Source organism: Gymnoscopelus braueri (assembly GCF_963280865.1).
Source record: "Gymnoscopelus braueri genome assembly, chromosome: 12".
Taxonomy (NCBI): Eukaryota; Metazoa; Chordata; class Actinopteri; order Myctophiformes; family Myctophidae; genus Gymnoscopelus; species Gymnoscopelus braueri.
Window position 1 is genome coordinate 12,670,654 of NC_137614.1, and position 70,870 is coordinate 12,741,523.

General features: G+C 44.4%; 2 protein-coding genes across 2 annotated transcripts; one reads left to right on the forward strand and one right to left on the reverse strand.

Moving 5' to 3' along the window:
- The first annotated feature begins 2,610 nt into the window (after window positions 1-2,610).
- Window positions 2,611-19,015, forward strand: calcoco1a (calcium binding and coiled-coil domain 1a). The gene is made up of 14 exons (XM_080443753.1): window positions 2,611-2,758; window positions 3,905-4,070; window positions 4,226-4,328; window positions 5,640-5,842; window positions 6,017-6,229; window positions 7,581-7,729; window positions 8,219-8,288; window positions 9,168-9,323; window positions 9,920-10,174; window positions 13,078-13,203; window positions 13,925-14,026; window positions 15,473-15,754; window positions 15,987-16,081; window positions 16,612-19,015. Exons 2-14 carry the CDS (start codon window positions 3,939-3,941, stop codon window positions 16,637-16,639), a joined length of 1,914 nt encoding a protein of 637 aa, XP_080299879.1. The 5' UTR covers window positions 2,611-2,758; window positions 3,905-3,938; the 3' UTR covers window positions 16,640-19,015.
- A 6,126-nt stretch (window positions 19,016-25,141) lies between these two features.
- Window positions 25,142-60,741, reverse strand: rarga (retinoic acid receptor gamma a). The gene is given in 9 exon segments (XM_080443709.1): window positions 25,142-29,037; window positions 30,882-31,040; window positions 32,619-32,823; window positions 33,498-33,674; window positions 34,713-34,876; window positions 37,332-37,473; window positions 39,097-39,135; window positions 39,137-39,246; window positions 60,102-60,741. Coding segments are annotated over 9 exon segments (1,521 nt in total). The 5' UTR covers window positions 60,247-60,741; the 3' UTR covers window positions 25,142-28,657.
- Between the last annotated feature and the right edge of the window lie 10,129 nt (window positions 60,742-70,870).

Consider the following 70,870-nt stretch of genomic DNA (forward strand, 5'->3'; position numbering starts at 1 on the left):
ATCTGAAAGTATTTCACTATGATTATGATATCTGGTAGGAAGGTAACAGATAATTCCCGTCTGGTGCCAGGAATGGATCAATATCATTAATGATATTGTCTTGATACCCATGACACCATCCCTTAAAAATGGCATGGCATTCACTGCATGCATTATTTTTCTTCTTTTTTGCCCTTTTTCTACTTTGCACATATAGTGTTTTATATTTGTTGACGATATTGTATTGTGGTGTTATGCTATGTTGATGAATTGAATACATAGGACCACAATGGTCCTACACAATGTGTCAATGTCATCCTTTTAGCTCAAATGTCTGTCTGACTGTACCGGCTCGGCTCGTGCTGTTTACATTTCTGTCTAATAAAGTATTCAATCAATCAATCAGTCTTCATTTCTCCAATGGAAATGAACCATGCATGCATGGTCTAAAACATGCTGTCAGTTAAATCGATAGATGTTTTGTTGCACTGCACAAGCCTGGTGGTGGTAGAGCCACACACACACACACACACACACACACACACACACACACACACACACACACACACACACACACACACACACACACACACACACACACACACACACACACACACACACACACACACACACACACACACACACACACACACACACACACACACACACACACACCAAGAAAAGGGTAGTCATGCCTCTGGCGCACGGCCCCAGTGTGCAGGAAACTTATTTTCTCATAAAAGTAAGACAGGGTGCTGTCTAGTTTGGTGCCTTGGCTTGGTTTTCCAGATGGTATACTGCCATCTGGCGTTCAACACCAAGACTTCACTATGTTGGACAGAGCTCTTTCCATGACTGACTGGGCCCGTGTTCAAAAATCCTCCTTATCCAGGGAAATGTTCTGTACACCCAGTGGTGGAAAGTAACTAAGTACATGTACTCAAGTACTGTACTTAAGTTCAATTTTGAGGTATTTTTTACTTAACTGGAGTATTTCCAATTTTCAATACTTTTACTTCTACTTCACTAGGGCCTTCATCATGATCTCAGAGGCAATAGGCATATTGTACTTTTACTTCACTACAATTATTTGAAAACTTTAGTTACTAGTTACTTCGTAGATTTTGATTATTATTACAAAACATGCATTAGCCACTTTAGCCTTATATGTAATGTACTTCAGCTATTTGAAAATAGCAGATCTACAAGCTCACAACGTGTTGCAATGCGACACGACGCATTGTGAGCTTGTAGATCTGCTATATTCAAAAGATTTGTATACATATTGATCTTGTGAAATGGAACATTCTGCATAATGAGTACTTTAACTTTTGGTACTTTAAGTATATTCTGATGCCAATACTTTTGTACTTTTTTTACTCAAGTACATTTTAAATACCAGACTTTTACTTGTAACAGAGTATTTCTAGATAGTGGTATGGATACTTTTACTTAAGTAAAAAAGGTCTGTACTTTTTCCACCACTGCTGTACACTTTATTAAATCCATCTGATATAAGCAAAATTGTAAACAAATATGTACACCAAGTAGGCAAATGGCCTACCTAGCCTCATCAACTGCATGCAAAATAGTAGGCCTACAGGGCATGTCGATCTGCTGATAAATGGAGGAAGTGCAATAATCATTTTTAATGTACTCGTCTGGGGTGACCACCAGAAATAATTAAAGCAAATAACAGACTATGGTAATATATATATATATATATATTGGGTCTGACTCTGAACATTTATTTCGCTATGCCAGCATGATGCATCAGCAGCTAGTTGTTTTTATCATCGCATCGATGAAGTCCTTATTATCATTATTGTCACCACATTACACCACAGCCAACCAATAGGACTCTGTGTCCAAATCGCTTAGAAAAACAACGTGTGGTCGCCGGGAGGAATCATGTTAGCCATGGATACACGACGGTTGTCTGTCACGACCGTCATGGATGAACTTGAACCTGGTGTTTACTTGTTTTCCGTTTACGGCCCGCACATCTACATAAACGTTCAAATTTCAAATATAAAGTGCTTACCCAATGGCCATTGATGTTACAATTATGTACGGTCTCTTAAACATGCTCGTATCTTCCGTATTATTAAATAAAAAGCATTTTAATCCGATTGGTGGCTATTTTCTCATAAAGCTATAATGATTAGAGTGCAATACACCTCCTAACCAATAGGGTCGCATAGTTGAAAGTGCATAGCAAAAATACGGAGAAAATGGCCATTGATATGATTAAAATGCTTTTTATTGAATAATACGGAAAAAATAGTATCTTTAAGAGCCCGTCCATAATTGCAGCATTTGTGGTCATGGCATAATTTCTTTATATTTGAAATGTAAACGTTTATGTAGATGTACGGGCCAAAAAGAGAAAAAATGCAAACACAAAGTTGAAGTTCATCCATGACTGTCATGATATGATAGTCATGTTTCAGGGCCAGTTACGTTTAATACTGCGACCTCCGCTAACTTGCCTTTGTGTGCTTGGGGGTTGTAGTTTAAACGTCCCATTGCTGGGTCATTTCATCACTGTAATAACTACAGCTCCCACAATTCCGTGGGCGGCCAGTGTGAGGCTGTCATGCTTGTGTTTTGGTTTTTGTTATTGTTGTACTAGGGCTAGTGGCAGCTGTAGTCCGAGGAGACGATCATAATTCATCATCATCGCTCATACTGTACCGTTTTCTAATGGACTTTCACGCCTCCATCTGATACTGAGTGACTCGCGTGGAGAACTTAACAGAAAAGTAAACATTAACAGGTATGATGCTTCGCTTTAACTGGACTGCTTGGGAATAGAATATCTACGCAGATGCCTTTTGTAATTAACAAAGCAAAAACAAAAAGATGCCTCGTCCTATGTAGCCTGTTCTCTTTTACACTAGGTTATTATTTGAACATTTGTATCCATTAGCCTGGATGTTTGCCGTTAGTTTTTTGTAACCATGCAGGAGTCGTTACATTGTCGTTACATTGTAACGGGTGGTCGTCGCGCAAAGCAGCACATGGTCTTTTCTCCCAGCAGAACGTGCGCTACTGTTGGGCCTCAAGTCTGTTTGCTGTGTAATTTGAGCCTCTTGAAATGTGTCGAGGGTATTTCTGTCACAATATCTTTACTTTTCGCAACTGATCTACCTCGTGTGTGATGTTTGTTTACCTGATCTATGTAGGCTGGTAACGGTATCATATGATTTGTTTTTCTGTATGTAGATAGATCATAGCTTGTGTGTGTGTGTGTGTGTGTGTGTGTGTGTGTGTGTGTGTGTGTGTGTGTGTGTGTGTGTTGCTGTCTTGTGCATGTAATGCTTAGTGATAGACTATTTTGCACATGTAGTCATATTATTTCATCTCCAAAAACTAAATTGCATGTTCCTCTTAAATTGCATTTGGAATCAGCTGATTTGGGGGCGAAGGGTCTGTTTCATCTACTGTAGCACCTTGAGCACCACCACCACCACCACCACCACCACCACACATACTGTACATAGTCTACATACTGCTGATTCTTTAACAACTGCACAACATGTTTACATGGAAAGGTGCACAATAACTGACTGAGTGTCATGCCAATAGCCAAAATAGTCCCTGTGACACATTGCACAATGTTGAGAGGTGTAATGTGTCATGTTAGTTATAGGCCCCAGTGTCATCATCGAGGCTTAGCACCAGTGGTGTTCTTCCCCCAAGGCCCTTGTGTGCTTGCCGAGGATATCTCCTTACACTGAATAAACATTCTCTGTCCGTTGGCTGTCTCCACAGAACTGTTTACCAGCGGTCACCTCTCACCCATTTTGCACTTTTGCTCAGCCAATCTGGCTCATCTTTGTCTCATCTGTCTAGGGTAAGGCAGAAAAAAACAAAAAAAAACAATAATAATAATCTTTTTCTATATACGTTTTCTCCACAGGTGGAAAATCAGCCTGCCTTTGTTTTGTGTTGCCATGGAAAAGTCTTGCTGGGTGGAGTTTCGAAACGTGGGTTGCAGTTACTTCCCTCAGAGCAGAGTGGATTGTCACTACACTCTGAGCTCACAGCACACCTGGTCCAGCAATGACTGGATCGGTCTCTTCAAGGTACCAATTAGCCGCTGTCACTCGAGGAAAATAACCAATTTATACGTGGAAAAAAGGGTTTTGTTTTACTGTCACAAAATCAAATCAATAAATTGTACTTGTATCCCAGAGAGTCACTAAATAATGTTTGTGTGTGTTTGTTGGGACTTTGTCAGGTGGGATGGTCTTCGGTGAAGGACTACCACACGTTTGTTTGGGCGCTGGCGCCAGCTGACTACCAGGAGGGCACAGATGTCAACTGCTGTGTGCAGTTCCAGGGTATATTCACTCTCTTGCTTTGTAATTGTATTTTATTCCCCATAGTTGGTCGTAATCCATGGTAGTACAGTGCTCAGGTCAGCAAATAAAACCTTCAGTGGAAGATTGATCCTTTTGTAAATTGAATTACTCCATTGAGGAGGAAGGTTTTGTGACTAGTGTATAGAATAGAGAAATGTTTATAGTACGAGTTATTTGTGAGCAATTCCCATCAGAAAAAGAGAGAGCGGGGGGGGGGGGGGGGGGGCATCTCTCTCACACAATGAATTTCAATTAGTCTTTGTCATGTTTGAATCAATTCCTTTAGGAAGCAGGATGCTGAGTTACGAGGATGGGGACAATGGTACAAAGTGTAGTCTGACCGCTGCACACGGTGGAGACGGCAGTGAACACTGTGTGACACTGTGTCGACTCGTGTCCTCTGTCTTGTCTGTGGCAGCCTGAGCGAGAGATGGGGAGGGGGGAGGGAGGCTGATGGGGCATCGAAGGGGGTTGTGTGCACATGGATGCATGCAGCAGGTGTGGCCTTGACCCCGTGCCAGAGAGATTTATCACTTGCTTAAACATATCGCCGCCGTCATTCATCTTTGGAAAGGAAAGTGGACGAAAACAAGTGCAAAGACAGTGCTGATGGTTCCTAATCATCACCAGTGATAAAAAAAAATAATCATGGCATGCACGCGTGCCGTTTAACCTACGTTGGTGTCATCCAATCACTCTCTTTAGTTGGCTTTGTAAACCGAAGGATAAAATGTTACATTGACCGTCTGAAACAGCAGTTCTACAAACTTCTGCGTGATCAAGATTGCATTTTCTTTAATAAAGGGGAATATTATTTAAAATTATTTAATTGAATAAAGGGGAAATTATTCAAAATATGTATCAACTTTTATCAAAATAAATGTATCATATAATTCATGGGGCTAATACTGTTCACTGTTCTTTGCATATGCTATTAGAATGAATGCGAGCACAAACTCCAGTCACAAAAAACATATAAGAAAACTTGCTGCTGGGTGCACGGCTCCAAAAGTATATCATATAAGAAATGATAGCCAGCACTCACGTTCTGTCCATTCAGGCACTTCTTATTTTATTATTGAAACAGGCACGCATCTACGATATCATAAAAGATTTATATCAACTTATAAAAACGTTGACGCTGCTGCTGCGTTCCCTTTGTAAAACAATCAGCGGAATCCAGGCAAAACCACGGCCACTCCGAAACACAACCCAATGAAACGATGGCTCTCTGCAAAAATAATTCTAATGCTTTTCTCCCTTGTTTTTTGTTTTTGTTTTGTTTCCTAGCCTCGTACCTTCCCAGAACCGGCTCCCCGGAGTATCAGTTTGTCTACATCGATGCACAGGGGGAGGTCTGCTCTCGCAGTTCCAATTTCACATTCTGTGCTCCCAAGCCACTCGAGGACCTGGTCACCCTGGAGGAGGGGGCACCGGGAGAGGAGGAAGGCACCGACATGCTCCTGGTGATCCCCAGGGCTGAGCTACTGCAGGTGGGAATAAACAAGATATTAGATGACCAGAGAGATGACGTTCTGTGAATGAATGCACGCTGCCTGGCGATATAAATAATCTCTGTAAATCGATACGCATATGAGCATGATGATAGATCCCGTCAACAACATCCGCGTGTCCGTGTCGTTCTTCTCGTCTCGTCTCTTTCTCAGAACCGACTTCAGGAATGTCTGCGCGAGCGGGCCGAGCTGCTGCAGGCTCGGGAGGCCATGGACAGGCAGAGGGAGAGAGAGAGGGAGGAACACAAGAGGGCGAGGGAGACCCGGGCCGCGGAGCGCAGAGAGCTGGAGAGGAGCATCGCCGCGCTGCGGGAGGAGCTGAGGGAGAGCCGAGAGAACGTGGAGGAGATGCAGAAGAAACAGGAGGTGGTGTAGTAGAGCAGTGGTTCTCAAACCTTTTTCTTGTCAAGGACCCCCAAATTGATTTGTATTTTGGCCGCGGACCCCCATCTGAAAATATGTTGTGCCAGGGACCCCCAGAAGCAAAGATTTGTGTTAAAAAATGTTCGCCTTTTTAAAAAAGATTCAAAGATTTGCACACATTTTCAAGATTTTTCAAAAAATAGCAGATCTACAAGCTCATGGCGCGGCACTCGGTGCCGCGCTATGAGCTTGTATATCTGCTATTTTTGAATAGCCAAAGTATAAATTATGGTTAAAGTGGTTAAAATGATTGTGATGTTATATTAACACATTTTGCTGGGGACCCCCTGGAACCCCCTCAAGGATCCCTGGGGGTCCCCAGACCCCACTTTGAGAACCAGAGTGCGAGTCAAGCTCTGGGTTATTTGATTATGGTCAATTTGCCTGTCTTCCTGTTCCCTGCTCATGTGTTCTGTGTTTTTTGCTCTTGCTCACAGGCAGCAAACAATGATCTGCATTCTGTGTTGTCCTGTGATCATGAATACTTTTAATGCAGAAGCTGTATAAAATGCTTGGTGGATATAGGATTTACAAACCAATTAGATGGTGAAACGGACAGAAAGAGCAGCAGTGTAGACATGGGTTTAAGAAAAGTAACTTTAGTGAAAGCTGCAAAACGTATTTTCGTGACCAAAATGGTATGTTAACCAATTGGAATTGGTTGAGTTTGTTAATACAATTATCACTATCACATCTGCAGTGGTTGGAGGTGGTCTCCCTACTCTTCCATTAGAGACAATTAGACCCTGGTGTCAGGTAGGATACCTTGTACTTGCCTCAAGCTTACATGCTTAACTGTGTGGTAGATCAGGCAGACCAGGGTCCGAATCTCAGGTATTACAGTTCGGAGAGTAATTTTTGGGGATGGATTTTTATTAATTTCAGTTAAGGTTAGGCACTGTTGTTATGGTCATGTTTCGGCATGGGTTTGGTGTGGTTCAGGTTAGGATAAGAATCTGGGCTGGGGAAGGCATTCCGGTGGCCATCTAGTGAGGAGCCTGAGTTTGAGAATTGCAAATATGTTAACATGCAAACTAGTGGGGCATAAGAACTTGACCTCTGTTAGTATTGTGAACTGCACAAAATAAGTAAACATTACTAAATGATATCATGACAGATGGCACAATTATATGTCGAAAAGTTGTTTGGCACTGTCCCCCCCACACACACACACACACACACACACACACACACACACACACACACACACACACACATATATTGCTATTTCCTTTATTACCACTGAGCCAGAACATCAAATAATAAAGTCTTTGTTATGTGGGTCCTCTATTAGGAGGTGCAGGCCGCAGGTGAGTCCCTGGCCGAAGAGAAAAGTGCCTTGTTGGCTACAAAGGAGGCAGGCGAGCAGCAAATCAGAGAGCTGGAGGATGACATCAAATCCCTGACACAGAGGGCTGTGGAGAGAGAGGCCGAGCTGGAGCGGTGAGACATTCTCTTTTATCCCATTAAGACCTGAGGCCGATTCTACAAATGTCTTCTAAATCCCAACAGTTTTCTGAAAAAAAGTTTGTTTCTATATCAGTGGTGCTCAAACTTTTTCATGTCAAGAACCCCCAAAATTATATGTATTTGGCTGCCGACCACCATCTCAAAATATTTTGTTCCAGGGACCCCCAGAAGTAAATATTTGAGTTAAAAATCGCTTTAAAATAATATATATTCAAAGATTTGCACACATTTTCACGTTTTTTCAAAAATAGCAGATCTACAAGCTCGTGCCGCGCTATGAGCTTGTAGATCTGCTATTTTTGAATAGCCAAAGTGTAAAATAATGCTTTTTTAGCTCAAATAGAAAAATGACACAGATGCGTTCCAGGTCGTAATGGGTTATTCTGCCGTTGGTCTTGTTTTCCTACATGAATGTCACTATCACGGTTTATTGATGCTAAACCAGTCCATCTGTCTGTGCAGGATGAAGGAGAAGGCCAAGAGAGCAGCAGCCCAGAGAAAGGAAGAGGACAACGAGAGGAAAAGCCTGCAGGTACCAGAGAGCCTGTAATTTATGGATTAGTGGTCAGTGGTTCCCAAACTTTTTAGCTCAAGACCCTAAACAGTAATTTGACGTCTCCCCGGGACCCAAACTAGTGAAAATAGCCGGCCTACAAGCTCACACTCGTGAGCTTGTAGATCTGCTATTTTAACAACTTAAAAGCATTTTTTCCCCTCCAATTAATGGATTTATTTTTATTTTTATGGAATTATTTTTAACTTTGATTAAAAAAAATGTATTTTAAATGTAGGAGACATAAAAATAAAAAAAGGGGTATTTACTCGCGACCCATAAAATTGGTCCACGACCCACATATGGGTCCTGACCCACTGTTTGGGAAACAGTGGATTAGATGGATAGAACACGGTAAAATCCAGAGTGCTAATTTAACTAAGTGTAAAGTGTAAAAAATTTGCGAAAGGGCCTACTCTGTGTGGAGTTTGCATGTTCTCCCCGTGTCTCCTAGGGTAGTTAATACCCTCACAAAAGCATGTAGTAATCCTGGTCACTATACTGCCTCCCCCTGGTCAGCCGGGGCGCCTGATGGAGGGGAAGGGAACTGGTTGGAATAACGTGTTCCTTCCACGCGCTACGTCCAATCAGGGAAACTCCCCCCTGTCAGGTGACAAGAAGGTCAGTTGGCTCTCATGCATTGAAGGAGGCATGAGCTCGGCCCTGGCCTCCCTGGGCTGGTGGGGGGAGTGTAGTGCCCAGGATCACGGGCCAGCAAATTGGCACCGGGTGAAAAAAGGGTTACAAAATCGAGGGATAAAAATCATTAAAAAAAACTAAGTGTAAAAAAAAAGGACCAGTACTCGCAATGCCTTCTCCCCTTAAGTAATTGTTTTACCTTTTCCCCCCCTTCCTCAGTCCAAGTTGGAACAGACGGAGGGTGAACTACGGAGTCTTTCCAAAGAGTTCCAGGGCCTAAGGAGCTCTCTGGCCCAGAGAGACACCAGTGTCCTGCAGCTACAAAACACCATCACTACCCTCACCCACAAACTCACCATTGCCCACAGGAAAGAGGTCAGTGAAGCTTCCACAGCCGACTGCGATGCAGTTATTATCCTGCTCTCACCCTGTTGTGCCCTGGGCTCTTTGAAGCATGCAGTGTGTAGACAGCATGGTTTTAAGTAACTACGTACATGTACCCAAGTACTGTACTTTAGTAAAATTTTTAGGTATTTTTTACTTTACTGGAGTATTTCCAATTTTCAATACTTTTACTACATCTCAGAGGCAAATATTGTACTTTTACTCCACTACAATTATTTGAAAACTTATGTTACTGTAAATTATTTTATTATAAAACATACATTAACCACTTTAGCCCTATTTTATACATGGGCTATTTGAAAATAGCAGATCTACAAGCTCACAACGCGTCACATCGCGACGCATTTTTTGTACTTTTACTTTTGGTACTTTAAGTATATTTTGATGCCTGTACTTTTACTCAAGTGACATTTTTAACACAGGCCTTTCACTCGTAAAACAGAGCATTTTTATATTGTGGTATTTCTACTTTTAATGAAGTGAAATATCTGAGTACTTCTTCCACCACCACTGCTGCAGTGCAATATATATAAATATAAATAATTACTGTATTACATTTTGTTCAGGCGGAGAGCGAGGCGTCTCTGAAGGAGATGCGCAGACTCCGGGAGCGTCTGAGCGGCAGCGAGGGTGCCGTGGAGGGCCTGAAGGCAGACCTGAATGCCATGATGTCCCAGAGGGACCACGGGCAGGCCGAGCTGCACCAGGCCCGCCTGCAGGCCGCCCAGCTCACACTGACGCTGGCAGACTCCAGCCTGGCGCTGAGGGAGGGCCGGTCCCGCTGGGCCCAGGAGAGGCAGAGTCTGCAGCGTACAGCTGAGGTACTACATACTGTAGATCACTGGTTTTCAACCTTTTTCATGCCCAAGGACCCCTAAATTGATATACATTTGGCCACGGACCCCCCATCTGAAAATGTTGTGCCAGGGACCCCCCCCAGAAGCAAAGATTTGAGTTAAAAATGTTCGCTTTAAAAATATATATTCAAAGATATGCAAAAATGTTCACGATTTTTCAAAAATAGCAGATCTACAAGCTCATAGCGCAGCACTCAGTGCCACGCTGTGAGCTTGTAGATATGCTATTTTTGAATAGCCAAAGCTAAGTGGTTAAAGTGATTGTGACGCTATGTTGACTCATTTAGCTGGGGACCCCCTGGTACCCCCCGAAGGACCACTGGTGGTCCCCGGACCACTGGTTGAGAACCACTGACATAGATGATAATAATAATGATTATACATTTGATTTATAACGCACTTTACATTTTTGGAAAGTGCGAAATCACAAAGTGCTACAGGGTTTAAAAACAAATGGCACAAAAATAACAAAAGCAGGGCAAAAACTCAAACCATTCAGCAACAAGAAGACCCTTTCTTGGGGGAAAAAAGTTGATTAAAAACGAATTAAAGCTTTGATAAAAAGGTATGTTTTGAGTACATTTTAAAAAGCATTGGTAGATTGTGCGGCTCTCAAGTGGTCATACAGTAGTATATGATGGCAGTAGATCTATATTACCACACACTGTATGCTATTGGCCATCCTAGTGCTGTCCCAGATTGGGCTATAAAATATTGATGTATCGATATATTTTTGATGATCAGCTCTTAATCAACGAGCCAAATGACTGAATATATCTCACTAATGTTTTGAGTTACATCATGGCAAGGTAACAACTACACAACCCAAATCTCTACCAAAGTATCGTTTTGATTTAACAGACACAGCTGCCTTCACTGGACAAATCGTTGTGGCAATTTGACGGGTATCGCGCGTTTGTGTATTTTTGCTTTGCTATTGTAGTGAAGCACTTCCGAAGCCATTCAGAGAGGTGCAATATAAATAAACATGGCTTGCTTACTAAAGCACAGAGACTCAATTACTCTCTGCTACTCTAGGTGCAGACAGTTTAAAGAAATATGCCTGGCGATAATGCCAGCTTCCTTTGGAGAATTGCCAACCCATGTTGTCTTACTGCCAAGCCAAGACCGGGTCCAGATTTTCCTCTGTCCTTTGTTTTATTTGTTTTCTCGAGGCGAAACATTGCTCCAGCATATGTCGGTTGACATACAGTAGGCCGTATTGTTTTTGCACAGTGTGTCAGGTAGACAAACATGCATAGTCTGACAAGGTGGATAATCACCATTTTACAACGGTTTGACATTTAATGAACATATATGATGGCATCATGCAGTCTGCAGAAACCAGAATGAATACATCTAGTAACTGTAAACTGTAACTCATCCCTGTCTAATAGCGTAGAACGTATTACATCTAATTAGAATAGCACCCATAACATTAGGAGGGCCTAAAGTATTGATTCTCAAAGTGGGGTCCTTGGGGGGTACCAGGAAATTAGTTAATATAGCGTCACAATCATTTTAACCACTTTAACCATATTTTATACTTTGGCTATTAGAAAATAGCAGATATACAAGCTCATAGCGCGCTATGAGCTTGTAGATTTGCCATTTTTGAAAAATCCCTGAGATGGGGGGGGGGGGGGGGGGGGGGATCCACAGCCAAATACATATCCTTTTGGGGGTCCTTGACATGAAAAAAGTTTGAGAGCCCCTCAGTACCAGTGGCCAGGTACAGTAGTGGAACATTAGGAAGGTTCAATGTACTACTACTGTACTACCAGTGGCCTGGTTGGTACTAAATAAAGATGTGCCCCCTATGTCCCTGGCTGCACTGTTTCAATCTCAGTGAGTTATGTGGCTGCGTGCCCTTGTGGTTTTACTCAGGAGTTTCATGCTTTGAAGATGAAATGTTCCCACACCTCTCACATGTGGCGCTACCCTTTGCCTCATCTACTGTGCGCTGCAGCCACTATGTGGTGCAGAAAACTGATTTCATGCACAGTCCAATGACCCCACTGACTGAGGTGAATGGTTTATGTTAGCCTCGCGTAGCCAGACTATATCACTGCGTGGATATGAGTCTGGTGCCTCTATGAGTACGTTTTTTTTCCCAAGGGGGCGGGATCAAAACAATGGCTCTGGACGCAATTGGTTAGACCTACAACCAACTACCAATCACAGTCTCCCATATTTGAATACTGTGTGTGTGTGTGTGTGTGTGTGTGTGTGTGTGTGTGTGTGTGTGTGTGTGTGTGTGTGTGTGTGTGTGTGTGTGTGTGTGTGTGTGTGTGTGTGTGTGTGTGTGTGTGTGTGTGTGTGTGTGTGTGTGTGTGTGTGTGTGTGTGTGTGTGTGTGTGTGTGTCACTATACTTGTGAGGACCAAACGTTCTCACAAGTATAGTAGAATTTGGGGAATAGATGTTGTTGAGGACCATTTTTCTGGTCCTCGCAAGAAAATGTGTTGTTTTATGGTTGATTTTTACAATGTTTTACAATTAGAAAAAGATTCAGGTTGGGGTTAGGATTAGGATTAGACATTTAGAGGTTAGGTTTAGGGGTCGGGTTGTGGATTTATCCCATTTTATACTTAGTTAGTGCGGCGATGGCACACACCGTAAAATAGCCGATCTACAAGCTCGCAGCGCGACACGTTGTGAGCGTGTAGATCTGCTATTTTTCGGCTTTAGACTTGCGGTTAAAAATGCCCCAAAGAAATCATAAATCAATCATAAAATCAGCTTCCTAAAACGTTGATGTCCTCACAAGTATAGTAATGCAAACGTGTGTGTGTGTGTGTGTGTGTGTGTGTGTGTGTGTGTGTGTGTGTGTGTGTGTGTGTGCTTGTGTCCGTGTCCACCTGGTAGAAGGACCGTGAACGTCTGGAGAAACTCAGTGCCGAGATGCAGAGGACGGAGGAGAGGCTGCAGGAGGAGAGGATGGAGAGGGAAAAGGCGGAGGTGGAGCTGGGGAGAGAAAAGGACTGTAACAGGGTAAAGAAACCATTCTGAGCTATATCTCATGTCATAAAAAAAAATGCAATCAAAAGCATATCTAAATTATCTTGCTCTTTATGTCATCTCAGTTGAGTACGTTTCACTAGCATTTCGTTGCTAGTCAGGGAGAAACCTTTTATCTCCATAGTTCAACGTATGTTTTTCCTTTTTAATTAATGCCCTACTTCGCACAAAAGTAGCGAAAATAGCCGATCTACAAGCCCATAACACGATGCGGTGAGCTTGAAGATCAGCTATAATGAAAATATTTCACTTTTACTCCACTACAATTATATAAAAACTTTATAGCTACAATACTAGTAACTTTGTAGAATTTGATTATTATTACAACACATACATTACCCACTTCAACCCTAAATACATTTTGGCCATTTGAAAATAGCCGATCTACAAGCTCATCACGACGCATTGTGCGCTTTGAGATCGGTTATTTTCAGAAGACTTTTATTATACATTTTATAAAGTTTGAAATGGGACCTTCTGCATAATGAGTAACTCTCTACTTTTGGTACTTTAAGTACATTTTGATACCATTTTGTACTTTTTACTCAAGTACATTTTTAACTCCGGACTTTTACTTTTAACAGGAGTATTTCTACATTGCAGTATTGATACTTTTACTTGGAGCACTTTGTCCACCACTGGTCAGCACAGTTGTGACCTGCCTTGTGTGTCCCCTGGGCTGTGTGGTGTGCAGGTCCAATTGAGTGAGACCCGCAGAGAGCTGCAGGAGCTGAAGGCCAGCCTCACAGTGGCTCAGAAGGAGAAGGAGGAGCTACGCTCATGGAGACAGTCAGAGGTCCGATCCTTTTTTTTTTCTTCTTCTTCTGTCTGCCTTAGTTGTCACACAGGGAAGAACCACACTCTGTTCTGCCAGAAAGTTTGATAGAGAAGTAAAGGGACAATCAGATACTTCTTGACATTAGGTTCAAGTACAGGATATGCTTTCAGCACTACAAAATGAGGCATGGTACATTTAACCCATTAAGACCAGGAACGCATCTCTTTGTCATTTTAAGATTTCTTTGGCTATTTTTTAAAAATCGTGAAAATTCGTGGCAAAATATTGGATTATGTTTTTTAAAGCAAACATTTGTAAAATATTTAATTCCAGGAACCCCCAGAAGCAAAGATTTTAGTTACAAGTGTCCGCCCAAAAAAAAGAAAGAAAATTCAAATATTTTCACAACTTTTCATGATTTTTCAAAAATAGCAGATCTACAAGCTCATAGTGCGGCACTCGGTGCCGCGCTATGAGCTTGTAGATCTGCTGTTTTTGAATGGCCAAAGAAAATTTGACACTGATGCGTTCTCGGTCTTAATGGGTTAAATGAGCTGCACAGGAAATGACTGTGTCAAAGTTTTCTTACAGGAGAAATGCGTTGTAGCAATGTAACATATTTTGACATTTACACACCCCAGTTAACATTGCTTCTTATGAGGAACATTACCAGTAGACCCGTCATTTTTTAGAGGATTAACGAGCCACATGATTTGCCTGTGGAACCAGCGGGCATCATGACTGTCCCATGCCACAGTTTGCTAAAATGTTCAATGTTGCCGAGCGGGAAAACAAAAAAATAAGTGGACTGGGTCACATGTTTGTTTAGTCTGTTTGGAGTTCTCATGGAACATTTAGTTCATCCTAAAATATCTCGCGTTAAATTACTTCTTTTTTCTACACATGACAATTTGGGTTGTAACTTATGTGTGTTAAGACGCTTGGTTTAGAATTGTCCATCATTAATGTTAAACTCTGAAGGGCCTTTTGGGGCCCTGAAGGCTTTATTTGGTATTATTCTCAAATGCTACAATTAAGAAATACATTCCTAGTCATGTTATCTTACTTGAAAAAGACTAAGTGCAATTGTCGTGGATAGTTTTTTGAACAGTTGACAGTTGAGTTGAGTATACATACTATATATTAAATAATGTGTGACAGAACATCCTAATTTATAGATGTTGTGAAACCCCTAGATATTAAGCATTTGTTTACGTTTCTCATCTTGTAGTCCAGAGTAGATGACGGATATTTCATAACAAAGTGGCCAGTTGATGCGAGTTGAATGCTAACAGTCTTTCATAGGACACATGCACTAGTAAGCAAATGTTATGTTTATATACTTGGCTTCTGTAAACAGGTTTTTTAAGGTCATCAGATCTCTTTGCGCTCATCTGAGCCGCTGTGGCTATCATGAAATTCCTGCATCCTGTGATCTAATGGGTTTGTAATTGTATATGATAGGAGTTAATGGAGTACATGCGTAAGCTGGTGCCGCGCGCTGACAGCCCACTGTCGGACTCTGAGGATGAGAATCCAGAGGCGCTGCAGCCTGTCCGTTCTTCCAGACCCCTGGGCCACTACAGCCTGTGTGAGCAGGGCCAGTCTGACTCCCTGCTGCTACTGGCGACGCCTCCTCCTTCCCTCAGAGACCTCGATCGGGGAGGGGTGGTCATCAGTCAGCCAGCGCCTCTCTCCTCGCCGCGCCAAGCAGGCGCCGACACTCTCGCGCACAGCTCTGAATCAGTAAGGGACACTATCAGACCTACTCAATTATATTATTTATAAACGGTACTAGGTGCCGACTCTGATAGCCATGCACGCTACGTTATATATCCCCGGCAGTGGATCATTTGATGTCGGCATTATCTTCCAAAGGCAATTAGGCCTCTTGTGGTTAATAAACTGTAATGGCCTTCGAGAGAGATACAGTACATGTGTGTGAGCGTATGTGTGTCTGTTCAATTCCTGCGTTTAGGAAGAGGAGTCTGATGCAATTCCATATGGAGGACTCAGCTCCGGGGAGGAGATGGCTCTGTTGCTGCCCGATCACGCAGTACACACCGTCCTCAGGTAGCCAATCACCCCCCCCCCCCAACAAACACACACACACACACACACACACACACACACACACACACACACACACACACACACACACACACACACACACACACACACACACACACACACACACACACACACACACACACACACACACAACCAGATACAGAAACAAAGCCACGCATGCACAGTGAATTTCTACGCTTGCTAATGCAGACACATGCAGCCCATTATTTATGGTGACAGGCTGAATATGGCTGGAAGATGGAAGTTTTGAATATGTGGTCGTAAAAGAAGTTGAGTCGGGGTGAGGCGGTGTGAGACAGAGGCGGTGTGAGATGGGAGGACTAGGGGACAGATAAGTTGACAGCAAGCTGTAGCAATGATTTACCTGCGGGTTGTACCGCAGTCACGGGCCAATTTTCAGCGTCATTAAAGCGCTCGCTCTCCCACACTCCCCACTCCCTCATTCTCACCTCTTTCTAACCAGAATATGCCTTTCTTCAGCCACACTCTCTCTGCTCTATGTCTCTCTGCAGTGATCTGGCAGACACTTCTCTCTGGTAGGACAGTGGACGCCTAACCACATCAGCAACTGAAGGCTTTGTCAGAGGGAGACGGCGACTTATCTTAAAGAGTCAGGGGTTCTGCTTTTCAGTCACAAACAAGCACATACACAAGCACACTACAAGTACTGTACCATGCAACTCCAAAGCCAAATGTATACTTTGTCGCATGACAATGCCGCTTGCCGGAAAGAACAGATTGTCGAGCTAACAACTCGATGCGTCGCAACCTGTTGTTTGTGTGAAAATCTGTTATTTGGGGCAAGCGACCCCATAGTGCGACAAAGTATAAACTGCGCTTAACTCTACACTGACAAGTTGTTAATATGCAATTTTACATTTTTATCTAATATGAACTTCTAGCGTTTTTCCCCCTGTAGATTGTTGTGTTACTCCCCCCCAAGTGTTTTGCTATTAGGAGTGACACGATGATTGTGGTGACGGGTCAACACAACGTGTTTACGACTAACATAAGACTGTTGTATTGCTGCAAACTGTGCTTTTACGTGCAGGGGGCGAGCAATCTGAAACTTCACATGCTCTAGTCTAGCAGAGTGATTTCAGTTGAATCATGGGCATGTCGAGTGCTTTACGATGAGTGTTATGTCGTTTTTATGACAACTGTGATTAGGAATCATGACAGCCACTGTAATTATGACGTTTTGTGTGGGGCCCGTCGCCTCTGAAAATCATGGCAGAACTCACTTTAAACATCAATTTTTCTATAGCGGCTTTGAGCCCTATTGAAGATACTGTAAATGAAACCTGCGGCATCATGACAAAATTATTATGCAGTTAGGCCTATATATAGCATCATGTTTCGCCTGTGTTTATTCAAACCTAAGAATTTATACGCACTTTCTGTTATGCATTAGCTATTTGATTATCATCGTGCAGATACAGGAGATATAGAAAGAGAACCACACTAAACATTAACAAAATGCGATGGAATAGATTGTGTTGGAAGATGGGACCTAGATGCTACTTGCGATACGAATATTCTATTATTACAATAAAGCTTTCACCAGCTTAGATTAATAAAGATCACCTGCAATATTTACTTATCGAATTTATTCATTCTGGATTTTACAATACGGACGTTTGGAATGAGATGCTAGTTGATATTTTTATCCTTAGATACTTTGTATTGGCCTTTATTACAGTATGTAACAATGTTTCCTGCTTCACAATGATGCATTTCAAAGCGTGTGCCTAGAGTAACAGGAGATTAATTGACGTTAATCTGCATACATAAGATTACACTAAAGATACTGTAGTGTAAATTCCCCCTCAGCTTCTTGCAAGTACAGTAGCTGCCTAGAAACAATGCCTACCTTTGAATCAATACTAGTATATGCATTTTCCATGTTTTTATAATATAATTAGCTTGAGTTATACAGTATGGCAGTGAAACTATATTCAGGTCTATATTCAATAGGTTTAAGGTTTTCACTTAACTAATGCAGAACAACATGTGATGAATGATCATTCAGAATTTTTTTTTTTTCGTGCTTTGCTCATCGCTAAGAAGAATTTGCTATAGACACTTTAACGCTATCTTGATTTGTATCTGCTGTATTTGCACCCTATTTTTACTATAGAAGAGACTTCGGATGATACAAGGATGTCTATGTCTGTCGTGTCCGCTCGTCATTACAATCATAATTACCATTGTGTGTTTGTGTGTCGTGTTTACCTGTATTTTTATACACACTTTCCTGTCTGCTATTTTTCCTCTTTAAAAACGGTCACTTTGACTCTTAATAATATTTTAAATCAGATTAACATTGTTCTACGCGGTTGGTGCTAATGAAAGGGACTGATACCAATATTTTAGTTTTAAAAGCAGTTGTGGGAATCGATCCCAATATCTACAAAAGAAACTGATATTTTGGCTACTTTAGCGGTAATAGACGTCTGTTGATGATAAAAAAAGGATGTCCTTAAGTGGGTCTTTTGAGTGACTCTTTGTTACAGCCTCTCGGTTAACCTTTGTGGCTAGATATCCTGGTGTAGCAGCACACGATACATAATAATACCTACAGTTTTAGCATCCTGATACTTGCACCCAGAAGTTGGCAGTGGCACTGGCACTACACTTTCCTTCCATAGCGCTCCATCCTTTGTGGGATGTAAACTGACGTAATGTCATATTAGGGAAGTCATGTTTATTTAGCTCCACTGAGAGATCCTGTACCGGGTGCTCCTTGTGAGGACACTTATCTCATTGCAATAAAGCTCCAGTGGTTATGGTTTTATTTTTTTGAAGGTTCTTGTTTGTGAAGGTTATTCTACATGTAAAACATGTATATTCTTAATCGTTAATGTAAAAGCGTTTGGGGTGGGTTTCTGTAATTAAAGCAGTTTGTGTATCCAATGATGGGGTTTAGTGTCTTTTTTTTAAAAGTTGTATACCTTTTATATTCTTATCTTCTGATTTCTTTGCATCTCTTCATATTGACCGTTTACCCTGCCGCCCATGTCAGGACTGATCTAGCATCCTCCTCCCCTTAAGTCAGATTTATGTTTCATCACACGACGGTGCCGCTCAACGTAAATGTTGTTTTTCGTCCAGCGACACGGCTGTCCGACGAAATATAAATTAGCCCCCCACCCCCCCTCACTACTCCACCAGACCTTCACTCTGGTCTTGGCGTCTTCTAGGTTCTTCTCCTGCCCCTCTAGCGCACACACTCCCTCCATCTTAAGTCTGGGGTGACGAGAGCTAATTATAAAATCAATGACGCCGGGCTGCCTAGTTTACAACCCCCTCTAAAACCTTAACTGGGAAATCACTGTGGGATTGATGACTCCCTCACTCTTTATCTCTTTTAATTAGAAATGTAAAAGATATGAAGACCCAGAGGCCAGAACACATCTCCTAGTTTTTATGACCCCGCTGACTGCCCCCCAGCTCTCTCACTCCCCATACCCAAATCACCACCCAACTTCTCTCTTCTTTTTTTCACCCTCTTCTTCCGCCCGTTCTTGTTTATTTCCTCTTTCTCTCTCCCTTCATTTTCCTCCCTGCTGGCACGCCCTCCATCTTCATCCTTCTCTCTGTGATACCTTTACTCGTTCCTTCATCACTTTTCTCCATTACCCTTTCTTTAAGATCACCCGCCTGCCTCTCTCCTCTCTCCTCGCACAAGAGGGAAGGTGTTAAATTTATGATCTTTGGACCTCAAAACGTTTCTCACCTTCCTCTAACCTTCCCCATCCCCTTTTCTCCCCTTGACTGCTTCCTACCCCCCTCGGATTCCCTGCATATGTAACGAAATGATGATGAACGCGTCCCCTTTGTCTGCTCCGGCCCGGCCCGGCCCCGCGTGCGATACGGTGTTTCACATTATGATCTCGTCCCCCCCAGTACTGTACTAGTGTGGCATGTGACATACGTCCCTTGCTGCCTTTTTTTTATATGGCTCCAGGTCCGCCCTTTTTTTTCTCCTCTTTTCTGTTTTTATCACGTTCAGCCCTATGCTGCATGCGCTGCCATTCTCTGATTTTTTTTTATCACACCCTGGGAGAGCCTTCCTCCCCCTAACTACTGCCAGGAGCACCTGCATTCATTGGGCTCCTCTATCCTCACGTGACGCCTCTCTCCTCTCAGGAGCTTTAGCATTCTGCTGCAATACTATATAATCTCTATGATCGGCAGTCCTCCTGACAACTCTGGTGCCTTATAGGTCAGTGGTTCTCAACCTTTTTCAGGCTGCGACCCCCCCCCCCCAAAATAATCATATTCTTTGAGCTGGGGCACCACCACCCTGATAAGCACTTGGAATTGTAGGAGTTGAGGCATTACATTTTGTTTTACTCTGTTCCAGATACATATTGTGAAAATAGCTGATCTACAAGCTCACAACGCTTGTGAGCTTGTAGATCAGCTATTTTCAAAAAAAAATTCTCCTTATAATAGTTTGGCCAATGTTTGACCAGTTTTTATTGTATAGTTTGTTGATTACTTTTGATTCAGTAATGGTCTTTTTTTTATTTAGTTTATTTTTATCTTCTTTTTTATAGGTATTAAAAAAGGTTTTAAAAGTTCTTACATTGTCACTTTACTGTCTTCTGGGGACCCCCCCACCCGACCCACAGGTTGAGAACCACTGTCCTAAAGGTCAGGGGTTTTCAAATGTGTTCCAGGGTCCACCAAGGGCTTCAGACCAGGGGATCCCCATCAGCCAAATGAGGTGTAGTTTAATTGAACTATAATTCAATTCACCTGGAATTATTACAATACACATTGTTTTTTTGAACACAATGTGTTTCAATAATTTCACAATGAATTTATTTATCATTTACAGTTATGACATTTAGACAATTTGATTTGATTTTAAACATCTTTTCATTACCATTTAAAATGGGGTGCCTGTGGTCTTAGTGGGATTACATTTTGGAGTCTATGACTTTTTCTTCTGTAAAGCACTTTGTAAAAATAAGTAGAGGGAATAATAAACCTTTTATAACTTATGGGGAAATCCAGGTGTCATTACATCAACCGCAGTATACTAGTGAAACACAGGAACAGGTAAGAACAAGAGTCAATAAAAAAAAGGATCAAATCAAATAGGCAAGACGTCTGCACTGGGTCTCTGAATGAATAGGTTAACATACAGGGCCAGGCTATAATACATATGAGTCTGAATGTACAGTCTAGTTAATATATGAATGAATAATATATGTAGCCTAAAGACTAACACTGAATATGAGAATGATTGTACATTCTCTACCAACAAGAATATATGAGCGAATATTAAGTAGGCGAAGTCTCATGGCTCGTCGTAAACACCGTTTAAGAAAGGTGCTAAATAATGTTTATTATGCGAACATGGCCTGCTGGATCCATCACGAATTCTCCAAGTCAATATGAAAAATCTCATTCTGCTCATTATGCTAAGCTTAACAAGACATTTAAGTGTCAGGAAGGCACGAATGACTAGTTAGAAATCTCACTTTTATACTTAACCTATTTATCGTTCAGAATGGTAAAAAAAAATCAAATAATGATAGGCTTACTACTGACTTGTTTATCCTCTTATTCTTTTGAGTCTTTATTTATTTTTTCAATATAGCCTAATGAAGCCTGATTTCAAGTTGTTTACCTACTTTGCAAGGGTCAAGTCAGGCTTCAAAGCTCATTCTAAATCATTATACTCACATAATGGGAGGTTATGCATTAAATTGCACCTGTCTTCACACCCACGGTCTTCACCTGGTGGTGGCTGCAGCAAACATGGTGCTGGCGTGTGTGACACAAGCAAAGGAGGGTTGACAGTGACACCGACTCCATGTGGAAAGTAGTGACCATGATTATAACTTCTCCCCTAGGCCTAGATTGCAACTGATTCCCATACCTCATTCCTGAGTCAACAGGAAGCAGGGTTCAAGGATTGACCAGTCACAGTTTGGCGTCAACCTGCAGGCCAACTTGTGTTGACACACCCATTTGTAATTGTGTTGATACGCCCATGTTTGTGTCGACACGCCCACACTACTTTCCCTGTCCCCTCCCCTCTCTGGCATCATGTTGACCAATGACCCGAGGCACCAATGCAAATTTCTCATTTTCAGGGACAAACTTGGTTGAATGTCAAGGAGGCAGAGAGGCTCTCTGTGGTATAATATTCAAATGAGTTTCTATGGTATGCTGCACTCATGACCCAGTTTCATGGATTCCTTTACAATTTATGTGAATAATTGATGCCCTGTGGCGGATGGGATATTAGAATGAAGATCGTAACACCTTTGTTAATTCATCTCGTGCTTCCACTTTTACTTAAAGCCCTCAGTTAGAAAAAAAATAATTCCATCCCCTTTTTTTTAATTTCAAGTGAAGACACTTGAAGTAATTAGTTAATTGAACGTCACTGTTGTGGAAGGATGAGTATATTGAAATCCAGCTCTTCCCCTTTAAATGTACCCCGAGCCCACCCTCTCTATACCCTCTCTCTCCTGTGAGGTTCCCATGGCAACGCCTTACAGAGGTTGAATATATGAGGCTGTTTGATTGTTCCTTGTAAAACAGTGTATAATGTATGGACCTTATTTTAATCCCAGTGTGGCTTTATTGATCTGTCTTTAATGATAGTTAATTATGGCAATAATATAATTGATAGAATCTCATCTCTGTTTATCACTCTCATCTCACCCCCCCCCCCCACACTCTCTGTCTATCTATCTATCTATCTATTAATAAAAACAAAGCGAGACATTAATATATCAACGCTGTGTTTAAAGACATGCTTGTTGCACTGACAGGGTTCACACTCTTTCAGAAAACATTTTTTAATTGGGATTTCCACTATCAAGATGTGTGGATTAACTTGGGAATCTTGTTGCAACACAGATATTATTATTATTAATATTATTATCATTATCTTTATTTTTATTTTTTTTGGGGGGGGGGGATAAATAACAGTGTAAAGAAAACAGATATGCCCCTAAATATTCTTCTTGTGTAGCCAATATTGGTAAAATTCAGAATAACCTAAGTTTTTGGTTGAATTATGTTCAGATGACCTTTATGAGAATCGCCTGTAAGCCTCTGATTAGGAAGACCATCAAAAAAACTTTCAGATAATATTTCATTAATTTCATGTTATTAGCCATAGGCTATATAACATAATCCTGGTTAATGGGTTGGGGTGGAGTGCCCTAACTGTTTCATTTTGGGGCACGTGTCTTCAAAGATAAAATTGACCTCTATATAGCTGCAAATAGGCCATGCATAGCATGTAGGCCTACTTAAAGTTAATATAGAGGGCCTATATTTACGTAAAGTGTCAGGTTTAAATTATAAGCAGCATTCACCATAAATTAAGAAAGATCATTCGTTTCTATTGTTATTTTGTTGTTTGTGTTCCACCACCACCACTGCTCTGCTGATTAAAGTTATGTTTCAAGCTGCCCTCCTCCAGGCCCAGAGAGCACAAATCTCTGGAGCAGACCTTTATCTGATGTCCTTGTTCAGCAGGAGCCCGTGATTTATGAGGCTCTGCAACCATCGCCTGCCACAACAACCTAAAGACCAGTGGTGGAAGAAGTACTCATATAAGTACCTAATACCACAATATAGAAATACTCTGTTCGAAGTAAAAGTTCTGTATTCACATTTTACTTGAGTCAAAGTACAAAGGTATTGGCACGAAATTGCACTTAATGTATACCAAAGGTAAAAGTACTCAGTAATGCAGACAGTCCCATTTCGGGTTTTCAAAATGTTATAAAAAATCTTTTGAAAATATCAGATCTACAAGCTCACAACCATTGTGAGCTTGTAGATCGGCTATTTTCAAATAGCCAAAGTAAATAGGCATGAATTGGTTAATGCATGTTTTGTAATAATAATAATAAAGATCTACAAAGTAACTTTGTAGTATCTAAAGTTTTCAAATAATTGTAGTGGAGTAAAAAGTAGGCCTACAATATTTGCCTCTGAGATGTATCAAGTAAAAGTACAGCAAATTGGAAATAGTAAACAGTAAACATACTTAAGTACAATGATCCCTGAGTACATGTACTTAGTTACTTTACAGCACTGCCTGAAGACCAATTTATACTTCGTCGCACGACGGTGTCGCGCGTCAAAAATTACCGACCTACAAGCTGACAGATAGAGCTTGTAGGTCTGCTATTTTCGACGCGCGACACCGTCGTGCGACGGTGCATAAATGAGTCTTTAACACAACCTGATCTAGCCCTCTCTACACAGTACAGAGTACAGGCTGCTGCATGCCATCAGACCCCATACCCTCGGTCCAACAGCTCCCTCTACCGGTGGTCGATGTTAGAGCACTAGTATTGCAGCATAATGGGACCCTTTTTTGCCTTTATTTGATTTTGTTTGCTTATAGTTTTTTTTATCCTTTTAACAAATTAAGACCTGAGGCCGATTCTACAAATGCCTTGTAAATCAGTAGTTCTCACACTTTCAAGATGTTTCCAAAATGTTCAAAAATAGCAGATGTACAACAAGCTCGCAGGCAGCACGCTGTGAGCTTGTAGATCTGCTATTTTTGAGTAGCCACGCAAAAATCAAAAATGGCACGGATGCTTTGCCAGTTTTAACGGGTTAACTAGTTATTTTATAATAAAGTTATTTGTGACTTTGTGCTTGTTTTGTTTTTTAAAAGCGACTTTGAGTACCCAGAAAAGTGCTATATAAATTGAATGTATTATCCTAATAAAATAGCCTCACTTGAAAAGATATGGGGTCGGGATCAATGGCACGTTACAATCATACTAAAATATACTAAATGTGTAATGTTATACGAGGTCACTTTCAGGGAGATGCCCTTTCATTAGAGAAGATTTTCCATGGCACAGAAAAAATAAATTCATATTAAGTTTGTATACTAAATTTAGAAGTTAGTGTTTAACTAAAAAATACACAGCCTATTTCATTGAAATTCCACATCATTCACTGTATTTTCTAGAGCACACACATACATAATATAAAACGTACCGTGCACGGGACAAAGAAAAAAAGAATATCCAGTAAACTCACAAAAGTAATTTATTGTGCCTCTTACTTACTGTTTATATGGCTTTTCTTTGTATGACAAGAGTTGACATGAACAGAGGGGATGACAACATCTTGGCCAAAAAGAACACCAAAACAACACCATGTCAATGTTCTGCTTGCATCATCATCATCATCATCATCATCATCACCATGACAACCAGGCAGAGAGATGGAGAGAGAGTTCATCACATTGCAACCTGTTCTGTGACAGCACCATAATGAGAACATTCACCCAATGACATGTCAAAGCACACAGAAGCATACACACACACACACACACACACACACACACATACACACACACACACACACACACACTCCCTCTCTCTCTCTCTCTCTCTCACACACACACACACACACACACACACACACACACACACACACACACACACACACACACACACACACACACACACACACACACACACACACACACACACACACACACACACACACACACACACACACACACACACACACACACACACACACTCTCTCTCTCTCTTTCACACACGCACGCACGACAGAACCTCTCATTGCTGCAGGTTGAGTTTACTTACATATTGCTTCAAAGAGAGACAGCAAAAAAAACTATCAGCTGCACTTTCCCCAGCTGATCACCCACTGAGACATTTTGGCAATAAAAAGAGAAATGATACATAAGAACATGTTAACCCCCCCCCTCCCCCGAACCTATCAGCTTCTTTAGAAAGAAGAAAGGATACACACGAGAACACGATAGATGACATAATGGCTTTTTTTTTCTTTTTTTTTACTTTTTACTTTTTTCATTTTGCGATGAGAAGGCAGTTTGCTGCCTGGATGCCAGTACAGTGCGATGATGGGGCTGCAGTGATGCCGCCGTAGGCAGACAGACAGACTGCCATCCAGGCGTTTCTTTTTTTTCCAGAGTTGTTTATCTGTCTATGTACACACACAGAGCGGGAATAAGCTGATCAAACTGAGTCAAGAATAACACATAAATATTGCCTGTTTTTTTTTCCAGCGTGCCAACGAACGGGCAGCTAGGGTTTGGTCCTTACCAAAAAGCCCTGAGTCTGATTCCACGGTGTCTTCCATAATTGTAAAAGATTCCTGCTTTTCAAGTTGCATAATTGTCTGTGACCTTTTTTTTTCTTTGTCGATGCATAATAAAAAAGCCCTAATTTATACTTGGTATATAAATTAGCAGGTACTGTACAGTATGTGGATTATATCTCCAGGTTGATTATATGGTTCTCAACGGTGGGTCCGGGGACCATCAGGGATCCCAGTGGACCCTGTCACGGGTCTGTAACTCAGAGAGTGTACAAAAGGAACCAAAATGGTTCCATTTGCAGATTTTTGCACACTCTCAGAGTTAAATGAACACTGAGGATTTTACAGTGTAGAGCGGGGGTCCCAGAGATAGCAAAAATGTGAGTCCGTGGTCTGGTGTGATCAATATCAATTTGGGGGTCCTTGAAATCCAAACGTTTGAGAACCACCGGATTATTATGTAGACTAGGCATGGGTCTGCATTCTAATCATTTTTTGCTGGCATCAACGGGGGGAGTGCTCTAAGTCTGATTGTATAACAATACGTTTTAGGTTTGTTGTCAGTTAAGACGCGTCTATATGTGGATAAACTGCTGGACAGTGGGCCTACACTCAGTGTACATGTGCCTTGCTAACACAACAGGATCTCAAAAGTGCTACATATATGGCCAAGTGTAAATCTCTGTCGAGGCACTAAATGCCAGCTCGGCAAATCCGTTACAGCTGAGGGTTGGTGTGGGTATTTGTATGTGTGTGTGTGTGTGTGTGTGTGTGTGTGTGTGTGTGTGTGTGTGTGTGTGTGTGTGTGTGTGTGTGTGTGTCCTCTGATGTGAGGAAATCACTGTAACACGGCTAGGGGTCCCTGCCAGTAGTCAAACTCATGTTCCAAATATGACTTTTGATAACTTTGGCACAAAGATATTTTTCCCACATCGACAGCATATTTTTTAGTTTCTTTTTTTTTTTTTCCTCTTTTGCAATGAGAGCAAAACAGAATAATGCCAGTTCCCTGATAACACAAACTGGTTGAGTAACTGTAACACAACATTCTTCTACTGGGTTGATTATCATTGACATCTACAGTGAGCCAAAGTGCCCAAAAAAGCCCCAGCTAAGTTTAATGTAGCTGGTTAGGGAGAACCAGCCAGTTTTGATTACCCTACTTTCCCTCTGAATATCTTCTCAGGAAAGCTCTTCAAACAGAAAAAAAAACAAAAACAAAAAATAATCTAAAGGATTCATATATAAAACCAGAATAACAAATAGACAAAAAATATAATGGTATATAGATATGTATGGACTTATTCATAAATTGAAGGGAGGAAAAAAAACATCAAGTAAAGAAAAAGTGAAAACAATATTCATAAAGCAATAACAGAAAAAGAAAAAAGATTAGGATACTCAGTTTGGTTTCGCCCTGTATTCTTTTGTTGTTTTCTTCCTGTGAAAAGTGTGCTTTTTTGTATGCAATCCGTTGGAAACAACTGTTCAGTTCTGGTGTCTGTTTTGGCTGTTCCTCTAAATATAAACATGAGATAGTAAAAAACAAACGATAAAACAAACGATAGTTTTTGCTTTCTCAAAGAGATCAAGTTCTTTTTGTCACGCAGGTTCCCTCTCGGCGACTTATTACGTCAGGAGTCCATGTGGTTGTTTGCCGTCTCTCCTCTTGTACTTTGTGTCTCTGTCTGCATGTCACTTGTCATGGACCATTACTATGGCCTGAGTTACACCAGTCTGTACAGATATAAGGCTCTGCTGTGCTCCACCTTGGATGGAGACCAGGGTGGTGTGCAGTGAGGAGAAAGAGGGGACACAGGGTGTGGGGAAGGCCAGCATCTTTGTGTGTGTGTGTGTGTGTGTGTGTGTGTGTGTGTGTGTGTGTGTGTGTGTGTGTGTGTGTGTGTGTGTGTGTGTGTGTGTGTGTGTGTGTGTGTGTGTGCGTGTGTGCGTGTGTGTGTGTGCGTGTGTGTGTGTGTGTGTGTGTGTTGCATGTATGCATGCATGCATGAGTGAGCTTGCATGTCGTCGCTGTCAGGTGGAAACCGTTGTACGTCCAAAAGCGTTGCTTTTCAGGAAAACGGCAAACATAACCGTGTGTTCCAAAGGCTCCAACTGTAGCAATTATTTAGCGACAAGCTCTTGTTAATACTTCTTTCGTTGGTTAAATAATTCATAAAAACCAACAGACGGACTTGAACAACTTTCACTTTCAAAATGTTTTTTAAAAAAATTGCAAAAATGTTGAGCTTGTAGATCGGCTTGTTTTCGCTACCTTTCTGTTCATTTACAAAAAAGAAAACAACAACATAAAAAGTTGAAAATCTCAAGATACGACGGTTTCTCGACCCGACAGCAACAATAATGTACTGTATGGAGTATGAAGTGTGGTGTAGTACATGTGTATGTGCACTGCAACGTTTTAACCAGGATGCTTTTAACTCCTCCTCCTCACTGCGCCCTCCCCGCGTGGCTCTTCCTGGCGCTGTCGATGGCGTCCAGGACGCCCCAGCCCTCGCCGTCACTGTCCGAGGCCCTGTCCCGATCGTCGTCGCCCCGATCGTTGTCGTCGTCCTCGTCCTCCTCCTCCTCCGGACTGGGCTCGCTGCCGTTCTCCGTAGCCCAGCTGTCGTCCTCGTCGTCCGCCTCCTGCTTCATGACGGGCGGCGCCACGGAGGAGGGGGGCGGCGGGGGAGGGGGAGGGGGCGGCGGCGAGCTCTGATTGCTCTCCGTCTGGTCCTCGAAGGCCTCGGGGTTCTCGAGCATCTCCCGGATCAGAGGAGGCATGGGGCCAGGGATCTCCATCTTCAGGGTGATGGCTCTCTCCGCCCCTGATCGACACCCAAGGGAAGAGACACGATTAACAACCACATTATTGTTAATTGTTTATTTGGATCCCCATTAGCTAGTGTTGATTTCGTCGACTAGAACTATGACGAAAAATGATCGTCGACTAACTTTTTTCACAGACGAAAATAAAAACTAAGCTATGATGACTAAAACTGAGACTAAATATATTGACAATTTCGTCAACAAAAAAAAACTAGACTAAAATGTTAGGGAGGGACTAGTGGAGAAGAGATCCAGTAGAACTAAAAGACAAGTTATTTTATGCTTGGTCGTGCTCAGGTGTTGTGCTCTGAAAATAGCAGATCTACAAGCTCACAACGCGTCGCGCTGCGAAGCGTTGTGAGCTTGTAGATCGGCTATTTTCAGCATGCAACCAAGTGTAAAATCAGCCATTACGACGCCATCAAGGCACCGCCAACATAAATTTTAGTCGACTAAATCAACTGTAGATTTAGTCGACTATAATCTTATGATATTTAGTCGACTAAAACTAGACAAAAACTAAGACATTTCAGATGACTAAAATATGACTAAAATGAAATGGAATTTTATTCAAAAGACTATGACTAAAACTAAATCAAAATTTGCTGTCAAAATCAACACTGCCATTAGCTACTACAATAGCAGCAGCTACTCTTCATGGGGCCCACAAAAAAATAATTACATTACGTAACATAAAAACACATTACAGTACATGACAGTATCAGATTTTTTCTACTCTGTTTTTTATATTTGAGATGATATTGAATTTTTGTGTTATTTTTTATATGTTGATGAATTGAATACATGGAACCCCAATGGAAACAAGACCGCAAGGACTTTTGGGGCGTTATCCTTTTAGACCACGTGTTTGTTTTGCATTTTTGTCTAATAAAATATTCAATCAATCAATCAATCAAAGACAGTTAAAAACTTAAAATACAAGCAAATGTTTAAACATCAATCTCAATGATATGGTGTAATATCTCATAACACATCTTAATGATACCTCAAGTAACAATTTTTTTTACAATTTCATATTTTACCTTACAATATAATCTACAGTCTACAGTCCCAAACACCCAAGACACATCAAACAATGTACAGTATGTTAGCCTTAATCAAAAAGCAAACTCCATGATATATTTCTTTAATATCCTGATATAAGAATCTGAATTGCGATGGAAGACTATTCAGCTCTTTTATTGCTCTATACATTACTGTGTGTTGCATTGAGTTTTAAGACGGGAAGGATGATTAAACCCTAAAAAGATTAAGCAGTGATTCTCAACCTGTGGGCCGGGGACCACTGGTGGGCGGCGAAGGTATTGCAAGTGGGCCTCCAAATAATTCCCAAAGACTACAATTTGAATGTTTGAATGATTATTGGACATTTATTATTAAAAAGTGATACCAATAAATAAGAACTTAAAGTATACTACGTTACGTATACATTGCTCCAAGGTGGAACAGAATCAATTGATTGATCATTAAAATATTAAATGGTCAGCTGGTAATATATATATATTACCATATATATATATATATATATATATATATATATATATATATATATATATATATATATATATATATATATATATATATATATATATATATATATATATTCAAATATTTGCACACATTTTAAAAAAAATAGCAGATCTACAAGCTCGTCTACAGCTTGTATATCTGCTATTTTTGAATAGCCAAAGACATTTAAAGTGACACAGATGCGTTCCAGGTCTTAATGGGTTGATTGAGGTCAGTTGAGGGCTTAAGTGATTAATTGATTCCTCTTCCATGCAGCCTAATAACACCAACATGAAGGCATCATCATACGGACCTTTGGTGCTGATGCCCCTGAGGTCGGTGACCTTCATCAGCATTCGAGGGAACATGTGAGGTTTGTTGGGGCGCCGGCGGCGGGCGTATATCTTCAGGGCCTCGAGTAGAGGTTCCTGCAACTTATCCACCTTCTGCGGTTCTTCCAGATCCATGCGGTCTGTGAGGGAGAACCGCATACATGGTTTTACATTGTTGTGTGTGTGTGTGTGTGTGCTGGGGCCCCCCTGGAACCAACTCAAGGACCCCTGGGGGTCCTTTGAGAACCACTGATATACACAATACAATAACATATTACTGGCCACACATGAGGTTATACAGTAAGAACTACACAGGGAAACGGAACATGGAAAAAGGAAATGTTGCAAATCTATTATTCACAGAAAGCCATGTGAACAAGGAAATGTTGCAAATCTATTATTCTAAGAAAGCCATGTGAAAAAGGAAATGTTGCAAATCTATTATTCACAGAAAGCCATGTGAAAAAGGAAATGTTGCAAATCTATTATTCACAGAAAGCCATTTTCTGTGGGTTTTATGGCTTGCGTCAATTCCAAGTAAAGTGACAATCGGATTATTACCACACAAACACAGACGTGTAACAACATGAACCACTTGAGCCCTAGCGTCCCTATTCTGAATCTGGGGAGTGAACATTAGGCGAAAATAGCAGATCTACAAGCGCACAACATATGGCAACGTGACACGTTGTGAGCGTGTAGATCAGAGCGTGCGAAGAGATTTGGAGTGGGGGGGGGGGGGGGTTCGGACCTAGTATAGAGCCCTGGGGTCCCCGGTCAACTAAGTATGTAGGGCTAAAGTCGATAAAGGGTAAGGCCGGCGGAATTAAAATGTTTTCTTATCGTCAACTTAGCCTAGAGACCAACAACAACAACAAAAAAACATGTTTCTCCTACTTACAGGTATTTGATGTTGGTGTTTCATTGTCGTTTTTACATTTCACATTTACTTTGTCAGCTTCTTCACACTTTTAAACTTCACTGTCTCTCACTGGAGCAGTTAGTACATTTTTTTTGTGGAGTTTTGTCCTGCTGTCTCTATGTACGCCGGTGAACCTGTGTAATATTCTGCCTCTTGGCCAGTGCATACTTTTAAAAGAGACCTCAATGTATTTTTACTGGTTAAATAAAGGTTATATAAGTAGCGGTCTGCCTTGCCAAAACCATAAGTAGCTCATATCAGGAAGTCATATTGAACTCCATTGTTAAAACAAAACAGTTAAAACAGGTCCCAGAGCTGCACTGTTGCTTCGCTCAGCATAATTCATCATTGCAATGAGCACAGACATTGTACTGTTTCCTGGAACAACTTTATGAAGTGACACCGATTGCTTTTTCAGTCTACCTTTCAGGATGACTGGAGTGAAAAGAAGGCGATTTGCATGTCCGGGAAACAGCGAGTGAAAAAAAACAACCGCTGTCAATAAATAAAGTTGTGACAGGATAAAGTACAATGCTCCTGTTCATTGCAATTATGAATTATGCTGACCAAAGCAACGGTACAACTTTGTGGCTTACTTTAACAGTTTTTGGACAAACAGTGACTTCTGGATATGAGCAATATTCTGGTGTTGGCTGGATGGACCAAATTTGTGTAAATGCGTTTTTCAGTTTAGATCTTTTCGTAGGCTTGGTTGGCAATAAGAAAATATTTGAATTATGCCGGCCTTGTCATTTAAACTAAGATAAATGATTTAACCCCCACTGGGCTGCAGTACCTCCACAGATGAGGCAGATGGCGCTGAGGAGGCCAGTTTCTGTGTCGTCCATCTCCAGGGGCAGAAGCTGGCCGGCAAAGGCAAACACCAGGTCTGTGAGTGGCCCGAAGCCGGCATTGTGCATCTGGGTCCGGTTCAGAGTCAGGCCGTCTGAGAAGGTCATGGTGTCCTGTTCTGGGGTGTAGCGTGTGCAGATTCTCAGCATCTGTGGGTGACGGAGAATTTTGCAAAAAAGAAAATCAGGGAATGCCCATTAGGTGCTATAAAAGGACATTATGCAACATCAAAATAATGTAAATAGCAAAACAAGAAAGACTGATACATTTACTCTTTGAGGTAGAATTTACATTTACTCTTTGAGGTAGAATTTGCCTAATCGTGTGCACTATTATTGGGTCAAACTCTCCTGCACTACCAGTATTCACCACTGAGTGTCAGTGTTCCCTCGTGTGAGAATGCACAGGTTACGCTTAGCTGTTACATTTCTAAGACATTGGACTAGTCCACTGGTTTTCAACCAGTGGTCCGGGGACAACCAGTGGTCCTTGAGGGAGTACCAGGGGGTGCCCAGAGAAATGAGTTAACATAGCGTCACAATCATTTTTAACCACTTAGCTTTGGCTATTCAAAAAAGCTCACCGAGTGCTGTGCTATGAGCTTGTAAATCTGCTATTTTTGAAAAACCTTGAAAAAGTGGTTAAAGCGAAAATTAACTGATATCTTTGCTTCTGGGGGGTCCCTGGCACAAAACATTTTCAGATGGGGGTCCGCGGCCAAATGTATATCAATTTTAGGGGTCCTTGGCATGAAAAAGGTGGAAAACCACTGGACTAGTCAACAAGGTGAGAAAGAAAAGAGACCAAAAGACGTTTTCAATACCAGTATGTCCAGACAGGCCGATTTAAGCAGAGTGATCTGGTCCGCTATGGTCAGGGTGGTGAAGCCGGGCAGCCGCTTGGCGAATTCCACAATCTTGATGATGCACTTGGTAGAGAGCTCGCTGAACTTGTCCCACAGCCCCAGGTCCAGCTGGACACGGTGATCTGAGCTGGAGTTCTGCTCCATGACACAAAAAAACACACACAAAACACACACACACACACACACACACCGCACACGCGCACACACACACACACACACACACACACACACGCACACGCACACGCACACACACACACACACACACACACACACACACACACACACACACACACAGGTGTAAATCTTCTATTAAACCATTAAGACCTGGAACGCATCTGTGTGTCATTTTTAGATGTCTTTGGGCTATTCAAAAATAGCAGATCTACAAGCTCATAGCGCGGCACCGAGTGCCGCGCTATGAGCTTGTAGATCTGCTTTTTTTTGTTTTTTTGTTTTTTGTTTAAAGCGAACATTTGTAAAATATTTAGTTCCAGGAACCCCCAGAAGCAAAGATTTACAAATGTCCTCCAATATATATATATATATATATATATTTGCACAACTTTTCATGATTTTTCAAAAATAGCAGATCCTAATCCCAACGTGATTTTTTTCCTAATTGTAAGCATAATTATACAAATATTTTTTTAACAGCCATTTTCTCTTGTGAGGACCAGAAGAAAAAAATTTCCTCACAATGTTCTCAAATTATACTATATACTTGTGGGGATATTTGGCCCTTTTTCAAGTACAGTAATACAAGTATACACATAAACACACAGACATACGGATCAGCATGTTGTGACAGAGGCGGTGTGTAACGCCGTTTGCATGAAGGGTGTGTCTGTCTGTGTCCACGACTTGCAACACATTTACATATTACATCAATCAAGGGGGAAAGCACATTTACATTTTACATCAATCACGCAGAGGCCACACAGATGGCTTAATGGGGAACTGAATTAGTTAAGCCACCGCTATGTTGAGAAAGCTACGGTGAATTTACGTCTTCGCATGCGATTTAGAAACCATGGACATCACTATACCATGGAGAATTTTGCCATACACACACATGCTAGGAGTGTGTAAGCTGTAGGCGTGCGTGTGCGTGTGTGTGTGTGTGTGCGTGCGTGCGTGCGTGCGTGTGAGTGAGTGTGCATGTGCGCGGCTTACGGTGGTGTATTTTCCCAGCTGAAGGAGGGAGGGGAAGGTCTCTTGGTGGGCTTTGCTGACTTTGTTGACCAGTTCCTCCAGCTCGCCGCTGAGCTCGTAGCTCTCTGGAAGCACCACCTCCTCCTTCACGTCTTTCTTCTTCTTGTTTCGATCGTTGCGCACCGCTGAGAGAGGCAGAAGGAAGAAAAGAGACGTGTTTAAAGAAATCTGTACTCTTTGTGTCTTCCACTGAAAAGGTCATTGTTGTGAGGGGCCGGGTAGAGATGCATAAAGAGACCAACATTGCACATTTTAATTAAAGAATCTTTTAGGGAGACTAGGGGTTCAAAGCCTCTACGGTGCCTCCGACTTGGCCGGCCGTCCACACTTAGCACAATTGGCCACGTTCGCGGCGGGAAGGAGGGCTATCTTTGTCGCTGCTGCACCAGCAGCTTCAACAGGTTGCTCAAGGGCACCTGTCAGCGGGAGCGTTGAACTTTGAGGAATAGGGTGTTCCTCCAGCACATATGCTACATCCTCCCGGTGAAGCTACTCAGCAGGTGAATTCATTTGCGAGGAAGAGACGTGGGGTTTCAATAACATCCCGTGGTCCAAACCAGTCCACAGACCAACCAGTAGGGGTCAGCAGTGACAAGATCACACCCAAGTGTGTGGGGAATTTGGGAATTGGCATAACAACTCACCAAAAAAAGAATAAGAATGATTAAGGTTGAATAAAATGACAATTGTCAAGTTTTTTTATCCCCTTAAACCCTAATTCTTAGTTGACTGGAGGTATATTGTAGTAGGCCCCTCTGCTTTTTAGGTGTTGCATTGTGACGCATTGTGAGCTACTTGTCCCCCCCCACCCCCCAGGGAACAGGGACGCTAGGGTTCATGTGGTTAACACCGTTGACAGATCCCCTGCCCTCGTGCCCTGTGCCTTTCACCACTGTCCGGTACATGTTGTGCTCGCTGGTAGAAACCAGAGCTCGCTGCTACTGGAGTTGCCCTTGACGGCGTTATCAAACCATTTCCTTTAGCACGGTGCTGACACCAGCTATCTCCCTCTTATCGTGTGCGCTCTTCCTTCGGTCCATCTCTCCATTCAGTTTGACCGCGGTGCACATAACCCAGCCCAACCCAGCCCTCTGTGCTCTCTGCCTCTCTCTCTCTCTCTCTCTCCCTCCCTTTCTTTCCTTCCTCTCAGGATATCCAGTAATAGCAGAGGTACAATGTGATCCCGGCCTTAACACACATCCCACACAAACATTACACCCACATGCATGTCCCATGGGCTCGGTAACAGGCAAAGAGACTGCCAGTTCCACACAGCCACGGCCACACGCATGCACACGCGCACACGCACACGCACACACACGCGCGCACACACACACACACACACGCACGCACGCACACACACACACGCACGCACACGCACACGCGCACACGCACACGCACACACACACACACACACACACACACACACACACACACACACACACACACTCTCTCTCTCTCTCTCTCTCTCTCTCTCTCGCGAAGAGTCAAGTGACATTAGGGCCTTAAAACTTAATCTTTGTCTTTGACTATTATTTTTTATGTCAAAAACTCTCAACCACCCCCCCCCCTCCACCCCTCCACCCCCAGATCTGATGGCTTTATTATGAATGAATTGAGTGTCTGTGTGCACCCACCCCAGGGGGGTGGGTGGGGGTGCTGAGGTAGTGTGAAGAAACAGGATATCAGAATCATGCCATGAGGCGATTAGTCATATGACTGGTACAGTGCCCAGCCTCTCCCAAACACCACCCAGCTATAGGCTCATCATCATCTGCTTGCTTGCTCTCTCTCTCTCTCTCTCTCTCTCTCTCTCTCTCTCTCTCTCTCTCTCTCTCTCTCTCTCTCTCTCTCTCTCTCTCTCTCTCTCTCTCTCTCTCTCTCTCTCTCTCTCTCTCTCTCTCTCTCGCTCTTGCCTAATTGTGACCGAAAACAGCCGACCTACAAGCTCACAGCACGTCGCGGATGAGACGCGCGGTGAGCTTGTAGATCGGCTATTTTCGGGTCTGCGACGCGGTCGTACGACCAAGTATAATGCTGGCTTCTCTCTCTCTCTCTCTCTCTCTCTCTCTCTCTCTCTCTCTCTCTCTCTCTCTCTCTCTTTCTCTGCTGCCTGCTCTCCTGAGCTCTCTGTCTGGGATGTAACAGATCAACCTCTGGGGGGAACGTGACAATGATGTGACCCACATGTAATGTCCCTTTTTCTTCTTTTTTTTCTCTTTATCTTTTCACTTTGCTGATATAAACGTGGAAAAACAATCAGATCTGGGCCACGGGGGGGTTTCACCATGACCTACATTTCAAGATATCTCCTCTGCCTTTTTTTTCCAAGGTACATTATCGTCCCTTATCGTCTCTGGGAATTCTGAGATATTAAGCGCCGCAACCTCAATTCAGCGAGTGACATTTAGAACTTGTGTCATCATATATGAGCGAGAGTGCGTATGTGTGTGTGTGTGTGTGTGTGTGTGTGTGTGTGTGTGTGTGTGTGTGTGTGTGTGTGTGTGTCTATGTATGGTGGATAATATAAGTGGGTCTGGGGCGTCTCCAGAGGCTTTTGCGTCCTCTCAGCACACTCACCCTCCTTGGACATGCCGACCTCGAAGCACTTCTGCAACCTGCAGTACTGGCAGCGGTTGCGCGTGACCTTGTTGATCTGACAGTTCTTGTCTCGGTGGCAGGTGTACACCATGTTCTTCTGGATGCTGCGGCGGAAAAAACCCTGGAGTAGAGTCGAGGAGGAGGGAGAACCAGACGTAGGAGGAGAGAGATTAAAGGGGAGAGAGAGATAGGAGAGGGGGAGGAGAGAGAGAGAGAGAGAGAGAGAGAGAGAGAGAGAGAGAGAGAGAGAGAGAGAGAGAGAGAGAGAGAGAGAATAAGTTGCAGACTGAAATCCTTGAATCCCTGAAACATTGAATCTTTTCTTTTCCTTTTTTTGATTAAAGGGATAGTTCACCCAAAAAAATACTTATTTTCTATCAATTAGTCACCCCATGAAGACTTGAATTCATGGATATTTTTTTAGTTTTTGTCTCATTCCTAAACCAATAATTTGATGACCAGTACGTGGACCGGTAGTCAGCGGTTCCGGTATAGGAGACAGACACAAAGGAGACTCTTTGTGTCTCCTACCAGAACCGCTGTCGGTCATCAAATCATTGGCTTAGGAATGCGACAAAAACAAAACAAATATCCATGAATTCAAGTCTCCATGGGGTGACTAATCGATAGAAAAAAATGTCATTTTGGGGGTGAACTATCCCTTTAATGAACCAACTTGAATATCTTGTATGTGAACACGCAGCACTTGGCCAATATACAGATTCCGGATTCCAATTCTAGGTTATGAATTCAGGTTCTGAGACTTTTTGATTCTGTATTCCGATTGGAAACATTACATTGAATCGCACCGTATCAGCGTCTTATAATAATCCTCTCTCTCCATTCATCCCCGCCTCCGCCCATCACATCCAGGAAGATCAGATGAATCATGTCACTGGCATTACACTCGGGCTTCACACTGTTGTGACAGAGAGACTGACTGTGTTGTGATCCCGCGCTTATCAGTGTTTTATTGTCCCGCCGCTGCTCATCTTTCATCCGTCTTGTCGACGTCCAACAAGCGCTACCTGACCCTCTTTTGCGGAAGGCAACTGGATCAGTGGATTAATATAACTGCCTGCGAGGCACATTCTCCGTGCTATTCTGATACCCAAACGCAGGTAGCTGGTAATTCTCTCTCTCTCGTTGCCCAGGGAGTATTCATGGTCTTCAAATAGAGCAGGCCCCAGTTAAGCCATTAAGACCGGGAACGCATATCTGTGTCATTTTAAGATTTCTTTGGGCAATTAAAAAATAGCAGATCTACAAGCTCATAGCGCGGCACCGAGTGCCGCGCTATGAGCTTGTAGATCTGCTATTTTTGGGGAAAATCGTGAAAATGTTTTACATTTTTAACTCAAATCTTTGCTTCTGGGGGGGTTCTACAAATGTCTTCTAAATCCTAAACGTTTTTTGAGAGAACTTATGTTGCTATAATCAGAGATTCACAAACTTTTTTCATGTCAAGGACCCCCAAAATTACATGTATTTGGCCGCGGACCCCCATCTCAAAATATTTTGTTCCAGGGGACCCCCAGAAGCAAACATTTGAGTAAAAAACGTTTGCTTCAATATATATATATATTCAAAGATTTGCACAAATTTTCATGATTTTTCCAAAAAATAGCAGATCTACAAGCTCGTAGCGCTATGAGCTTGTAGATCTGCTACAAAGAAATCTAAAAAATGACACACCGATGCGTTCCCCGGTCTAAGTGGGTTATAAAAACCAGACTGTCCTCACCTTGCAGCCCTCGCAGGAGCTGACCCCGTAGTGGTACCCCTGAGGACTTGTCCTGGCACACGAAGCAGGGCTTGTAGACGCGAGGCGGGGGCGGCGGAGAGGGAGAACTGGGCACCATCTCCTCTGAGCTGGTGCTCTGGGTCTCCACCGCTATATGGGGGGAAAGAAAGTAAGGAAAGAAAGAAAGAAAGAGAAAAGAAAGAAAGAAAGAAAGAAAGAAAGAAAGAAAGAGAGAACAAGTCAGACAACATGGCTGGAGATCTCGATTCACTTTGCCTCGCAAGGGTTAATGCAGTGGTGGAAAGTAACTAAATACATTTACTCAAGTGCTATTTTTTTACTTTACTGGAGTGTTTCCAAATTTCAGTACTTTTACTTCTACTCCACTACATCTCAGAGACAAATATTATACTTTTACTCCACTAGAATGATTTGAAAACTTTAGTCACTAGTTACTTTGCGGATATAAATTACTATATTATAAAACATACATTAACCACTTTAGCCCTATTTTATACCTAGGCTATTTGAAAAAAGTCGATCTACAAGCTCACAACGCGTCGCATCGCGACGCGTTGTGAGCTTGTAGATCTGCTATTTTCAAACATTTTAGTACTTTTACTTTGGTGCTTTAAGCACATTTTGATGCCAATACTTTTGTACTTTTACTCAAGTCAATTTTAAATTCCGGACTTTTACTTGTAACAAGAGTACTTTTACATTGCAGTATTGATACTTTTACTTAAGTAAAACATTTTGAGTATACTTTTTCCACCACTGCAGACAACTGGCTGGAAATCTCAATTCACTCGCCTCGCAGCAAGGCTCTGTAACTGTCAAATATTTATTTGTCAAAGCCGACACGGAACGTTGAGCACATTCTGAGCCCTATGTCCGAAGATGAGGCTGACAGCTGACGGCAGCCATTTCCGATTGCATTTTGATTTGTGAAACCGACCTGAAATTGAGTTGAGTAACGGTTACGTTCAGTCGATAAAACATTTTCCTGAGGGACAGACTGTGTGATACGTGAATGCAATAAGCCTAATCCTTTACAATCACTTAATGGACACACGCACACGCACACGCGCGCGCACACACACACACACACACACACACACACACACACACACACACACACACACACACACACACACACACACACACACACACACACACACACACACACACACACACACACACACACACACACACACACACACACATAGGCAGCAGTGGAAAGTGCTGTGCTTGAGTACATTTTTGCGCAATACTTTACTTGAGTATTTTCATTTTTCAACATGTTATACTTCTACTTCTCTACATATCACAGGCAAATATTGTACTTTTTACTCCACTACAATTATTTTTACAGCTTTAGTTACTAATTGCTTTGCGGATTTAGATTATTATTACAAAACGTACATTAACCACTTAAGCCCTATTGTGTACTTTGGCTATTTGAAAACACAAGCTCACAATGTGTCGCGATGAGACGCGTTGTGAGCTTGTAGATCTGCTATTTTCAAAAATGTTTGATACAAAAAAAAACGTTAGTACTTTTACTGTGGTGTGGAATACAGGCTTTCTACTTGTAGCAGAGTATTTGTTTTAATGCTACTTTTACTTAACCCATTTAGACCGGGAGAGAATCTGTGTCATTTTTAGATTTCTTTGGCTATTCAAAAATAGCAGATATACAAGCTCATAGCGCGGCACCGAGTGCCGCGCTATGAGCTTGTAGATCTGCTATTTTTGAAAAAATCTTTCAATATATCCCGGTCTTAATGGGTCAGAATCTGACTACTTCTTCCACCACTGCAGTGCACACAGTCAATAGCCTCCTGTTGCCATCCTGGCACTTTCACCCTTAGGGGGCAGCACTCAGGTGGCTATGTGGAGGATTAGGGGATTAGTGTTTGTGTGAAAACAGGAGGGGCGGTGATTGATTGATTGATTGATTGACAGAAGAGGCTAAACAAATAGCTTTTCTCGACAGATAAGCGGTGGAGTGATTGATGGACAGGCACTCTGATAAGGCCAGGTAGCTGACTGAGTGTGTCTGAGGGCAGGACAAAGGAGCTGGCTCTTCCTCATTCCACCCCACAGACAAAAGACTCACTATGACTGGTGTCTGACGCACGCACGCACGCGCGCACACACACACCACACACACACACCACACACACACACACACACACACACACACACACACACACACACACACACGATAACTTGTGAAACGGGACATTCTGCACAATGAGTACATTTACTTTTGGTACTTTAAGCATATTCTGATGCCAATACATTTGTACTTTTACTCAAGAAAATGTTGATTACTGTACTTTTGCTTGTAACAGAGTGTTTCTAAATTGCAATATTGATACTTTTACTTACTTACTTACTTACTAAAAATGTGAGTACTTTTTCCACCACTGGCGCCCGCACACACCTGCACGCGCACACACACACACACAACACATACACACACACACACACACACACACACACACACACACGCTCCCTCCCTCTCCTGTTGGACCCAGAACATGGCTGTGTGACGACAGTAACAAACCTGAGTCACACGCTAACTACGCTACAGTACATTACACATCATTATGCTCCATGCTGGAACCCAAATAAGCCCCTTTGGGCAGTCAGTCAACTATGGATTCCATACTTCCCACCAGAGACATACTGTAAGCTCCTGCACGCACATACACGCACATACACGCACGCACGCACACGAGCACGCGCACACGAGCACGCGCACACACACACACACACACACACACACACACACACACACACACACACACACACACACACACACACACACACACACACACACACACACACACACACACACAGCTCACACACACACACACACACACACACACACACACACACACACACACACACACACACACACACACCTCACACATGCTACACCGGGGTTGCACACGCTCTCAGACACACATGTTGACCCCCCCTTTACCCAACAGCATTTCTTTCAACTTTCACCCTCGGTCACCCTCAAACTTCAACACCCCCCCCCCCCTCCTCCACACGCACACACACACGCGCGCAGCGCGCACGCACGCACGCACACACACACACACACACACACACACACACACACACACACACACACACACACACACACACACACACACACACACACACACACACACACACACACACACACACACACACACACACACACACACACACACACACACACACCACCCCCAAATCCGCACCCCACCACCACCACCACCACCCCCTGACACACAAACCCTATTTTTCTCTTGTTTCCTGGCCCTAAATTCCTCAGTGCAGCCCTGCCAGGTTTTAATAGAGGCCCAGGCTCGTAAGGAGGCCTATAAAGCCGGTCCCATGGCTGGATTGGAGGCCCCGGCCCGGCTGGCCCACACTTTATTGGGACTCAGTCACCTTGGGCAGCCATTCACACCGCCAGCTGTAGCCCCAGCCCGTAAAAAAAAAAGCCAATCATAAAAAAAACAGGGAGGCTCTAAAATTCTAGCTTTTACTGCCCAAACCCCCCCCCCTCGCCCCCAGCCTCCAGCACCTTCAATGGAAAGCACAGAGAGGCTAGCCTAAACTTAACCTACAGCCCTCCTCCCCTCCTCTCTCTCTCCCTCTCACACCCTGGACTGAGGCACAAACCACCAGCTTGGCTTTTTTACAAGAAGGAGGAGGGGATGGAGGGGAGGGAGGGGGTGCTGGAAGGGTTTTGACTTCAAAAAGAAGGGGAAAAAAAGGGGGCATAAAAAGAGGAATTTTATAAAAAACAGAGAAAGGGGCGAGAGGAGGAGGGGGAGGAGGAGGAGGAGGAGAAGGAGAAGGGGGGAGGTGGAGTGGAGGACATGGTCACTACTGAGGGCAGGTCTTGTTCAAGTCCAAGATGACCGCCACTACTATTCCTACTGCTACTACTGCCTCATTAACCCATTCAATCAACAAATGTCTTCTAAATCCTAACCGTTTTCTGAAAAAAATGTATGTTGCTATATATGTCAGTGGTGCTCAAACGTTTTCATGTCAAGGACACCCAAAATGATTGAGTATTTGGCCGCGGACCCCCATCTAAAAAATATTTTGTTCCATTGACCCCCCCCAGAAGCAAAGATTTGAGTCAAAAATGTTCCCTTTAAAAATATATACATTCATAGATTTGCTAAACATTTCAAGATTTTTCAAAAAGTGCCCGCGCTATGAGCTTGTATATCTGCTATTTTTGAATAGCCAAAGTATAACATAATAGTTATAGCTAAAATCTAAAATGACACAGATGCGTTGCATTGAATGGGTAAACCACTTAAGCCCTATTTAGCAAAAATAGGTGATCTACAAGCTCATAGATCACCACACAATACATCGTTTTGATATGTATGGCAATGATCATAGATCGCCCATACGTATTTTTGACACGTATGGCAATGTTTGGCCTATAATGACGTGCCCCAAAAACAGGGGTCGCCAGGTCGAAAGTGGTTAATGATAGGAACAGAAAAATGCCAGACATTTGTCATTTTGTTGCCTGCTGCTCAGACATCTGTTTTTCATATGCATTTTTATATTCAACGACTCCGAATTCACATTTAAATTACTACTTTGAAAGCCTCCCCCCTTTGCTGGAGGCAAAGATGTTTTCCATTAGTTTTAAAGAGAAATCCCAGAGCCAAATGTGCAAATCAATCTCCCGGGGAGAACCTGAAGTCTATACGCCCGGCTGAATGTTTCTGCAGCGGTGCTTGTGTCTCCTCCGCGGCCAGAATGTTAGCGAGGCAGCGAGCGGGGTCACCGGGGGAGCAGGAACCCTACGAACGAACCAACAAACGAACGTGTGCGACACGAACCTCCATGTTTTTAACGCTGCAGCGAACACCAGCAATGGAGGCTCCGCCCACACCGCGCGCTAACAAGCCCTCAAGTAGGATAACCATGCACATTATAGCACCTTCATGACCAATGTACCTCCTCTGTTATTCTCTTTCTTTTACTATGGCTGCAATTCTTTAGTATGCCTTTGTTATTGTTCCAAAACCAAAGAATCTTACTGTTTTGTATTGATTGAATACTTTATTATGTAACATACTATGTACATCCTATGGTCCTATGTATGTAACATAGGACGTTGTACTTTGTATTTAAAGATGTAACAATAAAAAATCTAGAATCTTGGAACTAAAATCGTCACGCAGCATCGAGAAACAGACACTCAACGTGTCTAAATGGAAGACTGAGTGAGAGATGGTGTGGGTGGGGGGGGGGGGGGTGGAGGGGTTTCTCCTCAAGAAGTTGAAGGACAGCAGCGGGGAGGAGGGGAGGGGGGGGGGGAGAAAATCCATCAGGATCTATCAACATGTTGAACCTGACTCCTGCCATAGAACATGACTCCCATGCCCCCCCCCCCCGCCCCCCCTCCTCTCAGCCTTCACCTTATTCAGCCCCCGCTGTCCAAATACCCCCTCGCCACTTAGCCCAGGGCGCCACATTGAGAGGACCCTTTCACATTGAGAGGCACCCCCCCGCCAGCCCCCCCACCTCAGATACCTCTTTCCCAGTCCTCCTCAACTCAGCTCATCACTGTTTAGAAAACAAAGGCCTGGGTGCAATGAGAGGCCCTCCTTATCAGTTGCCCAGAGGCTTGGGGGCCCCATTTGCATGACAATCTGGACCCAACCGAGGCCCGCGGGCCGATGATGGACCGATGAGATGAGAGGGAGAGGAGAGGATAGGTGGGTGGCTGTTTTTGCAGTGTTTTGCGGGGGCGGAGGGGGAGGAAGACGCAGGAGAGAGAGGAGTGGATAGTTTGAGTTATCAGTAGCCACTGTTCATTTCCTGCTAAGTATCAGTTTACCCCCCTAATCCCTTCTCTCCATGCTCTCTGTACACAAGTGGTCCAGCTGCACTGGCCAGGCCTAATCCCCTGGCCAACACGTACGCGTGCACGCATGCACACTCCACACACACACACACACGGCAACGCCAGCAAGCTAGCAAACACACACCTAGTAGTATGCACTGCACACACACATAGACACGCAAACAGCACTAAATAAAGTTGCAGTCCAATCATCTCCGCAACCTCATTAGAAGTGAAATGTAGTAACTGCACACGACAGAAATAGCTGTTTTAGCTGAAGGTCAATTGAACTAGGTCAATTACATTAAATTCTGGGTCAAGTCAACTGGGCCAATTGACTTCAGTTTAGGTTCAACAGATACAACAGCAGGAGACAAGAGGAGGAGCAGGAACAAAGCTGAATAATAATGACGATAATAATAATAATATTAATGATAATAATAATAATAATAATAATAATAATACACTATCTGTATTGCACTTTTTATGAATAGAATATATATCATATTGAGATCATATAAAAGCAATGGAAACCCCAGAAAATTTAGACAAATCGCTAATTAGGAGAAATCACTTTACAGCTTTAGACAAGCTTACATGCTTTGATATCACACTCCATTGAACAGTGGCGTCACTTGCCAAAAATAACTGATCTACAAGGTAATTGGATGCATTTTTTTTTTATCCTGTAGATCAGTTATTTTCAGGAAGCGACACCGCTGTAATATGGAATATAAATATGCCATTCGTTTTGACAGCACAGGGAAAAGGCGTTAACAGTGTGTACAAGCCTGTTCACTTGACTTGAGAGTAGGGCTGGGTAATTAACCAAAAATATATAGAAAATATTTAGATATAAGATATTTAGAACCAATAATCGATGTAATCTTGCTCATGTAGATTAATCAAATAATCGAGAAGCACTTTTTTCCCCTTATGGATAATTTTTTTTACATGAATTAATTTTAATGGATTGTTTTATAATCGACTTTATACTTTTGTTGTACAATGGTGGCGTACCAAATTAGTGAAAATAGCCCGTCTACGCGCTCACACGCTTGTAGATCTGCTATTTTCACGTTTTTTTTATAACATGAATGCTATAGAGGCAAAAGTTTAAAAATGTTGAAGTCAATGGGAGTGTTTTCTAATGTACTGTATATGTGAGCACAGGCATGACTATGTGGCTCATGTGTTTTGTGTTGCAACACTCCTTTTAACTGAGCAGCATATGACATGCTGGCAGAGGAACAAGTATTCTTTCACAATAGGCCTGCAGATTTTGTCTACGTGACTGAGGGTGTGATTGAATCTTCAGTGGGACACTGTTCCAGAGTCTAGTCTTGGCATGCGAGAGCGTATGCATTTGAGAGTTTTAGTGTGTCTTTGTGTGTGTGAGAGAGAGAGTGTGTGTGTGTGTGTATGTGTGTGTGTGTGTGTGTGTGTGTGTGTGTGTGTGTGTGTGTGTGCGTGCGTGTGTGAGTTTCTATGCAAGGAATATACACATTTGTGCAAGCATTTCGGTATGCGTGCACAAATCTGTGTGTTCAATGTGTGTAAGATAAGATAAGATAAGATAAAGCTTTATTGATCCCCGGAGGGAAATTCAGGAAATGTGTGTGTGTGTGTGTGTGTGTGTGTGTGTGTGTGTGTGTGTGTGCGTGTGTGTGTGTGTGTGTGTGTGTGTGTGTGTGTGTTTGCATGTGACTGACGCCAGTGGCGCTGCCTAGTCTCTACAGACACGCTATTTGATTTGCAAATGCAGCGCTACTCATCGCTGGGTAACAGCGTTGCAGAGTGAGAATGTCCTCGCGTCTGTGTGTGTGTGTATGTGCGCAGTGCGTGCGCAGTCCGCACGCATGTGCGTGTATGCATCACTGTGAATCAACCGCACGCATTGGCATGTGAGGCCTTTGTCTCTGTTTGCACAGTAAAATCATCTTTGAATCTTTACACTCAGAATTAAATGAACACTGAGGATTCTTCTGTGTACCTTCATTACACGGATACAGGAAGAGTTGGCACCAAGGAAGAGAGGGCACCTTTTTTCCAAAGTGTTAAAAAATAAAACGTTTGGAAAATGGTCTTAAGTAATGTAAAGTATACATATGATTAGAGCATTTCACATTTAAGGCCTAATATTCCTACAATTGCTACAAAACCCGCTTAGTAAGTCATTTTGGGCATAAACAAGAAGTTGAAGGTCTGATAATGATGTACCGTGCATGTATCAAATCATGTATACTTCACATTGTTTCCGACCATTTTCCAAACAATTGTTTAACATTTTGGAAAAGAAAAGGCCAATTTAACATTGAGGTGCCAAGTTCCCACTCTTCCTTGGTGCCCACTCTTCATGTCACCCATTACACAGCCGTCAAAGCCTGGACTGGGGGGGGGTGGTTTGTCAGCTTGGCGTGTCGCTGTCAGTCAAACACACTGAACTGAGAGTGTGTGTGTGTGTGAGAGAGAGGTGCATGGTGGAGGGCTCTGTGTGAAGGACGGGTGGGTGCTGGCCAGACGACAGTGGCAGAAGGGGAGCAGATTGAGAGAGGCCGGTGGAACAGTGGGACTGAAAGACATGTTGGCGAAGGAAGTGGGGCGTGCCTGTGGGACAGGCTGCGGAACCACAGGGTGGGCACTGGGCTACCAGTCAGCCCACCAACACACCCCACAAGGGAGAGTTCTTATGAATAGAGGAACAGAGAGAACCGCACTACCTCAATGTATCGCTCGCTGCCTCTCTACCTCTCTCTATAGGGGTGCAACGGTTCATTGAACTAATCGATTCAATCGGTTACGATAAATAATTGATCATCTATTTCTACATTTTTGTAAAATAATCGATTAATGAACAATCCCTACTTGGGGCATGGTAAAGATTTTCAAAAACCTTCCAAAAAATTTTCAAAGTAGCAGATCAACGAGCTCACGTGTCGTGATGTGACGCGTTGTGAGCTTGTAGATCTGCTTTTATGAATATGTGTGCACCACACCGTTGTGCGACAGAGTATAAAATGGGGTTATAAGTGGTTCATCGATTCATTGATATATAAAGGTATATTTTTTGTATATTTCAAAAAACGTCCGCTTTTTTAAAGATTTATTTTTGGCCTTTTTATGCCTTTATTGACAGTACAGTAGGTAGACAGGAAACGGGGAGAGAGAGAGATGGGTAGTGACACGCAGCAAAGGCTCGAACCCGCGCCGCGCTGTCAGGCTATATTGGAGCCTATAGGTGCCCGGCTCTCTCTCTCTCTCTCTCTCTTTCTAACCCTTGTTTTGTCTCGTTTACTGCCTACCACTTCCTGTACATCCCTCGTGGCTTCTGCTATGCGGTTCCACAGAAAACTACCACCTTTCCTTCCTCTTTTCCGTATACCCCAACTCGCCCCCTTTATCCGCAGGATCTCCGTCATGGCTTTCGTAACCACTTCTCTCTGGCCTTCGGTGGTGGTGGTGCAGGCTTTCATGTGTCTTTGTTCTCATTTTTATTTGACGCGGATAACACTGCGGCTTCTATTGCACACCTCGCTGAGTCACCCGCCGCTCACTTTTCAAGCGGGAAATGACCAAGAACGCTCATGCACATGTGAGCGCGCGCGCACGCACTCGCACACACACACACAAACACACACACACACACACACACACACACACACACACACACACTGACAGGACAAAACTGTGAGAGAAGAACTTTATGGTAATGAAGTATATGAACGAGAGCTGAACAGGAGCTGAAGGAATGTGTAGCACAGCCTTTTTTGTGTTGTTGTTTGTTGCACTGATGTTGTTTAGTGATTGTCTAGTGGTGTTTTTAGCTGACCACAATGGAAAGGCTTTTTTAATGTTTTCATCCACGTTGTCGTGCTGTTGTACTTTGAACAAAAAAAATCTGTCAATAAAAATAAATAGCTACCTGCGACATGCACATGTGTTCCTATATGTGCGTGCAGGACGTTTGTGTGTCTCTGCGTGCGCGCTGACAGGCGGGGGGGATGCTTTCATTAAAGGTGCTGAGCGGTAGCAGCCCCTTTCAACAGCTGTCAGAAAGCTCATTACCTGGGCTCGCAACACACGCAATACCCCCCCCCCGCCCCCCCCCCCCTCCCCCTTCCCCCCCGCCAAAAAAAAGGCCTGTAAAGAGGCCCTGCTAAGCAGCCGTTTGAAAGAAGGTCTGTGATTAAAAAAAAAAACGGGCCGCTGTCCAGGAGATGGTTCAGCTTCGAGCAGTGAAAACACACCAAGAACCCGGGCCTTCACCCCCAACCCAAGAATTTACACCCCTCTGTCAGAACCGTCACAAAGTCACGAAACACAGACACACAGAGAGAGAGAGAGAGAGAGAGAGAGAGAGAAAGAGCGAAGGGGGAGAGAGATACTGTACGTGTGTGTGTGTGTGTGTGTGTGTGTGTGTGTGTGTGTGTGTGTGTGTGTGTGTGTGTGTGTGTGTGTGTGTGTGTGTGTGTGTGTGTGTGTGTGTGCGCACATGGACTGGTCTGAGAGATGGACTGCTGCAGAATGCAGCGGGGTATCTCCACCCGAGTCTTTGAGAGGTGAGCCCTTAATGACGGAACTCGTAAAGCCTGGAGTTCTGGGAATGAGACGTGTGTGGACACGGCGCGCACACACACACACACACACACACACACACACACACACACACACACACACACACACACACACACACACACACACACACACACACACACACACACACACACACAGCTTTACCATCACCAAGGTGTACAAGCAGAGCAGAGCAGGAAAGGCAGCAGGTGGGACAAGCCTTCATCCTCAGGGCCTGTTTTAAAAAGTGGAATTACCCCTGCAGTCTGTGGCTGCGTGTGCACTCTCTCAAAACAGCCTTTCTTCTTTACAACACCTCATAAAGGGCCTTTTGATATTTTCTACATGGAGCTGGCCATACCAACATTTGGCAGTGGGCAACCCTCCAACCCCCCCCCCCTCTTTCCCTGCACCATACAGCCCTGTCAAAAAGCACACAAGGAGGCTTCAAACAGTCAAACACCCCCCTACACCCCACACACCAACATGTAACCCCCCCATACACTCTGACACCCCAACAAGTAAGAGGGTGAGTTATACTTAGTTGCGTACCGGTGTTACACCCCTAAAATAGATCTACAAGCGCAATAGATTGGCGATTTTTAGGTGTGCGACACGATGTGCAGCAAGGCAGCCAAGTATAAATCGGACGTAAAGCGACCAGAAAGTTTCTTTCTAACTCCCTGCAGAGCAGAAACCTGAGAGGAAACAGATCTTAGAGAGAAGAAAGAAAAAAGAAAAGGGAAAAAAAGCGAGTGCAAGACACAGCGAGTGAGAAAAGGTGAAAGCTTGCCATGAGACTCCACAAACAAATATGAATGGAAATCAATGGCCTTTAGATGGCTATGTTGGGGAATAACCAGACCGACAAGTGCAGATCTGCAGAAGAAATGTGTCCCTGCATCCCTGTTGCGAACTCCAGCTGACTCTTCATCTGCCCACCAGAAGACAGAGAGAGAGGCAGAGAGGAGAGAGAGAGAGAGAGGGAGAACGAGAGACTAAGATCTTCCGCGGTGACTGGAGAGTGAACCCAGAACCTGGCAATCCAGCATATGACTCGGGCCATTGATCATGTCGGCAGACAGGACGACCCGCGGATGAGCACGGATGCAGACGGAACAGAGAGAGACAGACACGGATAGACAGGCACGGCAGGCAAGACAGACAGACCCGGGCGAGGTGAGGAGAGAAAAAGAGGGAGCGCGAGTCATCGAGGGAAACCCCCACGTCTTTGATCCCGGGGTGGTTTCTCCCAGACTTCCCCTCACCATCTGCAGCCCTGGCTCTCACCTGTCTGTCTCTGGCAGGGCCACTATAGCACTCGTTCAATTGCTATTGCTTCCTCCCCGGCAGACAATAGAAACCTAAAAAAGTAGAAGTAGCCCGGCCATGGCTGCAGACCCACGCTGTCAGAGGAAGTGAGGGGAAAGGAGTATAACGTAAACAACAACAGTAGTATTCACACCCCGCTAGCTCACAGAAGGGAAGCACCGCATACACCACGGGCTTCAAACGCACAGCCGCGAGCAAAGACCTGTTTGCACTTAGATGCACACCGGTGTCATACACCGGAAATAGCCCTATAGCGATGCTATATGCGTTTTGAGCTTGTAGATCGCCTATAGCCTATTTCTAATGCGTGACACAGCGTGCAAAAAGGGAAGAAGTAAGGCAACGGAACAGTCGTGCACCCGAGATTCTAGGGTCCAGTAAATGCATGCACATGCACGCTCGTGCACACCCACTCATTTGAGCACGTTCCGACACAAGCAGTTTCTTATTTTCCATTTCCGTAGGGCTTCAGTCATCATTCGTCAGCTCATTACCCACTCCTAGGCCAGTCACTCATCGTGTCGGCAAGACCTCAACGTTTATTGTGTTACATTATATTTTTATACTGATTCCTGATCGGCATAGGCAGCTGCATTCTTTCGGTATCCGTTCACACTGGGATGGCAGCAGTCTGGGTGAGACAAAGACAGAGACAGGGAGAGAGACAGGCCGACACAGAGAGAGAGAGAGAGAGAGACGGAGAGAGATAGAGAGATGGCGAGAGAGAGAGAGAGAGAGAGAGCGAGAGAGAGCGAGAGAGAGAGAGAGAGAGAGGAGCCAGCGAGACTGCGGCTTCCTGTTGTCAGAGTGATTTGTGGTCCAGTGGTATTTGGGGCTTTCTGATAAACTACAATACTAGTACTCTTACATTCCCCAAGATTGGCTAACGCTCTTTTACTGTAGCCCCGGCTGACTTTGCTGTGCTTTGTCAAAGGGCCGCGTCACTCGTCGAGTATCAGTTATTTTCAACGAAGTATAAATTAGGCGTCACTCACAACTCCAGCGCCAGGAGACAACCCGAGTAATGTCTGCTTTGAGTGAGCAGGCCTGGGAAATAATGTGTGTGTGTGTGTGTGGTTCATGTTTTCTCACTTTCGCCTGGCAACCAACCGACAAAAGGTTGCCTAACTCTCGGGTCTCTCTTGCGGGGGTTGTCAGGGCACCAGGCGGACAGACAGATGTACAGACACGTACAGACTTTCTACGGTGATTCATTTCCTTATCTGTCTGCCCAGGTTCTAGTGGAAGTTCCATCTGTAAAGGGTTGTGGGCTGGGTTGCCAGATCTGCTTATTATAATTTCCCCGCAGGATTTTATTTGAAAATAGCCGATCTACAAGCTCACAACGCGTCGCGTCGCGACGCGTTGTGAGCTTGTAGATCTGCTATTTTCAAATAGCTGATGTACATGTTAAAGTGCTCATGTGGCCCATAGTCGCTTCTTTTGGGCTGGTTTTCCTAGACCTGGTTGCTTGTTTCTCTCACAGAATCTGGCAACGCTGGTTGTGGGGCAATGCGGTGACATTGTGACGCATTGACTGTCACCATACCGTAACTATGTACTGTACCTGTCACAATTCTAGACAGAACGCAACGACCGCCACTCAACCGGTTCCCATAACAGCGTGGTAGCATGAACTCACTCAGCTTTCTTTGAGGGGTGCATAAATCCTGCTTAGCACCCCTTAACTCCTTAGCTGGAGGGTTTCCTGTATAACTGACTGGCTGGCTGACTTTCTCTCCATTCTTCCTTGCAAATGTGAGCTGCTCTGGGACAGTAACTACTCATCCCAATCCTGTTGATGAATTAACAATGAATACAGCCAACATTTGGGGCCAACGCGCAGAGGTGGACTAGGGCAGGTTGTGTGTTGCGGCCATAGCTGAATGGATGGAGAGGCCGCCTGGGAAACAGAAGGTCCCAGGTTCGAGCCACCGGCAAAGTGTTGAAGTGTCCCTGAGCAAGACAGTTAACCCCTAGTTACCCCCCCCCCCCCAAAACCCTGCGCTCAAGTCTGTCAACTTGAGCAGCAATCAGCTGGTTGAAGCTGAAAACTGAATTTCCCCCGCGGGATAGGTCTTAAGTGTACATGTTTTAAGCGCACATGTCTGTCTGTCTATGTGTGTGTGTGTGTGAGTGAGTGGGTGAGTATGTGAATGAGAATTCAGTACACACAAATAGGAATCTCTCTCTCGTAAACACACACACACACACACACACACACACACACACACACACACACACACACACACACACACACATACACACACAGACAGAACAAAGAACACAAATATGAGGAAACACTGGCTACTATGCATCCAAATGAACCCATGCACCATTCCATTTCCAGGGACGCTGCTTGTATACATTGGTAGAATTTGACTTATGTCAAAAAGCAGCAAACCCGATGCTCTCAGAACCAGCCCCGCCCCCGTCACTCTCCACCTCTGAGCCTAGATAATGGCCGTAGTACACCCCCACCACCCCTCACTCCCTGCCAAACACTGTCTGCTGGGTAAACACAGCCCATTCATTCTCACACACACACACACACACACACACACACACACACACACACACACACACACACACACACACACACACACACACACACACACACACACACACACACACACACACACACACACACACACACAGAGAGAGGGAGGACAGTCAGACTCGTCTGGCTTGCTAGTACTAACTTGGCTGACCAGGCCCTGAGCTTCTCATAACAGTGGGCCCTAGCAACGCTCGAGCCAAGCTGTCAGTCAATAACACCGTGGTAACACAACCGTTCCCTTCACACACGCTTCCGAGCTGACATTCACATGCTGCTATATACTGGACATGCACATACAGTACATGCCCACAAATCCCTGTATCCTCCTGCATGCGCGCGTGCATACGCACACGCGCGCACACACACACACACACACACACACACACAGTTACATACAGAGTACATACCTTTGCGGTCACATAGGTGCAAGGGCACATGTATACACAGGCATACAGTGCATGCTCAGAAATCCCAAATACTCTCTCTCTCACACACGCACGCACACACAGACACACGCACGCACGCACGCACGCACGCACGCACGCACGCACGCACGCACGCACGCACGCACGCACGCACGCACGCACGCACACATGCACGCACGCACGCACGCACGCACGCACGCACGCACGCACGCACGCACGCACGCACACATGCACGCACGCACACACACACACACACACACACACACACACACGCACACACGCGCACACACACAACATACACAAAAACCTCATAGCCTGCCAATTGCCCACGCCTTTGTACAAGGGAAAATGTGCCTGGCAGGCAAAGCAGGGTTCTCAGTAAACATCTACAATAGCAGGAGCCAGACATGGGTGTTAGGGTGGGCAGCCACAATACCTCTGTGACCAGCAAACTGTTGTGAAAGCACTTCTGAAAGCCCACATTTGATATCCCGGTAAGGGGGGGGGGGGGGGCTGACACACAGCCGAGGTTACTGCATGCAGGACCTGTCGCTGCAACACACTCGCCACTAGTTCCGTCATGTTCTGGGTTTTAACAACTTTTCAACTTAGTTAATTGTACTCGTCATAATCAAGATGTGGCAGCCTACACACACTGTCTTATGCAACTCAGACGGAAAGGGGGGGAGAGAGAGAGAGAGAGAGAGAGAGATAGAGAGAGAGAGAGAGAGAGAGAGAGAATGTGAAGCCTGATTTATGCAATGGCAACAATGTTGTGCGACGTGTCGCCCGACGAAAATAACACCCCCAACTGTTTACTGTACTTTTTTATTACTACTCCTATATATGATGTTTCGGCATAGTACTGTATTATTATTGTTTGTCTTTAAATGTCTCTATGAATTGAATACACAGGACCTTTATGGAAACAAGCCCTGGGCTTATTTGCGATATCCTTTTAGCATTCTTTTGTATAAATCTTTTTTTTTTTTTTTGCAAACCGTTAATAAAGTATTCAATCAATCAATCAATCAATCAATCAATCAATCAATCAATCAATCAATGTTCAACTGGAAGACAGGACTTTGTTTCTGTTGAAATTAAATACATTATTCTGACCAGCGTTCATCTGTATAATGAAAAAGTATCATCTGTATAAGCAAAAAGTATACGAAAGAACAAAGAAAGTGTTGATGGGTCATTTTGTTTTCACTTGAAAATGTTTTTTTAATACGTCGCACAGTACTACTGTACATTGTTGCCCGCAGCACAAATCAGGCTTGAGAGAGAACCCTATACTGTAGGCCTAACAGTGGCGGTTGGGAGGGACTGGTAGATGGGTTTTTATTTACGGGGTGTGAGTGACGTTGCTTAGAGGCTATAAACTGCCATTAGACCAGAGCAGGATTCCGACGGTGCCTTGTGGAATCTAGCTTTGCACATTGTCCGTCTGTGGCTCTGGCACAGCGGTCTAGGGCCAAGGCCAATTGCACATACAGTAGGCCTACACATTCGTAGTAGATATATAGTAACTATATACATCACCATATACCCGGACATAAAGTCACGTACATGGTTCACACACACATTCCGATGTACACTTTGTCATTCATAGTCGAGCAAAACACATGGGAAGGGACTCATTAATAGATATTAAGGGACTGCCAGCAACGGGTTTATTTATTTTTAGGCAGCACTGACTATTAATGGTCTGCTATTACTGCATGGCCGAGAAGGCGTTTTTACGATGTGGGTGCAATACAGCAACACATCCAATGACAATAGTTCTTCTGCTAGCAGCAAACTAAAGGCATGTCGAAGTGATTCATTTACCATGAAACATAACCCTCAATGTAAGCAATCCTTTCATTAACTTGATTAAATGCCCTCTATTTTCCGATTAGCTCGGCAGTGAACTATCTAGCGGCCAGTAAAATGACCAGAAACACAGGTGTTCTCCATGTCCAGTAATTTAATAACCCTGGATTATGTGTTTTGGGGCTTTTTTTCTCAGCATAAACTGTGACTTTATGCCGCTAATGTCTCAGTAGATTTTACTTTGATCCAACTTTCCTTTGAATAAAATGTTTCTCTTGGAGTGTTCAGTTCACTCTCTAATTCAAACGACCCACACAGCTGTTTTCGGAGCTGCAAAAGACAAGTGAACGTTTTTCCCTAAGTCCTATCAATTCCGGTGCAATGACCCTGGATCAGCTGACTACTTAAGCCCTTTAACTTCTACACATTTGCTTGACATTATCTTGATAAGATCAAGCCAAGGTTTACGTAGCACAGCAATGACAAATCAACATTCCATCCGCTACCATAGGCAGCCATAGGCCTCCTATTCTTTAATTCTTTTCTCCAACACTCTGTCACGCACGCACACACACGCACACACACACAAGCACACAACCATCCCCCTAACCCAAGATACCGCTATCTATTCCAAGTCCTGCCCCCTCAGGCATTCTAATCTTTTAATTGAATCTTTTGTAATTATAATGAAATAACTGCAGACTTCCATCAGGGGAGAAAATGATCAGGCCAGAATGTGCCAGCGGTCACAGGAAGCCCTTATTTCACTGGCTTCGCTGCAGTGATATACCCCCCGTTTCAATTAAGCTCCACAATTCACATTGAACACCACATTAAGGGAAAACAAAGAGCCGGTGTGTGCACGTGTGCGAGCGCGCGTGTGTGTGTGTGTGATTGCACACACACTGATGGATCAATCCGCCACGTCACCGCCACATCGCTTGGACATCGCATCCACCAGCGGGGATCAAAAAGAATGAATATTGAAACAATGTGAAAAGAGAGCTGGATATTAGGTGGTTTTTGGTTTTAGAAAAACACACTTCCCCTTCCACTGACCCTGGAGAGCCGCTAAGCCAAATTGCCTCATTCTTCTAAGCAAATGAACATTGACAGAGAGGGGATCGGCCCGCATGCAGGGCTCTCTCTCTCTCAAATGGCTTCCCTGGCAGTTGACTAATTCAGTTCTCATCGACGTAAGACTAAATCAGCGTCCATTATCTTTGCACGCGGGGCAGCTCAGATGTAGTACCAGCTCCGTGGCATAAGGCACTTAAGAGCATTACACAACAAGCCAAGCTGGTTGAAAGGCTTTCCTTTTCAGCCGGGCTGACAAGGCCCGCCACACATGGCAGAGATCTGACATTGGCCAGGCCGTAGCCTCTGACTAACCTCTGACATTGAGGTCTCCCACTGTTGAACAGAAAAACAGGAAAACTGACCACACACTTTTAAGTCCCCTCTGATTGTCCCAGCTTAGGGCCAACAGCAGTGACACTTATTGCCACAAGAGATTTACTGGCCAGACAATAGGATATGCTCTATCTGTTTGATAAGATTTGTGGAGCAAACTGGGGTTATTATTCATGGTTTCTTTTTCAACCCCCTGCAGGTTATCCGACAATACTTCGGATATAGCTCTGGAATTCTCCATATTTCTATTAATATAAACCCTCACAGACTCACTTAAACCCTCCATTTACAGCTGTTTGTGTGCTGCTTGCTGAATTCTATCCAACAAAAGGACAGTCTAACCAGAAGATTTCATTAAAAGTGTCATGCCGTCTCCAGCTGACTCTTTTTAAAAAGTCAAAGTGGTTATTTTGGTGTGTGTGTGTGTGTGTGTGTGTGTGTGTGTGTGTGTGTGTGTGTGTGTGTGTGTGTGTGTGTGTGTGTGTGTGTGTGTGTGTGTGTGTGTGTGTGTGTGTGTGTGTGTGTGTGTGTGTGTGTGTGTGTGTGTGTGGTGCTCGGTGTTGAGTGTGACATTGGGAGCTAGAAGAGCTCCCCTCTGTTCTGCAGCTGGGCCAGCCTAATGAGATATCAGACTCAAACATCAATTCATCAGCCTCATTGACTGAGGACAATGAGGGGCAACTGGTTCAGTAAAGAGAGCCATTATAGTTCCTTGTGTGGGATAGGGCGGCCTTGTTTACAAAGGTTATTGGGCACAGAGGGCTGAAACAGTACACCGCACCAGCTATCATTCTGCTCTGCTCCGCTAGGCTTGACTCAGCCCTGCTGCCGAACCCTCAGGGCAGCTTCTTTAGACTGCTGAGGAACTTTTTTTTTTATCTCTTTGATTTCCTGGAACAAAAGAGGGGGAGAAAAAAAATGAAAAAGTACTTCTGAGAGTGGACGGGCTAATTTTTTAATGTCTGCCCGTCTGCATATGTGTGTATGTGTGAGTGGTGGTTGAAAGGAGAGACCGGCGAGGCCTGATTGATTAAATAAACAAATCTCATCTTGTTATCATCAGGGCTCCCCAGCAAAGCAGAACAGGCCAGGCAGGCTGGAGTCCCCCCTCACACGACCCCCCCTCTCCAGCCTCGGCCTCCTCTGACAGGGCATCTGTCTTCATTAAAACTCAGCCAGTGTGCATGACAGCCACTGAAACGCTGGTGTCTTCACGATTAATGAAGACAGATGACTCCCCCTCCCAAGAGGCAGTAAAAAAGGAACAAAACAAAAAAGAAAAAAACAGAGGTTGAACAAATAAAAATTGGAAATATGCGGGGAACAAAGTCAAACGGCTTGAGAACAGGAAAGCGTGTTTGAGTTGTGCAATTGCTCCATCTTTAATTGTCTCATAGGTCATCTCTGTGGTGCCATTTTTGGGTCTCATTCCCTCCACACACACACTCTCCCTCTCTCCCTCTCCCTCTCCCTCTCTCTCTCTCTCTCTCTCTCTTCTCTCTCTCTCTCTCTCTCTCTCTCTCTCACTCCCTCCATTCTCACACCCTCTCTCACAGCAGCAGTGGCCCCCTGGAAGCCAATGGAAATGGACCTCAGTTTTGTCTGTCCAGAGACAGGCCTGTTGTTAGAGCCAGAACCTTTTTCTGAAGTCTAGGCGGAAGGAGGGAGAGGAAAAATGAGAGGCTGACACAGAGAGAGAGAGAGAGAGAGAGAGAGAGAGAGAGAGAGAGAGAGAGAGAGAGAGAGAGAGAGAGAGAGAGAGAGAGAGAGAGGAGGGAGCACAGAGAGCTGGCCAGAAGATCTGTGCATTCCACATTAGGCAAGATCTTCATCCATTCTATCCAATAAATAATTCATCTGCTTATTAATTCATTGCTGTTTTAGCTCAAGAGTAATATCATTATCCATTCAGTATCCAGAAGCATAAACAATCCTCCAACCTAAGGGGAGTTCAGTGGGCTACAGAGAACTTTAATCATCTGTGAGATTAAACACACCACGTTCTCCATCAACCTTTCATCACAATTACATGCAAGCCAAACTTTTGTTGTCAAAGCCTGACTGTCAACAGTGCGTGTGTGAAATGAGGACGACAAATGCTGTAAACATGGCTGGACAGCATATCCTAGGAGTCAGGATCCCCCCTCTCTCTCCCTCTCTCTCTCTCACTCCCTCTCTCTCTCTCTCCCTTCTTTCATCTGTTCATTCTTAAAAGTTCTGTGTTTAGTATACAGCACCTGGCAAGGTCAAACCTCAGGGTGGCTCACATTGTCACTGAAATCTGACTCTGTGGGCTTGCACTTACAAGTCAGACATGCACACACACACACCACACACACACACACACACACACACACACAAGCAGGCACAAGCACAAGCACGCACGCACGCGCGCACACACACACTCTCACACACACACACACACACACACACACACACACACACACACACACACAAGCAGGCACAAGCGCGCACGCACGCGCGCACACACACACACACACACACACACACACACACACACACACACACACACACACACACACACACACACACACACACACACACACACACACACACACACACACACACACACACACACACACACACACACACACAGTGCATATCATATCATGGCAAACTTTCATTCGGGTGGCTGGGCAGCCGAAACGGGGGTGGGGGGGGATCAGTGGAGAAGAGAGGAGGAGAGGGGGGGGGACAGCCTGTCCCAGTCTCTTCCTGTGGTGCTATGCAGCCCCTGACAGCAGCCCCCTAGCCTAGCCCTGAGGGGTAAACAAGGGAGTGCTGCTGGAGAGAGGGAAAGAAAGATTGAGAGAGAGAGAGAGAGAGAGAGAGAGAGAGAGAGAGAGAGAGAGAGAGAGAGAGCGTGAGAGAGTTAAGAGAGAGAGTGCGTGAGAGACAGAGAGAGAGAGAGAGAGAGAAAGAGAGAGATGAGCCCATGTGACACAGCAGATGCAAACAGGATGCCACTTACATTGAACACTGGCACTTCCCGTCCAGGCGAAGGGGTCCAGCCCCGCAAAGAAGGGGCTTGCCTTCCGCAGCATGCACGCACCCCGGCTGCTGACATCATAGAGCTGACGGGGGCCCATTCCTAGAGCCTCCATGCAATCGAACATGGTACACCTCAAGTGTACCCCCTCCGGCCCGCCGCAGAAGTCACTACAACGTCCTGTTGGTCGTGGCTACACCCTCCCCGCCAGCCCTGCCTACTGGCTTTGCCTTGCCCCGGGAGCCGCTCACGTAAAAAACAACAACAAACAGCGGTGGCAGCAGCAGCAGCAGCAACAGCTAGCTAGACCCCACTGCCTGCCGCTATACCTCTCTCTCTCTCTCTCTCTCTCTCTGCTATCCTTTCCTGCCGACACTCAACTTCTCCCCCCCTTTCCCCTCTCAGCTGGAATGCAGAGCTGGTTCCTGCCTGGTTGTCCTATATGCGGGTTCTGTTCTGTCCTATGCTGTGCTGTGCTAGTAAGCTGTGCCGTGCCGAGCGTGACTCGCTTGCTCTCCCCCTGCCCTTGGGCGAGCTGCTCCCTGTCTGCTGTAACAGACCTAAATAACAGCCTCTCACAGCTCTCGCTGAGTCCCAGACACGGTGGAGCGAACCAACTGCCTCAGCCCAACGCTCTGAGAGGGGGGTGGAGAGACACAGAGACAGAGAGAGAGAGAGAGAGAGAGAGAGAGAGAGAGAGCCAGAGGGAGGGGGGAGGAGGGAGCGAGAGCCAAAAGAGTGGAGCCGAGGGAGAGTAGGGGTGGGGGGGCAGCGCCTGTGCGAGGGGAAGAAGCACTGATCTTAGTGAGAGGAGGACAGAACTTTATTCGCTGTTCTTCTCTCCCCTTATTTTCCTCGTTGCTTTTGTTGTGATGTTTCAGCCCTGGAAGCAAACAAACATAACAACACTCCCTCCACCTTCCCTGGCTTCTCCTCCTGTCCCATGCAGATATGATCCTTCTCTCTTTTCTCTCTCTCTCTCTGTGTCTTTACATTGCACCTCCCCCATTTCCCCTGCAGTAAATATGAGCCCCATCCCCTCCCCTTTCGGAGCCCCCGTCTCTAATCATAACCATATTAAAGTCCAGCCGCTGGCTGGCTCTGAGAGGGAGAGAGAGAGAGAGAGAGAGAGAGAGAGAGAGAGAGAGAGAGAGAGAGAGAGAGAGAGAGAGAGAACATTGTGTTGAGGCTGAACCCAGAAACCAGATGCCAGGGTAAATCCCTCCCTTTTGTCTGTCTGTTCCAGGGAATAGAAGATGGGCAGCTCTCTTTCTCTCTCTATCTCTTTCTCTCTCTCTCTCTCTCTCCCCCCCCATCTCCCTCCCCTCTGGAAGTGCTTTAACAGTGATGAATGAGGGCTGCCTTGCTCAATCCCCTCAGTGCATTTACACAGACAAATACCCGCCGATACACAAACACGCATGTGCCGGACACACTGCGCCCAGGCTCACTTGACCTTCTTCCTCATTTATCTCTGAACTAGTGTTTAGAAACAAACACACAGAGATGCGGGGACACAGACAGGACATGCACGTTCTGCCATGCCTCCTTCTTGATGTGCTCAGAGTTTAATTCATCATCACCTGAGAGGTTCAATCGCCTGATGACAAAACTTAAGGCGTACACACACCACAGACAACTGAACTTCCCGCATTCCTTTGAGAAAGTCACTGACTTTTTGTGCCTCGCAAACACAAACTGTTTTGTTGCCTCTGCTATTTTTACCCCCATTCCATTCTGCATATTTCGTTGCCCTCACAGTGACAGCGAATCAAGTTCAATCCAACGGCAATCCATTATTTGTCGATAATATGAAGAAAAACAATCTGTGTCACTCAGTCATCCCAAACTGTTGAGCGGGCAGACAGATAGACCCTGGCCGGGCTAAAAGCAAACAGCGGACCACAAAGGGAGATATATGATAATAGAATAGCTTTAGTCTGCGTGCCCTGCACATTTATCTCCCCTGTCAGACCGGTGGAAGTGGTACGGCCCAGCAGGCAAAAAAGACACCATTTCCTGTCAATCTGTGCTGCTGGCTAGGCTCTCCATAAACACACAGTGCCCCCCCCCCCCCCTCCACCCCGCCCCTTCCTCTCCTGTCTCACACTTCACTCTTTTTCCTGTCTCATGAAACAAACCATGCTCTTTAGATTCCTGGGTATTTTGAATGATTTTGATTAAAATGTTTATTGACCTAAAAAAGATTTTCCTTCGTTCCAGACACCTTGTTTATTTTCTTAAGCTGCCACACTCGCACATGTGTTGTGCGTGCATATGTGTGGGGACATGTACACACACACACACACACGCACGTGCACTCGCACGCACACACACTGTTCACTTGCACACTTAATGTGCATGTGTGAACACACAACACAACAAGTACAGAGACAGACAGACAGACAGAAAGACAGACAGACAGACAGACCCACAGTCACTTGCACACTTAATGTGCATGTGTGAACACACAACACACAAGTACACAGACAGACAGACAGACAGACACGCGCGCGCGCGCACACACGCACACACACACACACACACACACACACACACACACACACACACACACACACACACACACTTAACTACCCTTTTGTTGCATCAAACAGTAAAGAACATCAATAGTTTTTGTCTCTTTCTTCATATAATTGTCACGTCATAAAGGAGGGCACTTTATGACAGGAACAGAAGAACAGTGAGGTTGTGTGGCTGAGGAAGTTCCCTCAAATACAAACTGTTATCTGGCAAAGAAGACCGCTATAGCGGCTTAGTGTTTTTAGGAGAAAAAAAACAAAAACATCTTGATGATAAAATGTTCTCTCCTCTTTCCTTTCGTTCTCTCTCTCCCCACCTCTCCCACCCATATTTTTGCAGTAATTGAATCAGTGTCCCGATTGAGATGCATTTCAGATTAAATCATCGTTACCCTGAGTCACATTTTATGATCTACACGCATTCTTCTCACACTCAACTCGTTTCTTTCTTTTTTTTCCTCTTTGTCTTTCCTGTCTTTTTTTTCTCTTCTTCTTCTTCTTCCCCTTTCACTGTTATGGTTTCATGCTGCATCCTGGAAACCATGACTGTCTACTCCCAAACACTCCCCTATGAGTGTTCTATGTCAGTGTTTCTCAAACCTTTAAGTGTCAAGGACCCCTAAATTAATATCTATTTGATCGCGGAGAGAGAGTGGATCTGATTTTTTTTTGTGTGCCAGGGACCCCCCCAGAAGAGAAGATTTGTGTTAAAAAAAACAATTTATTCAATATTTTCCAAACACTTTCGATCATTTCAAAAGTTTTCAAAAATAGCAGATGCGCTGTGAGCTTCTATTTTTAGATCTGCTATTTTTGAATAGCCAACATATAAATGGATAAAGTGGTTAACATTATTGTGACACAATATTAACTAATTTAGCTGGGGACCCCCTGGTACCCACCGTTCTATGTAACATTAATGCTGTTCGCCAGAGTTGTCCTCATATTTCTATTACTAACTCTTTTTAATTATTATCATTTGTATTGGAATTGTGCAAAAGAAAGAGTTAAATTTGAGCAGATTTTATTGTGTCACAGCATCGTGGGTATAAGGACGTTATGCCACATCACATGTCCTAAAACCCGGGGATTCGAACCCAAGACATTGTGGTTATGTGCTAGACGCATTAACCACCGACTCACCACGAGAGGTGCAACATGGTCAGCTTGTGTTATCATCTGCCCACACTTGAACTCCTTTGTGTTCTGTGATTTACAGCCACACTCCCACTTCTCCCTTGACTTTGACATTTCTTTTACTGTGTTTTAGCTCATAATTCAGCACCCCCCCCCCCCCCCCCCCCCTCTAACCACCCCGACCCCCGACCCACCACCTCCGACTTCAACCGTTTAATGGGACACAACGTAGCGAGTCTTCCAGCGTTTCGGGGAGGTATGTGGAGTGAGTTTAGACATCTAATCTACACATACTCCATACCGCTGGCGACCCAGGCAGGCCCCTCTCCCTCCCTCCCCTTCCTTCCCCCGGCCAGAGTGGTTGAACTCTATAAGAAACCCCCAGTGGGCCACTAACCCCCCCCCCCCAACACACACCCCCCCAAACTTATCCTGCCCTCCCTCCTTCGCTCACTGACTCACAAGTCTCTCCATCGCTCTCCTTAATTCTGTCCCCCCCCCCCATCTCTCCTCTCCCCTCCTCTGTTCCTGCAAATACTCTCTCCCCCGGTTTCATCAAGTTCCCCACGGCCATTTTTTTCTACCCCTGACTGCCTGGTTTGTTTTAGTTGAGTGAAGTTCTCCGCTTTCATTTTCAGTTTTGGAAATGCTTCATGTGGTTGATGGCTGCCGTCTCGCTGGTCATTCTTTCGGATAACTTATTTCCTAAGGAGACCTTATGTGTCTTTTGACTGCATAAACTTTTGACACTGTTCGAAAATGTTGCTGTTCCAATCAACTCTCTCTCTCTCTCTCACACACTCACACTCACACTCTCACACACACACACACACACACACACACACACACACACACACACACACACACACACACACACACACACACACACACACACACACACACACACACACACACACACACACACACACACACACACACACACACACACACACACACACACACACACACACACCACAAGTCATATCTCCCCATCAGACAGAGATGTCCAGTGAGCTGGAACTATAGTCTGCCTTGTTGCCCCACACTGTAAATTCCTGAGTGTTAAATCACTGACGGGTCCGTTTGGTTCCATTTGCACACAACTCTGAGTAAAATCACCACTCAGGTTTTCTTTTTTTACTGCGAAGAGAACATGAGAATCGGCCTTTACTACCGTTTAACACTGTGATGCCAATTACAGATAAGACGTATACAACGCATTGTTGCCACTTCCTCTGTATACAGTCGCTCTGCCTCCAGCCAGGCGGTCAACAACACAGTGGTGTGTGAGGCCATAAAAACAGAGCGCTTCTTTCAGTGCCTATATGCGTGTGTGTGTGTGTGTGTGTGGGTGTGTGTGTGTGTGTGTGTGTGTGTGTGTGTGTGTGTGTACTTGGCGTGGTGATTTTGGAAGGAATGCAGAGCTTTTCCATAGCTGATGTGAGCATGTGGTGCAGTGTGTGTGGACGTGCTGAAACAGATTGCCGGCGATGATAGAGACACTGAACACCAGTCCAGAGCCTCAAGTTACACACACTCTCACACACACACACACACACACACACACACACTCACACACACGCATGCACGCACGCACACACACACACACACACACACACACACACACACACACACACACGCACACGCACACGCACACGCACACGCACACGCACACGCACACACACAGTTACATACACAGAAACACACCACACACACATACGTACACACACCACATAGGGCTGGGTAATATATCGATATTATATCGATATCGTTATATGAGACTAGATATCGTCTGGCAGTTTGGACATCGTAATACCGCGATGTGACATACGTGTGTGTGTCTCTTGTCCTGGTTTTAATCACTTAAAACTTATTTTATAGTTTATCAAGTGTCAAACATTTAAAAAAACAGTGAGAATAGCCGATCGAAAAGCTTGTGAGCTTGTAGATCTGCCATTCTCAGAATCTTTGAAAGAAAATGATCACAACGATACCATATTATATTGAGGTATTTTGTGAAAATATCTTTATATTAAATTATTTCCATGTCGCTCAGCCCTAAAACAACACACAGAAATGCACACACCACACACACACACATTCACAGAGGCAGAAACACACCACACACACACACACACACATTCAGAGCGGCTTTGCATTTCCAAGTCGCTCTGTAACCTCTAACCAAACCCACTACGGCAGTCTGCACAGCCCAGCATGTTTTCCTCATTTGAATGCATACCGTCGTGCAATCTCACATGAACCCACGTGCGTTCCGCTTCCGCTCCGCGCCCCGGCGCGCAATCCTGGCGTTCTTTCGCTCGCACATCCATCAACCGGTCCACCTAGCAGCGGCGTCGTACACATGTTCAGGTCTGACTTGACATGTAATCTCGCTCGCTCATCTAACTCGCTCTCTCTCGCCATATATCTCTGAGAAGATACCTGACGTGTCACTGAAGGGAGACACGAGAGAAAGTGAGGCCTGAGTTATGAGAGAGCACCCCCCCCCCCCCACCCTTCCCTAACAGCCATGTTTCGCCTCTGTTCACATGTCCTGGGCCCGGCCACAGAGCCCAACAGAGCTACTTTTCACAACGCTATCAGTCTTGGCCATCTTTCAGCAAAAGGTCTTTTTCATTCTCTCTGTGTGTCTCTTTCTCTCCCTCTATCTGCACTGTCAGGACATTTTGCTACCCGTGTTTTGCGGTTAGAGAAAGAGAAAGAGAGAGAGAGAGAGAGAGAGAAAAAAAAAGAGAGAAAGCTCTTCAGTTCCTTGGCCAAAAAAAAAAGAAAAAAGAAATGACAGCCCCCCCCCCCACCCCCACCCCCTGTCTCTTTTCCCATAGCCCCGCCCTGTGCCTGCGTAGGCCTTGGGAGGAGGAACCCGCCCTTTCCCAGCTCGCCATCGCACTGTCTTCCTGTTGCACGTGCCCACAAAGGGTCCAAAACAGGCCCCTCCCACTTTTAATAGTAGCCTCTTTATCTTCATCTGTCATCGTGTGAGAGTAGTAAGTACACTCCATGGCCTCTGCCGCACCACCGCCTCAGCCCTCAGGACTTTCCGCAGGCACGCAAGTGCGCACGCGTATGCAAAGTACACGGCAGAATTCTCAGTGTTAATTTATCCATTTGCTACTCAGAGAGTGCATTTGTACACACACTCAAGCGTTAAATGAACACCGAGGATTTTACTGCATACTGTACACACACACACACACACACACACACACACAAACAGACACACATGCACAGTTACGCACGCATAAACCTTCAGCAAGTTTCCAGCAACGAGGGCCATTGGCTCCCACTGGCAGAAAAGGATAAAGAGAGGAAATCCAAGGTGGAGGCTAAAGAGAAACACAAAAAGCAGAGAGAAAGAGAGCGAGCGAGCGGGGGGAACTCGGCGTGCATAAGCCTGCAGGGTTTAGGTGGATATTGTTGGAGGAGCACATATTCCATTTGCTACCAATTTCACAAAAAAACTCCCTCGCCGAGAGCTTAAATTGTCTGGAAAAACAGAGCGGGACTTTCTGTTCTCTTCTCTTGGTTTGTTGAGTCATGGCCAGTTCTGGTGGAGGAGAAAAAAAGGAGGGGAAAAGACGAAGAGAAAAAGAGCAAATTATGTGAGGGGAATCGATTTCCAAAGAGTGGTGGAGCGCCTTGCAGACCTGTCATCTGGAGGCTAGTGGTCGCCCTGGGAGATGAAAGAAGGGATGTCAGAGGACTCAGAGCTGTTTATTAAAGCCCGAGGAGGCTCCATTCCCACTGATAGATCAAGGACACAGCCAAACAACACAACACAACACATACAGTACTCACACTGGCACGCATACAAGCTCCCCACTCACACACACATCCAAACACAAGTAGGCATTCCCACACATACATACAAACCCTCACATGCATACATTTCACACACCCACACGCGTGTGCTCGCACGCACGCACGCACGCACGCACGCACGCACGCACGCACGCACGCACGCACTCTCTAATTGACCAGATTCATGGTTCTGTAATTGGTGTGGAATCTTCTTCCCTGACTGCAATACAAATCACCACTTGCACTGATTCTTAGCTATTCCGTCTGACGCTGATACTACCCTACATCTCAAACATTTCAGAATGAACGCTAAATACACAGAATAAATGCTGTAATATGGCATTTATTTGAAGATGACAATTTTGAACTTATTTTTTTGAGAGCATATTATGCTCAAAAGAAAAGCTAAATTGGCACCTGGTTCCATCAGTTTTTTTTATTGAATTTGGGGTTATTTATGGTCACCCCGTCAGTGCCTTTGCGGTGAAACTAAAGGTGACCTTTAGTTGAGACCTCTCTCAAGGACATTGAAGACCCCGAAGGACAACCACCTTAGTTAAGAACAAAGTGATATGAGAAAGTGATCACTCAAAAGCGTTACGACAGTATTGATTAGACATTTGCCTTGCCCTTTTATAGGGAGGACCAAATTGATTGCACGCTGGGACATATACATCCCCCATCCTACACCGCAGTAGTAGCACCAGGAATGCATCAATATGCTCACATTTTGTTGACATCTCCATTCGTTTCACCGTAAGCCACAGGGGAATGTAACGGCCTTACAATCCACCAAGGCGTGCATGTGCACTAGGTCTATCAATAGGTCTTCTGTGTCCTTTACATCAATCGATTACATTTTCTCTTCTTCTATGACCATGTGCTTCTTTTGAAAAAAAGTATTTCTTTGCAATCCTCATTTGTGAATTCACTCCAGGCTCAGGCCATTACTCCTGGCTGTCCATTAAATCTAGCAGAGATCAGTAAATGCCACAGAGATTGACAGAGGAGGGAGATGGATTGGTCTCACTCTTTTTAAGCGCTCATAAACAAACAGAAAAGTGAACTCTCAGGTCTCTCTCTATACGGTCTTTCGCAACCTCTGCAGCAGAACCTGGTTTCACAGGCAGAGGCCACCTCAGAGCCCGGCCGAAGCCATGTTGAACTTTGGCAGAACCTTGGGTTGCATAGCTACCTGGGAAAGATATTTGATATGTTCCTCATATGTTTATCTGTTGATTCTTATGCTCAGAGAGCAGGCAACCGGAAGTAGCGACTCCAGTCACTCTCATTGTACGGTGAAACAGTTCTCAAAATCATCACAAAATGTACGCATAGACACACACTAACGAAACAGATTCTGACAATATACAATCACATGAGTCCTGGTATGCCCTTTTTTCCCTTCCGTTAAGCACAATTTAACATGACTGCAGCAATTACACTTTCCTGAAAAGTGTACCATGATTAGTTATATTATTAATTAGTTATATATATTTACCCTCTTTGTTCGCTTATTCGTTTATGTGCTGAAAGTGTGATTTTGAGACCTGTTTCACCATGAAATGACAGTGAATGGAATCACTACTCTTACTTCATACTGTAGATCGCAGAGCGCAGAAGCAACAGATAAAGATCATTGACAATGTTTGGACATAATTGCCCAGGTAGCTCTACAACCCCAACTTCTACCAAAGTTCAACATCGCTTTAAAAGCCTGACGCGGTCATAAGACGGAAGTTGCTGATCTATAACTCACGCCGCGTTGTGAGCTTGTAGATGAGCTTGTAGAACAACTGGCATGCAATGTATATGCATTAAGCCTATTTTTAAGCTTTTTGTGAGAATTTTCGACCTATAACCACATGCCCAAAATAGGGACGCTAGAGTTCATGTTGATAAAGAGCCAGACAATACAAAGTTGGAGGCAGGAGATTGTGCCTGAAAGGAAGTGGAGAGTAACAGAGACTGATCTAATCCATTTTCATATCCACACATATAACTCACTTTCCTTTCCGTTCCGTCCCTCCCTCCTCTCACACACAGTTTGAACGAGGTGCCTTACAAGTTCAGAGATACAATATATACATAAACACAGACACAGAGTGCACACGCACAACACCAACACATGCACCCGCCGCCATCAAGCATGCACACTGCTCGGAGATACACGACCATTGAGACACACTAGAGAGCAAGCAACCGGACGCACACGCACGCACATGACACCACCCTCCATCGAAGCTGGGCCGAAGCCCAGCTCTTCAGGTTTTATCAAAATAAATCATTAGGTACAATGTGTTGTTTGTGCCATGCTGCCCCTCCATACAGTACGTAGCAGAATGCTACGTCCTTCTCTGCTATCCCTCTCCTCCATTTGAAGGTTCACTCTCATACCACACACTTCCCACCAAAATGGCTCCTTTTCATAACTCCCCGAGCTCCCTAAGCCAACATGACCTCCTTGTGCGCGTGCGTGCGTGTGTGTGTGTGTGTGTGTGCGTGTGTGTGTGTGTGTGTGTGTGTGTGTGTGTGTGTGTGTGTGTGTGTGTGTGTGTGTGTGTGTGTGTGTGTGTGTGTGTGTGTGAGTCTGTCTGTCTGTCTGTGTCTGTCTGTGTCTGTGTGTGTGTGTGTGTGTGTGTGTGTGTGTGTGTGTGTGTGTGTGTGTGTGTGTGTGTGTGTGTGTGTGTGTGTGTGTGTGTGCGTGTGTGTGCGTGTGTGTGTGTGTGTGTGTGTGTGTGTGTGTGTGTGTGTGAATGCAATGGGTGTTTTTAATTATGTCACTCTGCATGAGGATATTTTTTTCTGCTGGAACATTTTGGTCCTTTTCACAGCCTGCCTGACTTAGTGGTTTTGTGTGTTGTGTGTGTACAGTGTACAGTATGTGTGCATGTACACGCATGTGTGAATGTAAGGCTGTGTATTTGTGTAGATGTGTGTACATGACGCGTGTGTGTGTGTGTGTGTGTGTGTGTGTGTGTGTGTGTGTGTGTGTGTGCGTGCGTGCGTGCGTGCGTGCGTGCGTGCGTGCGTGCGTGCGTGTGCCTGATCAAGGACGAATGCACATACGCTTGCCAGCCAGCGTGTTAATGTTTGCGTGCCTGAGTGTGTATGTATACGTGTGAGAGAGTGAGGGTGTGTGTGTGTGGTTTGTGTGTATCCACGCGAAACGCAGCCTTTACATAAACACCACAACTGTTCCCCAGGTCTCCACTGGAGGCAGTGTCGAGCAGACTGGGGCAGCTTTCA

Excerpts from the sequence above, each read along its gene's own strand:
- calcoco1a (XM_080443753.1), top strand. The coding sequence starts at position 3,939 with ATGGAAAAGTCTTGCTGGGTGGAGTTTCGAAACGTGGGTTGCAGTTAC. Across the intron at positions 7,730-8,218 it reads AGAGAGGCCGAGCTGGAGCG|GATGAAGGAGAAGGCCAAGA; the intron begins GTGAGACATTCT and ends CTGTCTGTGCAG. Across the intron at positions 10,175-13,077 it reads GTCTGCAGCGTACAGCTGAG|AAGGACCGTGAACGTCTGGA; the intron begins GTACTACATACT and ends TCCACCTGGTAG.